The sequence below is a fragment of the Poecile atricapillus genome, chromosome 2 (assembly GCF_030490865.1).
Source record: "Poecile atricapillus isolate bPoeAtr1 chromosome 2, bPoeAtr1.hap1, whole genome shotgun sequence".
Taxonomy (NCBI): Eukaryota; Metazoa; Chordata; class Aves; order Passeriformes; family Paridae; genus Poecile; species Poecile atricapillus.
The window spans coordinates 39590965-39663053 of NC_081250.1; the positions used below are offsets into that span (position 1 = coordinate 39590965).

At 40.7% G+C, this 72089-nt stretch overlaps 1 protein-coding gene across 7 annotated transcripts; it reads left to right on the top strand.

The window, feature by feature from the left end:
- The first annotated feature begins 2643 nt into the window (after nt 1–2643).
- LRRC3B (leucine rich repeat containing 3B) lies at nt 2644–59932 on the top strand. Of its 7 annotated transcripts, none has more exons than XM_058833646.1 (4): nt 2644–3000; nt 15080–15167; nt 48716–49654; nt 59263–59932. In XM_058833646.1, exons 3-4 carry the CDS (start codon nt 48881–48883, stop codon nt 59272–59274), a joined length of 786 nt encoding a protein of 261 aa, XP_058689629.1. In that variant the 5' UTR covers nt 2644–3000; nt 15080–15167; nt 48716–48880; the 3' UTR covers nt 59275–59932. The 7 variants fall into 7 exon arrangements, with proteins under 7 accessions (XP_058689629.1, XP_058689632.1, XP_058689627.1 ...); XM_058833649.1 differs by having other exon boundaries at nt 2644–2897; XM_058833648.1 differs by lacking the exon at nt 2644–3000 and adding an exon at nt 3681–3755.
- Nucleotides 59933–72089: the final 12157 nt, after the last annotated feature.

Consider the following 72089-nt stretch of genomic DNA (forward strand, 5'->3'; position numbering starts at 1 on the left):
TATTTATAAATTTTTAAGGATCTAATCCTGTAAAGTCTTGTTTATATGAATAATCCTTACTCACAAACAGTCTTGCTGAATTATGTAGGGTTTTTTGCGTTAGGAAAAGAAAATGTGTAAAGATCAGTACTACCGGGCCCTTAAATATTTACAAACACTCATCAAAATTATTTTATGAGAGAAACTGAAGAACCATCTGGTATCCCCTGTTATTTAATACTCTCTGATTTTCCTAACTATGTGTAGAAGTCAGCAAATATTAGCATTTTGTTTTTTATCTGAGGGCAGCCAAATTACCTTCTCCATATCCTTTAAACTTACACTCCTTCCTAACAGAGGACTAATCCTTTCCCTTCTACTTATGTAAAATGGACAGGTGATGCCAGTAAGCCAGTCAGCAAGTCTGCTGCTGGGTTTGTTCAAGGACCAAAGCTTCTTTCACCTAGAATAATAATATAGTCTTTCTTCTGCTTACAACCACCATGACATCAGCACTATTTCAGTCTTTAAAAATCCACGACATTTTTAATGGCAAGTAGCTGTGCATCCCTTTACAGTAATTTTCCCCAGAAAAAGCACTCTATTCTCCTTTTCAGAGATAGATACTAAACACCCACTCTTTGATGCTTAGCTGCTCTCAGGAGCAACTCTTTGAATACAAACCGGCAAACCAGCTACACATGTGCAGCTGGTTGAAAAACTTTTTATTAGGTGCAATTTCAACAATGACAAAAAAAGTATTTCTATCTTTTTGTGAGGTTCTGTTTTCCTTGGCAATTATACTTAAATCATTAGGATGAATGACATCATGGCTAATGCAGTAAGTTAAGTTATGCATGCTAAGATCACTCTTCTCTTATATTGTTGTGGTATTTAAGAATGCAAACAGTACATTCCACAAAGTACCACTAGAGATTCAATTTTACAGGGAAATTATTGCATTTTTATTTTTTTTTTTTTTTTTTTGGTGGGGTATGTTGAGCCAAATAAAAATCAGATCTGCTCTTTTTTTTTTTTTTATTACAAAATATTTTAACAACAGCAAACAACTCTAAGAAAGCTTGCAATTTTGCTAACGTGGTGTATTGCAACGAAGTGCATGCATTCTGGGTACTATACCCAGCTGTCATATATCTGTACACCAAATAGTAAAATTATGAACACGAGATGTATTTGAAGAAAGGGATGCTGCACATTAGATTTTGGATTTGGGTTATCAACAATGATTAATATTTTTCTACTTCCTTAAAATGAATATCAGCCAGTTTCAGCTAAAGGAATAAAACTCACAAAGCCTGAAAATTGTTTTCCATTGCAAATAATGCAGGGCTGGTAATGCAATCCTGGCTTCTTCAGTCGGTTTCATCAGCTTTATGACACAATCAAACACACTGCAAAAAGAAATGTATGCTCATGTACTGTGTTTTTATTTTTTAACTGATTGTGTCTTCAAAGCTGGGTTGAGTCAGTGTGAGAATTGTGTAAAGAGCTCATGAAAGCGATTTTTATCAAGTTTCTTTTTGTATTTGTTATTTTCTCTTCTATTGATAAGAATTTAAAATGATAGGCATACAGGTAACTGTTCAGGAGCCAATTTGCAAATATTCTTAGGAGAAAAAAGAGCAGGTTTTGCTATAATACGAAGGGCTGGTCCTGCATATCTTGCTAATATGAGTCAGATAGATTACTCAGAATGATAAATATTTACTTGTGTGTAATCTCACAGGAGTGAGGTTAAATGATGAAAAATGACATTTGGCCATCTATTAGTTGTGTACCTTTCCTTTGTCCCCCCTTCCCTCAAAGGATCACTTGTCTGTGGCCATAGCACTGACAAACTTCTGACCCAGAAGTTTCTTTTTGACAATGCCAATGTGGAGATAAAACAGTTTTGTATAGTTAGGGGGGAAAAAACCAGCCCAGAGGAAGTCAATGCCAATTCATTTTCTGTTCCATGCAGCATCTTAGGCAGCTTTCACCTTAAAGCAAACCAGCTAAGATGGATCTTTCTAAAACCCATCTACCCAGGTGCTCTCAACTGGACACGGGCAACAAAATTCTTTGCTGCACGAAATGAATAGAAAGTTTACTTTGCAGAGCCAGAGTAGAAACGTGCACAACAGAGAATGTATGTTTGAGTGAGAGAGGCAACCAGCTGCTGATGTTTCTCAAAGTCTGGGTTATGACAGGCCATGCGACTGCTGCAACACAGCACATTCCACAGAAGCACCTCTTGGAGAAAAAAGTCATCCTCACAAGAACCCGAAGTAAACGTGAAGGAGGATGTGAATAACTGGATCATCACAAAAGGCTGGTAAGGCTGAGCATAGCATAAGTTCACCTATGCATTATATATTATATACCTATGTATTGCAGCTAAGTATTATACACTGGCAATGACAGCTGTTCACTCAGATGAGCAAAACAATTAACCTTATTCGTATTTTGCTGGGGAACCTGGTGGGCACTGGGGGGAGCAGAAGCACCCTCTGAAGGCACCCCACGGTGCTCCCGACAGGGAGGGCCATCTCTCTACGTCTGGCCGGCGAGGGCGGCCCCGGCCCTAAAGCTGGGGGGTGAGAGCCACAGTCAGCCCCGAGAGGGAGACGGGCAGCATCACCCCTCCCGGGCAGCACCTCCCCGCTGCGCGGTGGGAGCGAGAGGGAGGTCTCCTCCTTCTCTCCCTCCCCGCCCCGCTCTCTCCTCCCTCCCTGCCCGCCTGCCTCCGTGCCTGCAGCCGCAGCGCAGGGGCCGGGGAGCGGCGGCGCGGCAGGCACAGCCTCCCGGCGGGCGCCCGGCGGAGGCAGCAGGGCGGGCGGGCGTTGGCTGCGCCCGGCCCCGCCGCGCCGCCCGCAGGCTCCGCCCGGCGCTCCCATGGCGCGGCGGCCCGGGGCCAGGTGAGCAGCGCTGCCTGTTGCGCCGAGCGGAGCGGAGCGGAGCGGAGCCGAGCCGAGCCGCCGGGGCCGCACGCCGAGAAGTTTTGCGGGAAGGCGCCGCGATGTGAGTTGCGGCGCCCCGCGGATGCACTGGGTGGGGGGCGGCAGCGCCGGGAGGAAACTCGACGGGGAGGCAGCGGGGGGAAGGCGATCGGTGCTGCTGCCTCCGAGGGGCTACCGCCGTGCCGTGCCACCTTTGCCCGGCAGCGATGGGCGAGGGCCACCGGCGATGCCCCCTCCCCCAGCCCGTGCTGGCGAACCTCCGGTGTCCGTGAGTCCTGGGGGCTGACGGGGTCGGGATTCCGCCGAGGCAGCGGGAGATGGGGAGGAGGGAATCCAGAAGCAGAGGCTGCGGGAAGGGGGTTGGTACCCTCTCACTTGGGAGCAGATGAGGGATTTGAGACCCGCAGCTCCCGATCCCGTACTGGAGCAACATAGAAAAAGGGGTGGAAAATAAAGCGCCCCTCCCATCCATGTGTGCTCCCGGGGTGCCTGGCCGCTGTCCCTGCCCGGCCGTGTGCGGGAGGGCTGCCGGAGCTCGGTCGCGCTGCTCAGCGTGCGGGCGGCGGCCGGGGCGCCAGCGGGGCTGCCGGGGAAAGGGGGCGGCGGAGGCGGGGACGGGTGGGAGGACGCCGTGTGTGTTGCCGTAGGATTTTTCCACTTTGAGACCTACCGGGACCAGTTGCTACGGTTCGGGCGGCGGTAGCCGCGATGCGGGGCGGGGAGGGGAAAAGGGCATCTCCTGCGAATGCGAGCAACAAATGGCAGCGGCGGGCGGCAGGCGGGCTGCGGGGCAGCGGCGGTGCCTGCTGCGCCCAGGTGAGCTGCGACGCCCCCGCCGCCCGGGGAAGCACCGGGCGGGACCGCAGCGGGCGGCGCTGGAGCTGCCCCGGGAGGGCCGAGCCGGGGTGCGCGGTGCCCCCGGCCCGGGACAGGAACGGGGGTTCAGGGGTCCCGCGGCCGCGGGGGGCTCCGTGCGACCCTGAGCTCCGAGCGGGGCACGGTCGCCACCTCTGAGCCCGAGCAGAAATGTGATCGCTTGCAGCGAGCGGGTACTGGGTACTGTGTGTCTGTGGGAGCCGCGGGCTCTTCTCTCGCCTTTCTGGCAAGCTACTCGTCCAGAATTTCCCTCACCAAAAATTTGGAAAATGCCTCAGATGTGCCAGCGAGAATTCTTCTTTCCTTCTTTGCTTCTGCCTTCAAAAATTAGGAGATTTTGGAGTATCGGTTCGAAAACGTGCAAGCAGTTCAGTCTGCAGGTTATCGTCCAATCTTTCTGATTGTCCCTAGACAGCAGAAATGGTGTAATTACAGAATGAAAACAGCCAAACAACTTGAAAAGCATAAATAGACCAACCACCTAAAGAGTCAGAATGAGAACCAGGCAAGCGACATTTAGTGCTCTCCTCAAAGAAATAATCCTAGAGTTATTTACATAGATATGAAAATGACAGAATAAGCTAAGGCATTTGAGACTATTTGAATTAATTAAAATATAATAGCTATGAGGAAAATGTTACAGATTTGGTAAGGAGAGAAAAATAAGCCTTCTTTAAGCTGAAAGCTCTGTTTGGGGTAGTCTTTTCTGAATGCCTAAAAGACCTGTCAAAAATTTCCTATGGTAACCTGTCTAATAATTTGTAGGTTTATATTGGAAGGTGTGCGTCACGCCCTATTGAAAGCGGTAGCTTGAAGGCTTTGATATAGAGCACCACAGTGTTCATATGGCTTACCTATTGATATTATTCTTAGTAATTTAATTTAAAAGAGTAGGCTTCTAGTTTGGCTTAAAGGGAAGGAAAATAAGCTGTAGAATGAACTAAATTTGCAAAACCTTTGCTGCGTTCAGAGTCTAATTTTCTAGTTTATTTTCTAAATAGTAAAATTGCTCAGAATTAATTATAACTGTGATTGCGGCAGCCCTTACTTGTGTAAGTTGCCTGGATTTCAGTGGGATTACTTCTACAGGTAATATTCTGATGGCTCAAGATAGAAGGACCAGGCCCATGGTCGGGAGTTCCAGCGTGCAGGACCATGTAGGGTTTGTGCCCATTGGTGTTAATGAGACGATTTGGACTTCACTAAGAGAAGAATGTGAGGTTAGCTCTAGATCTTCTGCATTTATTCAGGTACTGCTGCCTGAGTCACTGAACCCTGATCTTGCCTTCCCCTGAGGCTTGCTGTAAAATTTGTGCTGACTTCAGTCCAACCAAAACGAGCTTCTCCTGTGTGATTATAGTGTTCAGTTGCCTTAGGGCGGGTTGAAGTTGATGAGTCTCTTGGAGATCAGGGCCTGAGTGTATGAGGATTGTACCTGCAACTATCAAGAATCAATGTGTTTTGCCTCAAATGTGAGATTAATTGAAAAAGAAGTATCATTTAATAGGCATATAAGTCTGTGCTCTTCATCCAGTGCTGAGCTAATAAAGTCCGTGAGAGCTTTGCCATATATAAATGAAATAACAAGACTTGAGGGTATGATTTGTCTTTTCCATGTGCTTTATGGATCCGTATTTCAAATCTTTCGGGAGGTAGGAAATTCTTCCTGCTCACACTGAAACAGCATTAGAGTAACTAGAGTAACAGAGTGAGTGCATGATATGTCAGCTCAAGAAATATCCTCTCGGCAGGAGAACTGGAATTTATAAAATTCAGCTGTATTCAGAAGTGCTAACTCAAGTGTCTAAAGCCAGAGAAAATGTATTGCTTCATTTCAAAAGCACCTTTAGATGTTCAGTTAAATAATAATGTGCTTCTGAGTCTTGTTTCTAAGGATATTTCCTGTCACTTCACTAGGAGTATTTATGTGAGTAACACAAGGGATACATGGCTCACTGGCAGGAAGATTTTAAACTTTTTAATGAAGTGGATGATTTAGGCAAGAAGGAATATGGGTAGAAATATTTGTTGTTGCCACTTCAGTTAATCAGAAGTTGAACTAAGGAAGGTTCTTCCTCTCAGAGTGGAATACTGCATTTGTAATGACTTACAGGATTTGCATGTAACTACTGTCCTTGTTGTCGTCTGCATGCCTGGTCTTTGGATCAGCACTCATTAGAGAATGCAAATTAAATTAGTGTTCTGTGGCTAGCAAAATAATACCCCTAATTTCACTTCATTCACTAAGCTTTGTTCATAAGCTTAGAGAAAACTCTTGTGAAGCAGTTTAAAAACTTATAATAATGTTAAACAGAACCTTATTTCAAAATGATCATATTTTGAGCCAAGAATACATTATCTGAGTTCATAGAATATGTAGCATTTACCTTGGCTTGTTTGGCCAAGCATTTTTAACTTAATATTTTACTGAAAGTAACCTCCAGAAAGTGCAGTTTTGATAGAGCACTTCAGTACTGGTATGAATCAAATGCCCGTATGTCTACAGAAAGTACAAGCAAAAAGGATATAGGAATTTCTCAGCACCTTCAATAAGTATTTTTAAAAGGATAACAGCCTGTGAATACATGGATGAGCAGGGTATGTTCTTCTGCTCTTAAATCCAATGTGCTATGGGTGAAGTAGCATCAAATTTTGAGATGTTTTGATGAATTTAATCTCTTCTAGTTTCAGTTCAGCTCTTTTCCTAAGTAGTTTCTGTGCATCCATCATTCTGGCGCAGTTTGTTAGTCTGGATGTAAAGCAGACTTGTGGGTGCATCCCAGAGGGAAAAAGAGTATGATGTGGTGTTGGTTTTACTCACTGCTTCATCAGAGCTCATGGTTCAGATAAATAGTTGCTGTGGAACTCAGTGTGGAGGAGGATGTCTTTAGTTCACAGTGCTTAAAGATGCATGATCCCACTTCATGGAGATTCCTGTGGGTGATGGGTGCCTGTGTCTGTACTTGCCACCGATGACCTGCACTGCTTACCCCTGTAGGCTCATCAGCACCTGTATCCAGCACCAGCTTGCTCTACACACTTAGTTTGGACTTGGAAATGCAAACTCAACACTTGCTGTTAGCAAACAACAAAGTACCTTTTACTCCTCTCTCTGGATATTTAAATGCTCCATTGAGTGCCTTCAGCAAGCACATCTTTTTAAAAACTTATTATTTCTGACTGACTTCCACGATGGACATGGGAAAATCCTTTTACCATAAGGATCATCCTTGCTCCTGTGTACCGTTTTCGATCAGCAAGGAAAAGGCAACGGTTGCTGAATTAAAATGGTTTTTCTTTCTCTGGAGGGTATGAACTTTTGCAGGGATGAAAGAAGGAGAGGTAGACAAATGGGAGTAGATGAAGGAGGCCAGGTGCCCTCGAAACTAGGGAGAAGTAGATGGCAGCAGGGAGAAAGCAGTGGCTGACCTGATTAGTTTGAGTCTTGAAGTTGAGGTGATCAGGGCTGTATCCCTCTGCCTTGTCTCCGTGCTGTGCTATGGATTTGTCATGGCCCTGCCGTGGGCCTACGGAAAAGGTGTGTTTGTTGATTTCAAAGGGACTAGAAGCTTTGCTGAGGAATTGAATTTGGCTTTTTGTATCTCAGCTTCACTGACGGAAAGGAAATAAAAAATGCCTCTTGAGGAAATGGGACTGCTAAAAGGCCTTTTCAGAGATACATTGAGCTGGATAATTGGGTGTTTTACTTAAACAGAGATGAAAATTAGCACTACAGATCTTGATGTACTTGATTAAGGTTTACCTCTGCTTTTCAACTAGCTAGTGTGTTTTAAATGAATTTGGCACATCATTAATAGCAATTTCGTAAAGCTGCTAACTTATCCCTTGATAAGAAGAAAAAATTTAACCTCTGCTTGCCAAATAGTGCTATAAAGGTATGCTAATAAGAAAAAATGAAAAGTGATAGAAGTGAGTGACAGTACATAAATGGGATGCTACTCTGGCTTGGAAGCAGGAAAGCAAATGGAGACTATTTAATTATTTAAGGAGCAATAAATGAAAAGTCCGGTTCTGAAGTGACAGTAAAAGAAGAGACAAACAGAATTTTAAAAGGTCAGGAAAGGGAAACAACGCATAAAGAAAGTAGAAGGTGGATAGGAAGGAACGAAGCGGTCAGGAGATGGACTTAAGATTTCTATGGAGTTTTCAGCTGGAAAATGCTACCCTTATATTGTGGTGCTTGCATAACAGCCAGTATTTTACTCAAATTGTGGAAGTTTGGCACACAGTCTTCTCCATCGCTTCATGTTCACACTTCATCCTCTGGATGTACAATCTCAGTAAATAGGGCATGTGCTTTTGAAGATGGTGTGTCTTAGGTCTCAGGCTTTCTTAAGAGGTTTAGTTTGTGGATGTTGTTAGCTTTATTGGCGCTGTCATTTACTTCTGTCAATGTTGCTTCCTCCACCAAACAATAGCATTGGTTTTAAATGGAGTGTTTTTAGCAGTTTACCAAAACTGGGTTACACACTTTTGCAACTGTACTCGCTAAAGATATGTTGTATGTCAAGATCATGAGTACTCAGCATTTCATTCCAAATGTTTGCGTTGGGAGTTAGTGGGAAAAGCATGTGAAGGCTGTAGATTACAAATGTGTATTGTTTTGGTGGAATTTGCTTAATTCAAAATATTCTTGTAATACTTACGAAGTATACATTTTTATGTGCTTGTGAATAATTCGCAGCAAAAGGGTGAAGCCTTTGGATGTGAAAATAAATCCATGGTGCTTGCCATTGTAAAGGCATTTTAATTAAAAGAAAAGGAAAAGCACTGGGTCAACAGTGTTGAGTTCCTGCAAGTACTCCCTCACCTTTAAAGGCAGAGACAAATACTTCTTCCTGGAAGAAGAACTGCAACAAAAATTTTTTATGAAATTGTTTGTTAGGTCAGATATGGTTAAGCAAGCAATGGTGGTTATATATCTTACTGATAAGACTTCATCTTAATCAGCACTGGAACCAAAACAAATTTATGTGACTGGTGTTTTAATTCTTGACTTTTAAACCTCTTTCTGTTCTGTGTTTGGAAATGAAAATAGGCACAATCTCTTTAAACTTCGATTTCAATTATTTTTATTTTTAATTCTTCACATTGCAGTGTTTATATATTGTTTTCAATACACTCTTTTCCTAAAAAAAAACAAAGAACAAAAGAAAAACAAAAGAAAAAAAAAGCAAAAACTCCAGAGAACCATTTCTTACACTTCTGAAAACACTTCTATAACGCTTTCCTTTTTTCACTCTGAAGATTTATTTGGAGATGTTGCTGTTCTGTTATACTTACCTCCAACTAGGCAAAAAAACTTGGTATTTGTCAAGAACAAGAATTGCAGAATCAGTATGTGCAAATGTAGGAGTTGCAGAGGAGGGAAGGTCCTCAACGGCAGCAGACTGATTGTTCACAAGGCTGGAAATTGGTAAATCCAGGGGTCAGTCTTTATAGTGAATTTTGCTGGAGCTGGGCTTGGTTTTGTTGGGGTATTTTTCCTAGATGCACTGCAAATGGTCTTTAAAATTTATTTTGAGTCTTACATTTTATTAAATGTAATTATTGTTATAAATGTCAAAAGAGTGACCCTTAGTTCTTTTCTCTGAAAATGAAGTTAACAGGCTAATTCTGCTATTGCAACATTCAAACAGTGTTTCTAAGCGTCCTTTTTGCCCTTGTTTTCAGCTTTGTTGACACTAAGTCATTGAGATGAGAATTGGTGACTTTTAAACAGTCTATTTTTAACAAAGTTTGTAATAGAGTATTACTGTTCATGAGTGTGTGTCAGTCCCAGTCTGCACAAGCACTAAAAGGGAAGGCATGTATCAGAGGAGATCTGCTTCTAAGTCATTTTCAACTTTGTTGTTCTCTGGGTGTGTCTGGTCCTGTTCTCTAGGTGGTAGTACCAATTTTTACTCTGCTGCTGCAAGGACATTTCCTCTTTTTCAAAGCTGAGAGATTCCAAACTGAAACCTTTTTCAAAGGAATGGTCTATATCGTGTTATAAAATGAGATACAAGTGGGAAATTCTGGTTTCTAGGATCTTCTAACTTAAAGTGAAATAACTCCTCAAACTTCAGATCACAATATTTTTCAGACCTTTAGTTGTCACTTCTAACATACTGCATATAACCAAAGCACACAATTCATATAGAATATAAACATCTCAGCTTTGACTGAAAAGCAGCACATGGATGATGGCATGAAATCCAGGAAATCCTTTCTTTTCCTGTATGTTTTGAGGCTGCAGAGCTGAGATGTCATGTCCCTGTACACTGCATTTGTGATCCCTTCCTGGCTATAAGCAAGACCGTTGTCATTGAAAGGTTAATAATTTCTGTTCAGAAAATGTATTGGTCATTTTCTCTTTTCAGAGTCTTTCACAGGTTTTTGCCCTTTGACAGCAAACATTTTATCTGTATTCTGCTCATCACTTTCATCAATTACTTGGTATGCTTATTGGCATCTCTGATGCATAGTGGGTGTTAGGAATAATTTCTTGATGGAAAGGGTTATCAAGAGTTGGAACAGGTATTTGAGTCACCATCCTTGTAGGTGTTTGGAAGATGTATAGTTAAGGCACTTAGGGACATGGTTTAGTGGTGGACTTGGCAGTGCTGAGTTAACAGTTGGACTCAAAGATCTTTTCTAGCCTAAATGATTCTGCGATTCTATAAATACTTATTTTGCTAGAGTAGGACTTGACAGGATTTAAACATGCAAGAAACCTAAATCTTTGGCTCAGGAAACAGTCCTGATGGATACAAATGGTATTTCAATAAATTTCGATCCAAAAATGTTTCTTGCAAAGCGACAGGACTGTTCTTCTTGCCAGTCATGGCGGGTGCTCCATCTGTACAAATACCACCTAATTTGAACGAGTCAAGCTTAACATTTGGGGTTTTTTCCCACTATCTGCCACATCTTCAATAATTTTTTTCTCTATTCTTTAAACAAGTGTGAGGCAGCAGTGTGGAATGAAATGGACAGAGGCCAACCAATTACTTAATTATAGTAGATTTTTTTTAACACATTGAAAATCAACAGTCAGTCGTGCAGTGTCAGTAGCACTTCAACTTCCCTTGGTTGTGAGCAGAAAAGAAAAAAATGGCATGAATCTTAAAAATTGAAATGCATGGTGTTGTATTGTCTAATGCCATCTCAGCCCTTCCCATTGTCATGCTGTGTGAACAACTATGTGCTGTGTGCTGTTCTTTCAGTCTGGTTTGTGCAGCAATAATTGATGTACCCTCTTGTATTCAGGCTTTGTTGTCTGAGAGCAGCCCTTTCTCACAAGCTTGCCATAAGGGATATTTGCTATTATACCTTTGTCACTGATTGCAGCTCACGGGTGTGTATTTATTTTTTCCATGTAAAAGCCTGTCACGCTAGGGATCTTTCTTGAGGTGAAATCTGACTATGGGTCAGATGCAATAAAATATATTTTACATTACTTTCAGGATTAGTTTGTATAAAAGTACCATTCCAATCTGGGCTTTCCATATGACTGTATCACCACAAACATAGTTCTACAGACCCTGTCTGTTCTCCAAAGAACTTCCCTGAGAGAAACAATCTCTATGCAGTGTCAGCTCCATGCACTGTCATCTTAGTGTTTTGGTTTTTTTTCCACTGTGGCATGCATGACTTGGCAGACAATGCTTTGATGATAAGTAAATGGATTTAAAAAGCTTGTGGACATTTGAATTGACTGGGAAATCATTAGAAAAACAAGGTGAGTGAGATTGCCCATGTCCTTTATTTTCCCCTTGCTGTGGGGTTGCTGAGAAGGTGCTCTGTGGGGTCCCAAAAGTAGTCTTGTTGACTGGAGTTAGTGTGTCTTGATTTATTGAAGCAGTATTTAATCAGTGAGCTAAGACTGCTAGTTTTAAATTCTGATTCTTGAAGCTGTTGAGTGCAGCTTTGAATACCGAGTAAATGCTTGGGCATCTGCAGAGGGGCACTAAAATATTATCAGGCTTGCAGTGCAGTTCTTCATTAGTGTAAAGCATTGGAGGGCTAGGGGCTGGTTCTGTGACCTCATGTGTTTTTCCATTCACTTGGCTGCTCCAAGTAGCCTTCAACATTTCCTGTGCATCCACAGTTTCCTCAAATTATTTTTTTTAAGGTATATTGCTGCCTTTCTTCTAAGAATGTGTAAGGCTAGGAGTTTGACTGTTGAATTTAAACAATATTGGCATTTTTGTAAATGTAAATGTGATGTGTGTATGAGGAGCTAATGTGACTTTAAAAGCATTTGGTCTCAGCCTTTCTGACATTGTTTCTGCTTTTTGGACCTTTTACCTGCATTTTACTTGCAGGTAAGGGGCACTGACGAGGTAACATTTTAATGACTTCTAATACCACAGCTGACAGAGAAAGAGTTTTTAAGGATCAGCTATCAGCAAAGTGCACTTCAGTATTTCCATCCAGAAAAAAAACCCAAACATGTTTGTTTTTAATTACAGATACTGAGCTTATGGTCAGTTGATGCAGAGGTAACCTGACTGCAGAGGTGGAAAGTTTGTGGTAGTGAAAAACTGGAGATTGGTGGGAGATGGGCTTCTTGCTAATGTTGATATTACTCAGATTCACTGTTTTCACTCATACACCTGACTGTTCTTGGACTTACCTAGCAGCATTTGGCATGGAAGTGTTGCTCCTGGAAACACTCTTAATCTGTGAAATTAGCCATAAACTTTGACCCTTTTCTGGTATAACTTGGACTAGATGGTTTTATTTGACAACTTAATAGTTGTACCTAAGCTGACTCTAAAAATATTTTACACTTGAACTTTATTAGTTTTGAATATATTACTTTTTCAAATGAACTTTTATCATTCCTACTAAATAAAGGATGAACCTGGAAAAAGGAAATTAAAAGCAAGTGATCTGTATCTTCACTTCCAAAACAAATGCAATATAAATAATTACATTATTTTCAGCATTTTCACACCAGCATGGGAAAAAAGAAAAAGCCTGTCTGTGTAAACCTTCTGAAACGTGTTTCCTGTGCCATTGGCTGTACTCCTTCAGGTTAGAGAGAAACACTGTATTCCTCAGGTGCCATAATGCGAATATCACTATTTTTAATGGTTGTGGCAACAAGCAAAGCAAACACTGGGCTGAGTGCCTGGCGCCCTGCACTGGGTCACAGTGCCAGTGCTGCAGGACAGGGGCATTTGCAGGCTCCCTGTGAACCTCTTCACCACAAGGACAGGGTGCACCAATGGCCACATCAGACCACAGCTTTGGGGTGCACCTCTGTTCTTCAGGGCTCTTGGCTCCTTATGCTGTGTTGTAGTTCCCCATAATGGTGAAAGACTTTAATTTTTCATTAGGGATTTGACCCTTGATTCATTTGAAGGGTGAACTTGATCTCCTTGCTTCTACAGAAGAAAAACCAAAAAACAAACAACAACCAGAGCAAAAACACTGGCCACTGTCAGTACTAATTCATCAGGTGGTGGGGTTGGTGTTCTTCAGCTTCAGCTTGCATGTCAGGATTTAGGGAAAATGGAATGAGAGGGAAGTGCTGTCTATAAAGAGCTGGCAGGGATGCACGAGATGAAATACCCATGTAAGAAGGCTCACCTGAAGAGATGAAGGGCAGGGTAATCAGCACCTGCAGAAAGATTTCCTTTAAGATTTGTACTTGTGGTGAGAGGTAAAAGATAAAATACGCCGCTAATACTACACAGTGTCCTCGCTAAGCCTACAGCTGCTTTCATGGCAGCCCCAAGGAGGCATTTTGACAGGTCCTGAGAAAACAAGTGTTTTGGACATCCATAGGTCACGGGGATTTGTCAAGGCTGAGACATGAACACTGGTGCAAAGGCCAAGTCACAGAGCTCCTAATGCATCCGGGAGGCATCTCAGGCAAGAGCTCAGTCTCTGGGCTCACAGCTGTCAGCAGTGATGGGCGTCCCTTAAAAGTTTGTTCAAGAGCTGAGCTTTTCTACAAAAGCAGAGTTTTTTTATAGGTTGGGTGGCTGGTCCAGGGTGAAAAAGGAACGATGACTTACCTACTGCTGCCAGATTCAGTTACGCTTACTGCACTCTGAAGTACCAGTTTGACTGTTAACATGAATATTGTCAGTGTAAGTAGATGGTGTTTTTAATTGCTGTTTTCATAAGCCTTCAAGGTTGTGATTGAGGACTGCAGGAGGGCTTTTCCAAAACCTTACTGAGCAAAAGGGCTCAGTTCCTTTTCCTTAGTGAGTGGCATTGTGTAGGGATGAAATGGGTAGATGGGATTTCAGTGTTCTCAGTGGGTGAAAGAGAGGCCCCATGTGACTTTTGCAGTATGGATTTGCAATACTTTCTAACTTTCCAGGCATTTCTCCTTTGTTTTGTTTTGCTTCCCCAGTAGTTTTAAAACCTTGTTCTGATTTTCCTCCGAACCAAAGTGGTGTTTAAAGAACAAAGTCCATGAAAGATGTTGGTACAACAAAGAAAAAAAATCCTAGAAGAGGCTTAGGAGGTCTGAAATGGGAGATGAATAGGTCTTTTCCTTTCTCAGGGAAAAATGGTCCTTCTAAATAAGAAGGTGAAGTGTTCTCAGGTGACAGAAGAGTCTTCAAAATGCTTAAGCATGTTCAAAATCCCTGTGATTCCCAATGAAGGGGGAAAGATGTTTTGTTATAACATAGACCTGTAATAAGTTAATAAAAAGTAAATTTTATGTAATTTTCCTTGAAAGTATATTGATACTAATGAGAATCTTTACAGTCCCTAAACTTTATAGACCTTTCTTTTATCCTGCTGTCTTCCCTTCTCACTGGTGCTACTCTCAGAAAACGCTGTTTACTCCTCTCTTTGAGGTGTCAGCTACACAGGACTCTTCCAAGGCACCAACTTGACCCCTTATGTGGGCTAAGGGTTGCATGAAACAGGGCAGCAAAAGTGTTTCAGTGCCGGTGCCTGGAGCTAGCCTTCCTCTGCCCTTCCTGGAGCTGATGGCTGGATCTGCTGGGGAAGATGCTGGACTTTTTGAGGAGAGGAAACCATGGGAATGTATGTGCCTGGATTCAGCCCTGAGACTGGGGTTGTACAGAGGTTGTGATTAGATTGGTATTTAGTTTGGAAACATCAGCATTGTGGATTTATTTTTCTTTTTTTGCTTGAGAATCACTCATATTTAAAGATTTCAGGTAAACCTGTGTCTGAGCTTTGTGGAATTGCTTTGATTTATGTGGGTGTAAGGCATAATAGATTTATGTCCATAATGTGCATGCTGTCTCATTTTTTTACAGATTTATGCAAAATCATAATGAAAACACCTTGAGAGTGGATGTTATTTGTACTGATTTGAACACAGGATATTTCCAGATGGAAAATGAGGTATTGTTCCTAACTTGCAATATAAAAATACTTTTAATAACTGTTTCTGGGGCTTTAGTAGTATCTATTGAATTCATATCTACCCTTGTCATCTGACAGACTGCTAAAACAAGATTCTGTTCAAAATTATAGAAGTGACAGTCATACAATGCATTTCATTTCTGCTGAGCCCTGTTAGTAGTTAGTCTGTGGAGATTTGGATCTTGCTTCAGTCATTCAAGGGCAGTCCTTTGGAAGGAATTTGCAGAATATGTAATTGTGCCTGTAAATCCCTACTGCCCCCTGCAAATAGGGCAGAATTTCTGTTGCAGCCCTACTGTGTTGAGGAAGCAACATTTTTCCTCTTTTTTTTGTCTTTTTCCCTCCTTTTTCAAAGCCCAGCAGTTGTGGTGAATTCCCTCTGCCACTGGCCATGCTTTCCTTCCTCTGTGGTGTTGTTACATAGAATTGCTTCTGTGTTCTGTCAGTGTTTGACCCCTTCCAGCTGGCAGTGAATTGAAGAAATCACATGTACGGACACCCAAACTCTGCCCTTAGCTACACTTGTGAAAACCTGTGGCATTATACGGTTGGCTTGGAAAGGCTTAAGAAATCCCACGAGATCCACTCCGCTGAAAGTCACTCTGTAAATGCTAGACAGGGCTGTTGTTTTTGTTCTAGTACATTTTACTTTAAAGCTGCACCTGAGCTGCAGTTGGTGATACTGTTTCATAACACTGAAAAGAGGGACGGATTTGGAGTATGAGATGTGCCGTGCTGTCAGTGGAGTTTGTCTCTGAAGCTGTTGTGGTTGGGCACCACGGCAGTGTCTGTGCTGCGAGGAGGACGTGCATCAGTGGGCTTCTGGTTCCTGGCAGCATTCAAGCCACTGGTCACCATGCAACCATCCTCCTCAACAGCCTGATCTCCTTTGGGAAAGAACCAGGGCCATCTGCTAGCAGGGTTGGCAGCAGTGGTGCCCAGCACCCTGGGGCATCTTGGTGGACCTTGCACAAGAGTGAGTCCCAGGCAGCAGAGGATGTTTCTTCTGGGCCAAGAAAACTGTGTTTGGGTCTGACACGTTCCTAGCATCATCCAGTATGGAGGAAGCACAGGGCTGAGGAACCCCTTTGGTCTTCAGGCTCTGGAGAAGCTCTGGGGACTGTCCCATGGTGCATCTGAGTGCCCTGTGACTGTGAAATAGTGTAAAGGAGATGTATGTTGCTGTATGGATGGGCCCATATGACCCTTTTGCTTCATATTTAGAATGTGGTTCTGCCACATTCCTGTGGCAGAACCACAGGAAATAATGTTCAGGCAGATACTGTACTGACACAGCATCTTTGACTCTTGCTGATCTCCACCAGTGTGGAGGATACTTCATGCAGCTGGTCCACAAATAACTACAGAGCTTGAATAGTTGTATAATTCTTCTTTTTAAAATGTGTTGCCGTGGTAGACCTGAACAGATTAAAGCTGAAGTCAAAAAAGCCCTGTCCTGAGTAATTTACTTTAATTCTTGGTTTCTGTGTCTTGGGATCCTATGGAGACAAGGAAGCAAATTATGAGATGTGAGGAAGGTAAGCAGAATATACAGTGACAGGTATTATACACACCTCCAGGACTGTCATTGGGTATTTTTATATACTGGAAAATTTTCAAAAAGAAGAGGTCTATGTATTTTTTTCCAGACTGAATGGAAATTTTGCCATTGGTTAATACAGAAAGGAGGTCGGAAATATCAGAATTACATGTGAATTATTTATATATCCAATTTGCTGTTGTGAATAGAGGAACAAGGATCTTAAATGCCGTTAATTACTGTGGATTTTATTTCATTTACTGTGGTTGTAGCTGCAGGCCATGTAGCCTCCAGAGGTGACCTGGGTGCCATGCAGTTTAAGGACACTTCTGGAAGGGAGGAAGGAATGTGCAAAGCGTTCATTACTGGGTAGTCAGGTGACATCTGAATGTTTTGTCATGTTAGCAGAGAAAAGTGTTGTTTTTCCTTTAAGTCCTGAAGGATTAACAGTTTTTTATATTTCTTCCAGATATACGTCCGGAACAGAAAAATAATAGAAAAAAGTTACAATTCTGTAGTATGGCATCTTCACATTTTTATTCTGTGCTTCCTATATTCAAGGGATTTCCTAGCAAGAACAGAAACATCTGCAGTAGCAGCTCCTATTTATGTTAATCTTTTCCAATCAGCATGCAGCCTGAAATAATTACAATAAATGCACTGTCTGCTCCAAACACTCACAACTTCCATTTATTTCAGGCTTCTTTGCTTCGCAAGTCTGAGAACATAATCCTTCATTCTGCTCTGCTTCATCTCCTTCGCATGAATTTATCCAACAGTATCTTTTGTGAGCTTCATTAACAATGGTCATGCCATGATAAATTACATAAATTGAGAAGTTTCTAATTAAGTAAGTTAACAAAACAGCTTCACAAAGCATAATAAATTTAATTAGGTAACATTTTCCTGTAATAAGTTTGTACACGAGGTGTGTAATGAAGTAGGCCTGAATAAAATCTGTAATCTCAGGGTTTTTAGATTTCATAGCTGCAGAAATAGTTTATTTTTAAAAAAGGTATTTTTAAAAGATCATGTGCTAAACATACCTTGTCGTGCAAAGGATTATGGAAACTTGGCAGAAAAACAATAGTTACTGACAAAGACATGACTAAGAGTATGTTTGAACAGAAGAAGATACAACTTCCAGTCTTTCCCCCTCTGCTTCTGCCAGAGCTGCTTCCCAAGTCAGGGTCATTTTCTCCAACTTGGCAGTGGTGCTTTGGCTCTGTTTGGGTTTGTTGTTTTTTTTTCCAGTTCTGGGCAGAATTGGTGGGTGATTTTGGTCAAATTGGCTAATGTATGTGGTATAAAGATTCAGAGCAGAGTCTCCTTGCTGGTGCTGTGTGCCTTTAGCTGGGCTACTTGCCCAGGTGTGTGGGAAGGAAAAGTAAGATCCGCCTTGGCTCATGTGTGGAGTGCTGTGGAGTGACTTCTCAGGTGTCCTCTGCAGCTAACAGCATCTGTCTTCGCTTTTTCTTTTCTGAACTTGCATCCAAAAATATTAAGATTGTTATCCCCTGCCTGCCACCCCCTTACACAGCCCATCCAGGCTGCTTTCACTTGGGCAATGCTCCCATTTAAGGAATTTGGTTCAAAAACAAGAACTTTGCTTTTCCTTTATGTCCAGGACAGCTTCGTGACAGTAAATGGCATTCTGATTTTTGATGGTGAGACCACGAAGCAATTAAACAAAAACCAGTGGGATAGGACACAGAAAGGAAATCTTTAAATCATGAATTTTGTGTTTTTCCCACACTGTGTGCAGTCATAGAGAGCGGTGCAAAGAGAGTGCACTGGTACATCACATTTACTGTTTTGGTTTGGTGATGCATAAAGTCAGAGTAAGGCTTTGTAATAGTCTTTCACAAGTGCAAATTAGTGTGTATTGAAGGCTGTGAAAATAGTATTTATTATCTTTGTGAACTGTCCTTTTTATATTTTAATTTAGGGCTGATTTAGAGAGATGAGTTTGATGTCAGCAACATCAGTTTACAGTTTGGGGTGGATCTCTGGTTTTTGGAGCCTACTCACATTTTTGCCATCAAACTCTGAAACCAGGGAATGGCACTTTTGGACATTCTGTGAAAAATACATAGCACTATGACATCTGATTTGTCCATGCATATAATTATTGTGCTATCTGCAAGAGATATTTAGTATTCAATCAGGTGAGTGAGGTCTGTTGTGAAGATGGAACAGCAACTTACCTGAGCTGGTGTGTAACTCCTAACCAGAAAGGTTACAAAGTTGTGAGCAGGTGGATCTCTTACAGTTTTCTGACTCACAGACTACAGTTAATTGTCCACCAGAAGACATTATAAAGCATTTCAGTGTGTCTGTATAACCTATCTCTCTCTGTTCCTGCCTTTTTACAATCAAGAATGAAGCAGCTGTAATTCTAGAGAAGGTAGGAGGGAATAAAGTTTATGTAGCAGAAGCACATCTATTTTACAGAAAATGTTCCTCTTAAATTTTAGGGTTCTACCTGAACAGTTTGAATAGTTGCCAGACAGCACTCCTAGGCTTGTAGGGTATTGCACAGAAATCACAACTGTACTCCTTTGCAGAATTAGAGATAACTTGTAGCACACATGGTGGTCTGGTGGTAAAGAGGGACACACACGTCTGGAGAGCAAAACAAAGTGAAAGGAAAGAGTTAATAGGAACAAAAAGTAGGGGGGGAAATTAATGCACAGAAGCAGAGGGAGGAAATTAGTGAAGGAAATATAGGAATTAAAATACAAAGTGTTGGCTGAGAAAAGCAGCTCACTAGCAGTCGCTCACTAGGGTGAGAACATTGTATGTTCAGGAGGAGATTCGAGCAGCCCTTTGTTGTGGTTTTAAACCAGTAACTAAAAAAAGATTACTTATTTTTTGCTGTGAGATATGGATTAGAACAAGAGCAAAACAGGCTTAAAACTTAAAAGGAATAAAGAAAGTTTATTAACAAACTACAAGAATAAGAACACCAGAGTAAACTTCCAGAAAACCCTTTTTTATCCCCTACTACCCACCATTCCCTTGTTCACATGACAACATAGAGACAAAAACTTTGGAACTTTGGTGTTTAAAACAGTCCCAATTCTTGCTAGAGTCTTTTCATCAGTCTTTGTACAGAAACAGAAGTCTCTTTCTGCTAATCTATAGAGTTTCTCACAAGAAAACTATTTCTGCTATAGTTTTCTATTGCCCTGTCAGCTGCCCAGAAATGCTGGTATCAGAGCTCACTCCTCCCATTTCACATCACTCTGAGGTGTGTATGGGCCATGAGTTTAGGGATGTCATTTTAAGGATGAGTTATTCAAAGGCAAAAGTCTTCTTCATCTGTCTCTGTGAGCTTCACCAGAAAACAGTTTTCTCATTGCCTCTCAAGGCTTCAAATCTTCCAGCACTTCACTGTATCACAATTATTCTACTTTTTACTCAAAATTTACACTTTGAACACTCTATTCCTCCCTACATACTCTATCATGAATTAAAGGAGTTCTTTCAGGACTTTATTGTCCATCTCCATAGCTTTAACAGAAAGATATTTCAGCTTATAAAAGCATCTCCTTATTCTCTACCTTTCCTGAAGCTTCTTTTCTTTCCTGTCACTGGTAGTTTATAAAGTCTCTTTACATGTTGATTACTCTCTTTTTCCTTCTCTGGATAAAAAAAATTAATCCACAAGTCTCACCTGGGTAATGAAAGGGTTAAAATCTTGCCCAGGCTTTTGTAGATGGTTCTGTGATCTCTGCCGGAGCAGGAGCTGGAGCTGTCTGCGATGGAAAGTTCCTCATGGCTGCTCTGGAAAGTGTAGTCGCCACCTCAGCCCGCCGCAGGTTCATAGCCCTTTTCTTTCTTTACTCGGCAGTCTCTGGTGAATTCCGTCACAGCAAAAACTGCAGCCGAGCCAGGGACCGGCCTGGCCCGGCCAGAGCCCGGGGCAAGCCCCGCAGGCCCCATCTCCCGGCCGGGAGCCGCTGGGCCCAGCCCAGCCCCCCGCCCCAGGCTGCAAGGCTGGGCAGGGAATGGGAGGCCAGCCCGAGCTCTGTTACCTTTCACAGCCAGGGAACAAAGAGAACAGGAGTGATCTGACTTTACATCTTAAGGTAGGGTTCACAAGTTGATCCCACTTTTCAATGGTCAAAACTGCTGTCAATTCCCAGTAATGACCGATAATTGGTCAGGAGAAAAAACTCCCATCAGTCACCAGCAACTTCAACTTCCTTAGCTCTCAAAACCACCTTAAAGGTAAAGTCACCCCATGACAACCTTCTCCGGAGGTTTGTGAATCTTCCAGGTGAAGGACCTTGGGATGATCAGGAAGGCACTTGGCCTCCTAAAGTGTTACAAGTTAGGTTACAAGCAGAACAAGGTAGCTGAGGCAGAGGAATTTTCTAATAGTATCTGGAAAAGAAGATATTAGAAATTAATGTCTAGATGACAGGAGTATGTCAAATTAATGCATGATGTATTTTTGGAATTATACAATGTGTCATAAGCCAGTTTTGTTCCAGGGGAAATGTGACATCTTCTCCCTTGTGAGGGAGGTTTCCAAAGGGCTGAAAAGCAAAGAAAATGGAAAGCAAAAAGTGAAGTTGTCAGGTAGAGAAGAAAAGCATCGCCTGTGCTATTTAAATTGTATAAATCGGTGTTGATGTATCCTGCTCCTCAGCCCCTTCTGATAGCACTGTGTGTTTTGTCTGCTACACCTGTTTTCCATTTTCAGTCTGTTTCAGGACAGTAAATTTTACCTTGACCTGTGAAGCCAGTCATATCCTTTTACATAGCAGTGGCTCCCCAGGAAGCAGAAACATAAATCTGTGCTGTTGCCGTGAAGTACATGCTGTGCCTCTCAGCAGATCTGTTTTTTAATTCACAAGAATGTCTGCAAGAGGATTTTGCTGGGCTGCTGAAGACATTTGAGCTGCAGTTTTACATACTGTATTCTTGTTTCTTCTGCTTTGAGGATCTGGACTGTTTAGAAAGGAAATGTAGCGTTAATATCTGCACTCTGATGTGGTCTTCCTTTTCAGAAAAATTCTGTTTCTAGCATTCATGATGGGAAAGAGAAGCTATCCTTTCCAAGACTTTCAGTATAGGTATGAAAATGTTCAAAGAGCTGACAGTTAGTAATTATTATTCATTGGTGCTACTTTGCTTCTAGTACAGTGAACATATTTTTGAAGTAGAATTAAATCCAAGTCTCTCCAGGGGCTGTTGGTATTTTGCTAATGCTAAATTAAAGCGTGCCATGTGCTGTGCACTAGAGGTGGTCAGTGGTGGCTTGACAGAACTTAATTGTGTGTGTGTGGCAGGGGTGCTCTGAGTCACTACGTGGTAGGTATGATGCAGCCTCAGTCTGGTGGGAAGTCAGTCTCTCACAGCCCCTTGTGTTTTCATGAACAGGAAGGAGACATTCCCCAGCTGCTTTCCATCCTGCCTGCAGGTTAGGCAGTCCAGCTCCTGGAGTGGTTATCCTCTATAGCCAATTTTTGTTCCTTCTGCTCTTCACTTTTCCCACTGCTTTTTCAACTCCCAAGCTGTAAATACTTAAAATGAGAAACCAGCTAATTAGAAGCCATAATTAATAAATATTAATATAAGCTAATTAGAAGTTATAAATAAAGATGGACAGTGAGCTTCCTTAAAAAATCAGTAAGTGAAGAAGCAGGTCCAGATTGGTGAAGAAGGGATGTAGTCTTTATAATTTTCAAAATTATCTTCCTATTAAGCCGTTAAATCATGTGTTTGGAGGTGTTAATATAAAAATTTGGTAGTATTCCATCTTTGGGACTTGCTAGTATATATTGGAAGTTCTTAAATGGCACTGCCTGTTCTGAGCACTCATCCTCTTAATACATTTTTGGTATTGCATTTCTTGATGAGGTCCTCACCCTTCTCAGCCAGACACTTGGAGGGTGTTCACCCTGCCCAGATGACACAGTCAGTGCGCAGGATGTTGCAGCATGGCTGGGCTGAAGTGTTAGCAGGGAACCACCAAAATTTAAACTTGTGAATGGTGCACCTGAGCCAGTAGAGTCAGCGTGTGGGGAAGTTTCCTGAAGAGCTGAACTGAAGGCTTTATTCCCAGGCTCTTCTTCTTCCCACTCTCCTTCTCTCAGAGAGGGCTAAACTAGCTCAGGCAGTCATGCACTGGATGTGGGTAAGGTTCCCTGGAGATGGTAAGTACGATCTCTGTCACATGCAGTAACTAAAGGGAAATTAATGGAATGCAATGCTCAGTGGGGTGCAGGTGAAGGATTGGGGGGAAAATCCCCCTGATGTGTACTGCACCCACAGTGATCCTCTGTGCTGCCTTGGAGCTGGGAAGGAGAAGGAGCTGTGGCTGCAGATCAGTGCGGGTGCTGTGGCCAGTTAAATTAGACAGAGCATAAGAGTTCAGGAGGACAGCAAAACATCTGAAGATTCATAGGGCTGGCATGATATTTGGGAATTGCTGTGTGGAATGGTGGCATTTTGTTAATTTATTTTGTAATCTGTGATGACAGTAAGCTGAATATTGAACAGCTTAAATCTAAGCAACTGTCATTTCATGCTTTGGTGAAGAGGGAGTGGGTGAGTGAGATAGTAGGGGTAAATTGTTAATAGGAGTGAAACCAATATGTGCAGCTTTCTCTGAACCTGCCCACCTCTTTTTTTTTTTTTTTTTCTTTTTTTTTTTTTTGTGTAATACTGAGCAGCTTGGGCTGTGCTATCTCACCTTACCATCACTAATGAGGCTATAGATCTCTGGGGAAATGCTTTGGTCTCAGTTGCTCTGGTAGAAATCTAAACTTATTACCTAGGTTACTTGCATATAGACTATCAAAACCACATAAACAGATTTTGAGCCTTTTTTGTCAGTGTGGTTCATACTCTCATTTTTTGAGAGTGCTGTCTTTGTTTAGTCAAAGAAGAAACCACTTATACTCAAAATGAGAGAGCATTTCCACAATTGCCTTTTTTTTCTTCTTCGTGAAAAATTGTACTGCTTTTAGTAAAATTAAAACTCATAAGAGTTCACTGAAATTAATTAAAATTAATTAAAATTATTTACTTTGTTTAAAAATGACATCTTCCTAGTCCATATCTTTATGCCTGCCTGTAAGATCATAGGACACAAACTTGACCAACTTAGTTACAGAAGTGCATGCTGCTGTAATTGAATTTCTTCAGCTGTTTCAAGCGTCTTTCAGGGAGATTTTTTTCACTTCCTTGAATTCCATTGAGTTTTCCTCTTAAGTATTCCACTGGTTTTTATTTACCCTATATATATTTTATTTACCCTATATAAGTATTTACCCTATATATGCTTTTAAATGCTATGTTAAGTAGGTCTGTTTATGAGTTGCCATTCTAGACATCTCTGTCCACAGATATAATTTAGAACTGGTGTTTCATTACTGTGCTTACCTTGGTCTGAATCTTAATATTCTGTCTGTAGCTTAACTTTCAGATTGATGACTCATTCCTTTGCTCCATGGGACTGCTGCATGTGATCTTATCCCACTCTGAGATGAGCTTTGGGAGTGAGCTAACAAGAAATGTTTACAGAATTCAGCATAAATTACAATTCCACAGAGGAAGTTATGGGAAAAAAAATGGTTTCCTATAGCTTGGAGATGAATCTATACCTAAGGTACTCCGTGTTTTCTTCCAGGTAGCAAGTGACAGGACCAGAGAAGATGGCCTCATTGCACCAGGGGAGGTTTAGACTGGATATTAGGAAAATGTTCTTCACTGAAGTGGTGCTCCAGGCATTGGAACAGGCTGCCAGGGAAGTGGTGGAATCACCATCCCTGGAAGTGTTCAAAAGGCGTGTGGACATGGCACTTGGGGACATTCTTAAGCGATGGACATGGATGTGGCCAGGTTAATGGTTGGACTCGATCTTAGAGGTCTTTTCCAACTTCAGTGATTCTGTGATTTTAAAGCATTTTAATCATTTATCTGTTTCATACGACTCCCCTGAGTCTCAGTATACGCAAGAAGATGCTCTCTGCCTCTTTCTAACCTTCATGAGAAGGTGTGCAGAAGCAGATTGATACTTCCATTCAGGAATGGGATGTAACAAAACCACCTGTGGGAATCCATGTGAAAAAAGAAATCTTAGTGGGATGTCCACTGTATTTGCAAGAGTTTTCCTTAGAGGAGCAGTTCCCTGCGTGCCATGTCCCCGCATGACTTAGCAGCATCCTGTAGGTGTGAATGCCTGTCTCTGCAGAGCAGGATATGCAAAAGATGAGGAGATGGGTGGTGGAGGTAGACATGGTGACTAACTCTTTATTCCTGGAAGTGCACCCTCCGTGTGGAGGACGGCATTAAGTATGTCCCAGATAGGCTTCTCACACTGCGTCATTGCTGGGGACTAAGTCATTTTCCCCAAAGATTCTGTACTTGGCAGAAAGCTCTGCAGGAAGTGATAGTGTGCCTCCAGATTGAAACATACCAGGACTTGTATAATAGGTTTATTCCTTATTATCCACCACTTTTTTTTCTTGTTGTGTGGCACGGGCTTCAGATACTGCACGTGATGATTTTGCCCCTGCTGCAGCGTAGTCCTACCACATGGTGAAGGAAGGATGTTCAGAATTGAATTATTTCATCTCCCAGAATTTGACAGTTTTACATTGCCATTTCTCTTTGTTTTCTTCCTAGTATCTCTTCTGGTATTTTTATTTCATTTTTTAAAGATCGAACATTAAGGCTAGTGAATGTTACCACAAAACTTGTTGTTCTTGTTTCCAACTAAAAGGTATTTCGTGACTGCAGCTGAAAGAATTATCAGGGTGTAATTTTTCCTTTTTGGGGAGGCGGGGGTAATTTGCTTACATCAATCTTTCTGCTTTGCTAGGTCTGTGAAGAACACAAGGCTTCATTTTTCTAGGTGATTCTAACTTGTTCATGCTGATTTTGAATGATAAGGGGGAATTTGTGATAAAGACTCATCATGAAATTTGAGGAGTGAGTACCTTTATGCTCAGAGTAAATAAATAATCTTGTTCTGTATTTAGGTGCAAGTCTCAGCCAGCCCTCTTGCTGATGGTGTCCTTTAGAACTAACCTGGGTTATTGTATGTGTAGAGTGCGAACTGCAGTGATACCAGGCAGTGTTTTTGTGGTTATCTGTTTGTAAAGGGTGTCATGGTAGCTAAAGGCAGCATAGAGTTTACACTCATCATGTTCAGCTTGTCTTCCAAATGCTATGTTCCTACCCCTTTGCTGCCAGCCACCTGGAACCTCTTTTCACCTGGTAAATGTTTCTTGTGGCCATTGGAGGGTCTGCATGCACATAGTCTGCACGTTCTTTCTTCAGCCTGGCTGCCAAAACCACGTTTGCACAAGTTAGTAGCTAGGTTGTAAGGGTCAAAATTGGGATTTCTCTAAAGTCTGTGTATTAGGTTCCTTCAGAGCACAGGAAAAACACGAAAGAGGAGTGTGGACTAATTCTGTTTAACAGCTTGTGCAAAATATATGTAGGAGTGTAAAGAAGAAACTGTCACTACTGAATCTCAGAAGAAGTGAATGTAAGAAAAATGTTTAGAATTTAGGGAGGAAGGAGAAAATGAAGTGCACAGATATAATGTGGAGCATCAAGTTCTTTTTTGAAAATGAAAGCTATTCAAAGGCCGTTTGGGAAATCTGTGTAGTTTTCAGTGGGCATATTCTGTTGTATCTTGCTACCAGTTAAAAAGTCTCTAAGTTTTTGGTGCGTGTCATAGTTTTGCCACATACCACTGCAGCTTGCTGACTAAGGCTAGTGAAATTTGTTTTTACTGAGGATGGGTATCCTCATAGGACATGCCTAAAGAGGTTGGCTGATTTAGTCTTTACCTTTTGAGAGAGCTAAAATGTTCAGTAGAAACAACTTGTAAAAAAGCAAAGAGCATTTTGTTGATAGTGTTATGTGGACACAGATTTCCTGAGTGATTTTATATGAAGCAAATGAAAAAAAAAAGCGCATCAGTTTACCCCACGTATTTGGCTTCCATCAATATAGAAAAATATTTGCTTAAATGAATGTGACTTCCATTTGGTGTTGTAAGGGAAAATATGTTTATGCTTCACTTCTTCTCTTTGCCATACTGTTTAATCTTACTTTATGTAGTCATGCTTGAATATACCATATTAAATAGTGTTTTTAAGAATTATCTGGGTATTTGAATCTCCTCTACATGGCTTTTTTTACACCGTGAGAAAAACTGTGAGCAGTGGTTTTCAGTGCTCAACATTAATGACTATGGGCAAGTAGGTGGTGGGCTCCTTTTTTTTAGGCTTAGTACCTAAGGGAGCTTTTCTTCAGTGTAAAACAGAAGTAGAAATTAAACTGTTGTCTTGAAGTGTAAAACCAAATTGTCCAGGGCGTTTCAAAGGAATTTGTCTCCTATCAGTGCTATCACTACATGAATTTTAAAGATATTTCTGTTGCTGTAAACTTGAAAATTCAGGTGGTAGTTTGGCTTTTTTCTGAGGCAGGAAGTGCATGATCCCGTGATGTAGGTCCTTTGCTTACGTGTGGAGGTTATCCTCATGGATGACTCCCTCCGTGGCTTGGGAAAAAGTCTGGTCAAGCAGAGGTGCCTCCTTCTCACCTCCAGATTATCTGGACCTGTAGAAATATTGAGCAGAGGTGGTATGCCTTGCTTCTGCAGCGTCTTCTGGTGCTTGAGCCTTCCTTCAGAGCTCAGACTCCTGGGAGACCCTGGGATTTCTAGGTTAAGCAAATAGAGTGTCTGAATGATACCAGGAGATAAAAACAGCTGTGCTGGCTCCACTGGAAGATAGCAAGAGAAAGCCACACAGAATCCCTGAGTGAATGCCATGACAGATACCAAGCAGACCCAGGAGCTCTTTGTTTGGCAAGCTGGGGACCAGCATAATAAATGCCTTTTTTCCTTTTAAGGCTACAAATCCCAACAGGAAGCTTCAGGGAAAACCCTTGGTGGCTCGTTCCTGCGGAGTTGTTTTTTTTCTCTTGGCAAATGTCATATCCCTGTAGAGCGTAGTGAATTGGCCTCAGATGTTCGAAGAGAGTACTGTAAATGAAGGATGGAAAAATGTATTTCCTCTTACAATCCATTTGACTGACATCTTAAAATTAATAACAAAAGCTGGAATTTTAGAAAGCTTGTTCAATGGGTTCGTTTTGTTTTGAAGCTTTATAGCTGCACTTTGAAGACTCTCTTCTGTAATTTGTGTACAGAAAACAGAATCAAAGTTTCCCCTAGTTTTCTTGCTGGCTTGAGTGTCATTTTGGTACCCAAAAGCATTTTAAAAAAAGGCTTACACTTCTTTTCTCTCCCCCTCTGTTTGTTTGGTTTCTTTAAGAGGAGTGTTTTTAAAACAGCTTGTATGAGAGTAGGCACCCAGGTTGGTGTTTGATGCATTGAATTCAGTTAATCACTTAATTGGTCCATTAGGTTCTTAGGAATTTATTTACCTAAATAAATTGACTGTGTGTGACTTGTTGTCATTTAAAAAAACTTCTCCTTTCAAAAGTTTACAGATAATTTTATGCATATTTATTGGGGATATTGTCAGTAATTCAATTTGTTGACTTCAGTTACAAAAATGAATAAACATTTGCAGTTTTGGTCCTTTGCTTTTGGATGTTGATGTGAGTTAAAAAAGAAGAATACTTTTGATTTAGAGTCACAGAGCAACACAGTAATTGTGTCTCTTTAATGTCAGTTTGCTAATACAACCATTTCTCAGGAAGTACTGTTCTTGTGTAAAGGAACATAATTTCAATTAATACTTTGCACCATGTTCCTTTCAATTACTGTTTTTAAAGGAGAACATCTCTAATTGGATCAGTTTAGTTACTGTAGTCATAGTGGAAACTATACTCAGTGGTAAGATACTTCATAAAGGCTGAGAGATAGAAAACATCTACAGCCAAATTCTGGTTTGGGATATGTGTTTATAACTAACTCCCTGTTCCAAGTGAAGAACCCCCATGACATGCATCTCTTCTTTACAGACAACACAGATTGTTCAGTCATGTGTAATATAAAGAGAAATAAAAATGTGCATCTGTAGGATTTAAGCATTATACTGCAAAGCCTACAATTACCTCTGTCTTAAGTTATGCTGCTTTTGAGTAGTTTCTTCTTGAACTGTTCTTTCAGCTGTTTTGTTTAACTTGATTGGAAGTAATCGTGGAAGGGCTTAGGCTGGAAGGAGATTGCTTAGTCCACTACCATGCTCAGGCATGTTGCTCAGAGCTTTGTCCACCAGGCTTGGATGGAGATGCCACAACCTGTCTCAGTAACCTGTTCCAGGTGTGACCACCCTCACAGTAGGGAGAGGGGAAAAAAAGAAAAATTAATTATTTTCTTACTTTAAAATGGAATTCCAAGTATTTAAATTCGTGCCCATTGCCTCCTGTCCTTTTGCTGGGCACAGCTGGGAAGAGTTTGTCTTCATTATTGTCTCCCATCAGTTATTTATACATACTGATGCAACCTGCCCTGAGCCTTCTCCTGGCTGAACAGTCCTGGAATCCTGGCCAGAAGAATCTATGAGAATGATGTATGAGAATACATCATATCTTTCTGTTCTTTTATCACCTTAGTGGCCTTTGCTGACTTGTTTCAGTCCATGTTTTGCATATACCAGGAACCCAGGACTAACCCAGCTCTGTGCAGGTGTCTCACCAGGGCTGAGTGGGGGGGGGAGGATCACCCTTAACCTGCTGGTGATGCTCTCTGTGATGCAGCCCATGATGCTGTTCCCACCCTTTCCTTGAGGGCACATGCTTTGTGTCTGTCAGGACCCTGATGTTGCTCTCTGCAAACCTGCTTTCCAGTTGATCGGGCCCCAGCATGCAGTGATGCATGGAGTTAACCATACCCAAGTGCAGAACTTCGAATTCACCTTTGAGCTTCCTGAGGTTCCTGCCTGTTGGAGTCTGAAATACAGACTGTGTGCCCTTGTTTTTAATTTTTAGTTCTAAGATTCAAGAAAACACTGAATTTCATATAATATGAAATTCATGAGCATGTTTTCATAGTGATACATGAAAACAAATGTTAAAGTTAGATAGAAAAAGCTAAAAGTATAGGTGTGTAGATTAGAAAGTTTCTTAAATCACTGGGTGAAAAAGTAGTTTAGAGAACAGGAGACAAGATGGAGGATTTAGGGTGTTGTCCCTTGTCCCTTCTTCTTTCTTCTTCATGTTCTTCTCCTAGAGGTTTTTGGGTAGTAGTTAGTAATTGGATAGAAAATGCCGCAGTGCAGCACAGAGGTGATGGGTCATTGGGTCATTAAGAAAAATAATATACGTGTCTATTGTTAATTGGATAAAAATAAGTATAAAGATAAAAGAACTGCGTAGTTCGGGGCCATTTTGTGTATCAGACACGAAGTGTGCCACAAGGCCTTGTTTGCACCATCAGAAGAAAGAAATGTACCAAATTGCAAAGATTAACCTTGTAACCAGCCTGGAGAGACCTGTTAAGTTTTGTAAGGATCCTTCAATAAGCACGAGAAACAAGATTCTAACGAGCTCGAGAGTTTACTTCGAATCATAAAGACTGAGATAAGTGGAACTCCCCACGAGGGAGGATCCCAGAAAAATTCAGCCCAGAGAAGGCTGGGAAACTATAGAAAAGCTGTATCTACAGAGAATTCAGCCCAGAGAAGGCTGGGAAACAATAGAAAAGCTGTATCTACAGAGAATTCAGCCCAAAGAAGGCTGGGAGACTAGAGAAAATTGTATCCACAGAGAATTGAGCCCAAAGAAAAGAGAGAGAGAGGTAACACCTGCCAGCATGTTCTTCAGCCAGGCCAAGTTTCTGGATGGCAGCACACCCATCTAGTGCATCAACTGCTCCTCCCAGTTTTCTATTATCACCCAACTTGTTGGAGATTCTCCCCCACCTTCCAGGCTGGTTGTGAAAATGTTAAATGATGTTGGTCCCAGTACTGACCAGTGATGGGCCCCTAGCTGGACTTTGTGCTGCTGTGCACAGCCTTTTGAGCCAAGCAGTTCAGCTGCTGTTCTCTCCACCTCACCACTTATTTAGTCTGTACTTCATCAGTATGTCAATGAGGATGTTATGGGAGACAGCATCAAAAGCTCTGCCGAAGTCAAGATAAATAACATCCACTTCTCTCTCAGCTCAGCAGGCATCTCATTGCAGAAAACTATCAGGTTGGTCAGATGTGATTTCTGCCTTCATAAATCTATGCTGACTACTCCCAGTCATTTAATTTTACTCCATATGTTCAGGGAATTGTTCCCAGATTTATTTGCTGATCACCTCCCCAGGGCTAGAGGTGAAACTGACCTGCCTGTAGTTTATGGGGTCTTCTTTCTTGAAAATAGGACTGGCTTTCATACGGTCCTCAAGAAATTCCTCTGATCCCTATGATCTTTGAAAGATAGTTTAGAGTAGCTCCCTCAGCACTCATGGATACATCCCCTCTGAATCCATGGGGTTGTGTATATCCAGTGTGGTTAAATGTCCCTTAACTGCATCCTCCTCTCTTGACAACAAGCCTTTATGGCTCCAGATTTTCTCACTGGTTGCAGGGGCCTGGCATTTCTGAGCGTAGAATATTGAAGGAAGAAGTACCTTTTACATTGACAGCGTTTTTCCTGGTAGTCTGTCTTTACAGATATCAGAGATTCACTAAATATGCTTTAGACACAAACCAGTCCTGGACAGAGTGTGTGTGTTAAAAAAAAATTAGAGTCTGTTGATAAACCTGTATTTGAATTAAGCTATTTAATGTCTTTCCATGATTACACTAAAAAGAATTCTGCACAAAGCAGTGAATCTACCAAAAAGGTGTGAGGTTTTTTTTTCTGTGTGTTTCTTTCCTGTGTTGGCTTGGCTGGATATTGACTGTGCAGAGATATGTAACAGGAGTGACTACAGACAGTGCAGCGATTTCGGAGATGGTTTTCATGTGTCAGAACAACAAGGTGAATTAGTCTGCAGTCACATTCATGTTGCCATCGAGAGCTGTCGTCCGTGCCTGAGCAAGGTTGTTTTAAGCTTGCAGGGGTGTAACAGTCCCAATCTACAAGTGTTTATGCGCAGTTGTCAAATGGGAAGAAAGAAGGAGGAAAAAGGAAGTGAAGCTTTTATTTCTAGCTCCACAGGAACTTGACAGCTCCTGATCTCAGCAGGACCAGAAACTGCTGCTTTTCTTGGGTGGGGCCATCAGCCTGAGGCAGGATTCTGGCTCCTGCCTTCTTCCAAGCTCCAAATCCAGCAGCAGTTTGGGCTAATAGGGGTGCAAAGCATCCCTTTCCTGCTGAGCATGTGCCACTGACGGGGAGCATAGGTTAGTCAGCCCTGCCCTCCAAAGAGATGTTGGACATCCGTGCTGAATGGAGCCAGAGCTGAGGAGCCATTTGTCCTCAGCAGTGTTCATTTACCTTTCCAGTATGGCTCCACCAGATTTAAGTTCATTATAACTTTTTAAAAGCCTTTCCCTTTTTTAGATTCCAGAAACAGACAGTGACTCTCAGAGGGTTGCACAGCACTTAGGACTCAGTGTAGCAGCACGTGGAGGTCTGCCAGGGTTTCTCCTCATCCTGCATGGGAGCAAGAATGGCTGTGCATGGTAACTGTGGCACTGCCTCAAAACTAGTGGGAGGCTGCAAATGCTGCAGTAATCATTTCCAGGAGTAGCTGTACCAACTTCTGGGCTGCTTTCTGCTGGCACTGTTACACAAAAAAGGGTTGTTTCTTTTCCTCAGCATATCTGCTGTTGTCATCACATCTTGTGAAGTCAGAATTGCAATGTGTGTGTCTGTTCATGGCAGAGCGTTCATAACATCAGGTGTCTCATCTGAAAACACATTGCATGATCTCAGCCATCTGAGCTGCTGCTTCAGATCATTGCTGAGTTCCTGAGTGTGAGCCCAGCCAAGCAGCATTCAGTGGGACACCTTGTTCACCTGTTCCTAAAGAGCTGCAACCTTTAGTGCACCAAAGATGCACCTTCTCTGTTTTGGAGAGCTGACTGAAAACTCCAGGAGGAGGAACTGCTCAAGAAAAAGTACCGTATTTTTAGAAAGACAGAAAAATGCCAACATGGTTTAAATTTTATATTTTGATTGGAATTTTTTTATAATGTATAATGTTTTATACATGTTTTGAGTTTTTCCAAGCTTTTCAAAATTCATATTTAATAAAACATGTATGTTCCAGTAACACTAAAATATCCAATAAAATTTTAGTAGCAGTATTGATACAAATGCTATGAAAAATGCAGCACAAGCAAGAAAATACTTAACTGAAAGAATGCCACAGTATAGGAAAAAAATACTAAATTTTTTTTTTTTCCTCTTCAAACTTCAAGCCATGTCCTATATTAGAGAGTAAAGGTAAGATGTACCATTTTGCCTGGGAAATACCTGGATAACTTTAAATAAAATATGTACTAACATGTTATAAATGGTCCTTTTTTTCCTCTCATTTTACTACTAAAATTCATTCTAAGAGAGGCCTAGTTATGTATTTTTTTTATTAATAAATGATTGCCTTACTAAGGCAGATGTTAAAGTCATTGATGGAGGGCTAATCATTCATTCTTAATGATGGTTTTTTGTACTGCCATGAAAGTAACTTTATAATATTAAATGATGATGTGGTGGGTTAATATTGTAGATGAACTTGTAAGACACCTCCTGGGCTGATGGTTGACTTGCCCACTTCTCCCTGTTTGCAGAGAGATCTTTGCCAAGGTGTATTTCTGCATGCAACTTTGAAGAATTCTGGAGGGCTTATTTTCAAAATAACAGCTTTTTGGTGGAAAGAGAAAGGAGAGGTTGACTATATTAAACAAAAGGAAAGCAGACCCATCACAGTAGCTTTTTGGGGCTGTTGAAGCTCATGCCCCAGGGAACCACGGGCTTGCCATAGGATTGCAAAGATGGACTCTCCTTGCAGCTGGAAGAGATGGAAGTTTTGTCATTTTCAGATAGCATCCCTTTGGCATGCTGTCCTTGGACCAGAAGGAGTGGCAGTGAAAGGTATATGGCACCACTTCATTACAACAATTTGTTTTGTTGTGCTTGAGCTTGTCTGTTACCCTCACTGTCCAGTGAGGAAGGGCAGGATGGAACTGGAGAATACTTTGGCCAGACTGGAAAGAAGGGAAAGCAAGAAGGGAAGCAGTCAGGAGAGCAGGAGTGCTCAGATCTGAACCAGCTTATGAAGATGGCTGCATCTTGCTGCAGCACTGTGGCATCTGTGGCAGCTAAGGAAAGGAGAATAAGTAAGATAATGTTTCCTGTGATGGGAAGCATGAGGAAAAAGATTTGAAAATGCTGCTCTCAAATGATACAGTTTGGTTTATTCTTTGTTGTGGTGTTCTTCATAGTATATAGCCTGGGAGTTCATAGCAATCTTGTTTAGGCTATTTGGACTTGGTATGTCTTGGACTCTTGACTTTTATTCAGGTGTGGGAATTGAATACGTAAGAGGTAAAGGTGCCTTTGAAAAAAGGAGGACAGATAACAAGGTGCTTTCCATTATTGACTTCCTTTGTGAAGATGTTTAAATACTGGGAAAACTATGGTTTTTTCACCATACCAGTGCATCTTTCTCTATTGTGATAGTCAGTAGAACTGCTACTGCTGGGCTGTTTCATGGTTTGTCATGTAACTCCCAGAAAGATGGTATAATTTATAGGACTTGTTAAGGCTTGGCAGTTCCGCTGTGCTCCAGGTTGTATGGAGTTCACCCATGGGCTTGTGAGCCAGCGTGGTCTCTCATGTGAAGCTCCCACATCTGGCTTCCTCCCTTCATGGTGAATGTGCAGGCCTGAGATTAACCTCTGGTTCTCTTTCTTTGCTCTTCCTGCAATTTCACAGGTTCATCTGTCAGCCTTAAACTTTCCTGTAGGTACCACTGTTCCTCTAGCCTGTCTTTTTGTCCTTGAATTAGGAGTCCTCTCAGTGAGACAAAGACTTTGTTCTGTAGCTGGGCCATCTCTATAAAGAGTCCCTGAATCATAATGTTTGCTTCTGACAGAGGAAGAAAAGTGGGTGAGTTGCTTTGAATTCACATGCTTTTATTTGGGCCAAACAAAAGAGCAAACCAAAGGAGCAAACAAAAAAGAGGCAAGTGACAAATAAGCAGATAAAAATGTCTTAATTTCAAAAGAATATCCATTATTTATTTGCTTTGCAAATATTTCATTATATTTCATTACTTCTCCATTACTTTCTTTTTTTTTTTTAAAGAAATTATTTCAGGAGAGGAAATAGAAGTCTCATTTTACCAACCAGTGCCCAGACCATTTTGGGAAGGTGTGACACAAGGGACGCTTGCTGGCACATAAAGCCACCATCCTAGTTGTGCTCAGCACATCTCACTGGGAGTAGCTGTTGCTTCAGGAGCTCGAGGAGAAGCAGGCAAGAAGAAAGGGTGTATGTGTGCCATGTGCCAGGCACGGATTTCCTTTGCTTTGATTTGACTTTTAAACATCTTGGGTTAGTGACCGGGCAGGGATCACAGGTGACACACTGGGGCTTGGCACACCAAGAAAAACCTGAGGCCACTTGGACTCCTGCACTGAGTGAAAAAATTCAGCTTTATGGCTCTCCTGGAGTCTGACTGAAATAAGACTGGTAGTAAACAACTTATGTGCTAATAGCAGGGTGCCTTAGCGTGCAGGTGGCTTGTAACAGAAGTGAGTGCCTTTAAGCATTGTTTTATGGTGTTGTGCATTTCAGACTGAAAAATGGCCACAAGCTTTATTACTTTAATATTAACACTTTTCCATTACTCTCTCCCTCCCCCCTCCTGCAAGCTGCTGCATTCATCCATTATAGTGACTTTTTCCCCTTCACCTGGCGTTTTTCACAGCGTGGGAGACGTGGGTGGCAGGAGGGACAGCTGAGGGCATAGTGGCACCTCATCTGTTGCTGAGTGAAGCCAAAGCCCAGGCTGCCACCAGATAACCTCTTGAGGTAACTTGCAGAGCCCTCAGTGATGACAGCATCCCTCCTGCCATTGCTGCTGCTTTCCAGTGACCTGCAAGGGAACTGCACCTCTTAGGAGGCCTTTTCCCATTAGGTTTTTCCATCCTCGCTGCTGCTCCTTGATGGCAGGGGCTCTGCAGTGCAGATGTTGTTATCCATCCTTTCCCAACCCTTGCTATTTCCACTGCACTTGCTACTGAGGGCTGTATGCCAGGATGTTTTAAAATTGGGAAACAAGCAGCCATGATTCACAGGATCGAATTTGTCCTGCTTTCCCTGGCAATGTGGAAAAATGGTGTTAAAAAGTATTTTTTTAAAAAAAATCTTATTCTTATATTCTTTTTCCCATTCCAAGTGTGTCAAGTTAAGTTTATCTCAGTGCCAGTACCAACTGTAACCAGAGTTATATTAGCCTTCATGTTAGCTCTGCTTGGGTTTCACTTTTCAACAAGCCATAGTAAAATAAATCATGTCCCACATGTCTTTAAATTTCATTATCATGACCTAACTTAATTTGCTATAAATTATTTCTACCTGAGCTTCTTCAGCTGTGAACTTGCAGCCTCAAGTGTCTTGCTTATTGGATCATTGCCCAGCTAATCAAGATTTTTTTTTGCTTCACAACTTCTGCTTTTTGTATCAGCTAGGTCTGCCAAAGTCAACTTGGCTGTATAACCTCAGAGGAGACACACAAAGAGCTGATACATTCTTGTCTTTAAAATAAGGGTTTTATTGAACCAAGTTTCAGTCTGCTCCTGATTTGCTCTAGTGCTGCTGATAAAGACCTCTTTTCCCTTAGTAAAAATGTGACCTCAAGGGTTTGTTCTCTTCTTGGAGGTAGCCATTGCAACACTTCCTTTTGGCTCTTCCTTCCTTTTGTTTTCTCCGTAGGAAAAGCGACTGACTGGAAAATCTCTACACTCAGTGTCGAGCAGCTGTGCCTTGTTTTTGTTTTTTTGCACAGCTAGATTCCATGTCTGATAAAGTCTGGTGTTTATTTCCACTGAGAAAAGCAGATTTCTTTTTTTTTCTTTAGAGCTGTTCCGTTTATTTAGCAGTTGGTGATAACTCTTATTTCAGCGCTGTGAATGTTGAAGGCTCACTTGCCTCTCACCAACCTGATGAGCTGCGAGCAGGCTGAAGGTTTTTGCTGAGTAGGGGTCAGAGAACCCTTAAAGTATTTTCAGCCTGCAACCTCAAGTTGTAATAATGACCTGCTATCATTGTATGTCCTCAGAAGAGAACTTAATACAGCAAGTTTTTATGACTTTGGAAAAGTACTTCATGGTTAAAAAAAATTAAATAAATAAATTACCTGACTGCCTGGGAAGCCTTGGGGATGCTCCAGAGCACTTCAAAATTAAAACATGCTGATTGTTGCTTAGATGTAACACATGCAGTTTGAAAGCTTCTTTAATGGCAGCTGAGGGCCTGATGTAACTCACCAGCAGATTAAAAAATAGCCAGTTTGTCTAACTTTCATTTGGAGAAAGTGGTAACATGCAGTTGTTGATGATGAACAGTGGAATATTATCTTTCAATATAGCTTTTCTTTTGAAAACAGATGCTCTTGCTTGGTGTCTGGATCCTGGTAGGGCAGATACGTCTTCTCCATATTCTTATGTCACCACAAGAGTAGTTTAACTCTTATGGTGAATGTTGATACAAGATGCTGCAAGAACAGTGGGCACAAAAGGTACTGCCCTGGGCACACAGAAGTCTTCTCAGTTCAGACATGCTTCAGTCTGACCTAAATTTTTGGGCTCAGTGTGAGGTTTACTGGTAAAATGACACGTCATGTGGTAGGCAGGGGGTCAGATTAGATGATCTAATGGCTCCATCTGGCCTTAAATTCTTAATTAGGGAAGTGCTGCCAGCACAAGATGGCATTGAAGCTTTACACTGCTAGATTTTGCTTGCTTGGAGGATCCTCACCTGAAGCAGGGCTGCAGAAGTTGTACTTGGGTTTTTTCCTCAGCTTCTAATGGCAGTAGCAGCCAGCAGAGCTAAAAGTGTGTCCTGATGGGAACCTGTCAATCTTGCTTTCATGGAAGTTCAAAATCCCTGTGTCTGACTATTCCAGAATACCACATGTTGGGCTTTTAGATTTATAATGATACCTAAATACGGGAGGAAAATCTATTATTAGGACAGAAAAAAAAAAAGGTAAGTTTCTCTGGCAAGCTAATGAAAAAGCAATTACAGTTATTTGAAGCTGCTCATGGATTAAAATATTAGAAGTGGGGATGTGGTTTTTTTGGTGGGTGGTTTGATACGGTAGGTTATGGTACCTTTGGTGCAGAAATGGGAAGTACATTGTGTGTGTGTGTGTGTGGTGGTGGTGTAGATGTGCTCTTGGCTCTCTCAGCTATGCAAGTGGCAGTGTGCAGGTGTAATAACCACTGGCACAGAAAAACCAGCACCATTGATCAGCCAGTTTCTTGGCAAAGCCAAATGACTTGTAGCTAACTCTGTGGGTCACTTGATTGTGGAAGGTCACTTGAATGTCTTTTAAAGTCGCTTAATTTCTTACTGATCTCATAATTATTCCATTCTTGCTGTCTCTTTTGCTATTTTCTGAATTATATTCATAAGTCACAATTTTAATTTCATTAGGAGAAGCTTATGGTTTTGTGGTGTTGAGCATTCACTTTTAGGTTTAGAACTTTTAATTGGAACTTTCAAACTTGATTGGTTTCTTTTGCATGCTGGTACACATTTTATTTTTCTCACATTTTTCTAAATGAGTTACTCTACTTCTGCATGCTTCTTTAAGGTCCTGTTAATATACAGGTAGCATATTTCAAAACACAAGGAGCTGAATTAATAACTGTGGAGGTACTATATTTTAACTGCTGTCCCTTTTTGCTAATTTATCTTGCAAGTTTTTTCTCCACTTTAAGATTTTTTCAGAGTAATTGGTCTGGAGGTATGTTGTTTTTCTTTCTAGTCTCATCTTGTGTATTACTGTTATTCAGGTTGCTTCATTTTAGTAGTAGCTTCCACTGGCTTCTTTCCTCACAAATTCTTTGTGCCATTTATTCTTGCTTTATGTTTGTGTCACTGGGAAGTTGTGCAGGGAGAGAAACAGCCTTGACTTCCTGGGTTTTAACACAGGACTTCTGTCTTCTACTAAGTTACAAGAGCATTTGGATGAACCTCAGATGAGCCTAAAGATCACGATACACATAACCAAATAAACACTCTTAAAGGTGGAAGAAAGGTCTCTTGGTGGTCTGAATCTTGCTTATCTTTGCAAGGTGGTTCCTTAAAGGCCTGTCAGTTTCTGATAACACAGTTTTGTTACCAGAGGTTAGATTTGCACTTTGGAAAAATAGAATGAGATTTTCAACTGGGCAAGGACACCATCTGCAGTCACCAGATGCAGTTATCAAGATTAAATTGCAAGACTTGCCACTGATTATGCTGGTAATCATTGAGGTAATCAGTGTAATTATCTTGAGATCAAGACAAGATTTTCTCTGATCTGATAGATTCTTCCCAATTAAGCTGAAGGAGCATCCATCATTAGCTACTGGAAAAAGTATGGCTCACACTGGGCACTTGTCTATTTCACTTTGATCATGTTACTTTATAATATGGGAGAAAAATAAATCGGCAAATATTGTAAAACTGACATCTTATGATGGAAACTTTTTCTATTGGGTTATATCAGATATCTTGAAAATCTACAGCATTGCTTAAAGGCTCCTAGGTATTCTCTTCATAACCAGACTTTAGAAAATACTTCAGTCTGGATCTCTTTACCCAAGGAAGATGAAGTATTTCCACTTCAGGTTATTTCAAGCTTTCAGAGTATATTTTTTTTCTACTATAGATCATGTAGAGGATTGACTCAGCTGCAACTGGAAAGGATTTTCTTGCCAAATACAGTGGTTGTTGATGTTTTCTCAGAAAATGTGACTGAGACTTGGTAGAATATAATCCCAAACTCTTAAAAACGTTTTTTACCCCAATTCACACTAATAATCTAGAAAAAAATTATGAGGCTTTGGAGAACTCTTCGCAAGTAGTCATTTGTGTGTGTTGAAGCATTTTCCTTTAGCATTTATAATGTGACTCTTCATGTTCTTATGTAGTGATAAAAAAATCTTTTTGCAGATGTGTTTGCTAAGCAGTAACTGGCTTATCTTAAGCCTTTGTTCATTTCTTCTATAGGTTGTCAAGACAATTTCTTGCAAATATAGTGATAAATTATGTTAAAGATTATGATGTATCTTACATCTTGTGCCTTTCATTTTTAACTTGCTTTATGTTGCCACTACATATGCACGGTAAGTGTATGTAAGATTTTCTTTTCTTTTTCAAATGGCATAGATGTGCATACAAAATGCTTTTTATATTTCCCATTAGGGTATACTGCTCAGGGAAAGGACAGGAGCCGTCTGTAGTCTGTGTCAGATGAAGAGGATGCAGGAGATAACAAGGAAAAGTAGGCAGCACTGAATACCTTCTAAAAAACAGGTGATCCAGTCTTTGTTAAACCTCAAAAGAACGAGGTCTAACAGCATCCCCAGAAGCTGTTTCTTTAATTTCCAGCAAGTTATCAAATTTCATTCCAAGGAATGTGTTGCCACAGAAGACTTCCAACAGCAAAGCATCATAGGAAAGTTAGGAGATGACTGGTAATATTTTTTTGTCATCAATCTGTTATTATATCTGCTAAGCTTCACACAATTATTTATCGGCTGAAAGTTATGAAATAATTCCTGACTTGATGTGAAAAGGGAAAAAAAGTCAAATATATTTTTTAACATGAACGCAACCCATCAGTCTTAAAGTGCTGATTCATTTGCCCACACAGTATAATTAAGATGTTAATCTGTAATAAGGAGTGATAAATTCAGTGATTTCACAATCAGAAAGTAATTATAGCTTAAAATGTTCATTTGGCTCTTCTCAACCATTTTATTACTCTGTGACAGGTAAGGGAGGGCATTCATAGCTCAGGATCTATAAACCTTTACCTACACTCTTTGCTTCTACAACTGGAAAAGGTTTGCAGTTATATATAGATGCCTATACTGGAAGTTTTTTGGGAACAAAATGTTGACTGGCATTCTGAGTCCTGTCTTAGGGAAGAATATTATAGCTTGAGTACATTTGGTGTTTCAGTAGATAATGAATCCATTATGTAGTTTAAGTTCAGGCTCACACTGATTAATCATGACATTTCAATTATTCATAGACTCAGTGATCTTTTTGCGCCCCTTTTTTCCCACCTCATTTGCCGTTGGCTTCTATTAATTCCTCTTTGTACTGCTTTAGGATTTTTCATCTTGCTATATCCTGAAATCCTGAAACTCTTGCACTGCTGGAGACTCATCTGGGAATTTAAGAGACCTGGCACCTTGCAAGGAGCTCGTGGCACCTCTCTGGTTTGGTGCTTCGTAGCATCTTAACTCTGCCTACCTTCAAAGTGGCTGAGCTGTGAAGCAGCCAGGCCTCCACGTTTGAGGAGTGACAGGGGGAGATGCGTGAAAGACACAGGTTGTCCTGGGAATCCAAACCAGGTTCTTGTTTCATCTGCTAAATGGAATTTCCTCAGGTTGTCCTGGAGCCATGGAGAGGGTTGAGTTGCCCGACGCGCAGTCCGTCTGTGCAGCTGGTGAGATTGCCCTTGGCTGTGGTGTGCTGACAGCACACAGGTGGCATTGTTTTAGAGGGTTGTATGGTTTGTTTGGAGAATTCACTTGGTACCCATGCAACTTGTTGTTCTCTAGTGCACAGACAGCACAGAGGTCAGAAGTGGTTGCTGCATTCCCCTTTGGGTCCTCCTGCTCCTGTCCACTTCCAGCTCACAAGTATCATCACTTTCCAGCTCAGTACCCACTCAGTCACATTGCCATGGTGTGGTTTTATCATGTATCCATAGGTATGTAAATAAAACCCTGCAATTTCTTATTTTTACATCAATCCTGTGTTTTTAAAATTTGTGGGCTGATTCAGCCTGCAGATGCTGGTGGAGCCAGGCAGGATTTCATGGAGATTTTTTCCCCAGTGTGGAAAAAATGTGACTGTGCTGGCCTCCAGAGGCTCAGCTGCTCTCAAAACTGCTGCACAGGACAGCCCAGTGTGCAGCTTACTGGAAGGCCTGTGTTTACGAGTAGTGTAAGATTTATTAAGGGTAAGAAGTATATAAATAGGTCTTTCTCTAAATATCTTCTCTGTTTTAACTCTTCCTAAATATGCAATTGTTTGGGAGTAGTGGTGGCAAATCTCTTTCTTTGGGTTCAAAATTGTCCTGGCCTCAGACCTCTAGCAAACTGCACTTTTCAGGCTGTTCACCTGTTAATATTGGCCTATAATCTCCATCTTATGGCTGCCTTGTCAATACTAATTGCAAGGTAATATTTTTAGAGATAAAGCAGTATATGGCTTTTTATGACAATGGGGGAAAAAAGAGGAGGACAAAGTCATAAAACACAGCTCTATGGATGGGGAATAGTAAGTTGGGTGTGTGTGTGTTTTGTAACAAGCAGACTGGCATTACAGGAAGCGGAACTCATGGGAAACAATGTATTAGAAAGGGGCATATTTTCTATTTCAGTGGTTAATTTACTAAACCCTATGTAACCCAAAAATATTCAATATGGCAAGGTTTTAATAGAAAATAGAAAACTAGATTTGTCAATGAGCATCTTTTCTATGAACCAACATAGTTATAAAAAGTTACAATAATATCAGGTCTTTCAAAACTATAAAACATCTGAGTAATTTTCTGAAAGTCAGTTAAAATAATGATCTTTTTATTGTGCTGCATTTAATGGATTTTTAGTTATAAAATTTTAATATTTATTCAAAGTGCAAGTTTACTTTAAAGATGTCTAAAAAAAGAGCCCTGTAGGAGTCTTATTTCCTGGACTTTTCTAATTCTGTATTTAAAATTCCGATGCTGGCGTGCAAGAAAGTTGTTACTCTGAAGGGCAGGACTTTACTTAGACCAGGCTTGAAAAGTTGAGCTCTTTTTCAGGATCTCTTGATGGCTTACTGTGAGTTGAGAGCTTCTTTTGGAGGCAGTAGAGCTGCCCACAGAAAGAGGAGCTGTCTCTAGGTTTGTATAGAGTTGTATAGGCTGTAGGAGAGGAGGATGGGAGGCACTCTGACATGTGCAGTGCACCTCTGATGGGAAGGACCTGCAGTTGTTCTCGGGGATACCTTCAGTATTAACTGAGGACACTGTGATGTTTGTTGTGGCCTCTGTGATCCCAAGGAGTTCTGCAGTGCTGTTTGGGATCCATTTTCAAATGGGGGCTTCTCTGGGTGCTGTGCCTGAAGTTAGTAGCAAAGTCACTCAAGCTTTACAGCTGTCTATTCTCAGAAGCATGGTAAGCCTAGGCAGGTGAATTGTGCATCAGTCCCTGTGATCCACATTCTTATGAAGCTGGGTTGTACATAATTTTTTCCAGTTTTTCTGGTGGTTGAAAAGTGACAGACCGGACAGATCGAGTACAGTCATGGTGCAGCCAACAGCTCACCCCCTGTGGTTGATCTGTTGGCTTCTTCCCTCTCCCTGTTTTGATCTTGCCTGCTCCTTTGAGCACATTAGCTACAGTAACAAGAAATTCCCTTCTAATCGTGGAGCCTTCAGTAATCTGAAGTACAAACTGTGTGTGCAGTTGCTGAGTGTTTGTAGTTAGCTGTGACCCCTCTGACATTGCTGGAGTAATAGATGCAATCTTTTTCATCAGTGGGCTCAGCTTTGAAGAGGAGACATTGTTCTAGTACCTTACATTATTGATAGGGAAAATGGAGTTACTATCACTGCATTTCCTTTACAGTGAGATGTCTGTGCTGTGCAGCCCTTTTTGCATGTAGAGGGGATGGTGTAGTTGCTCAAATGCCAGTGAAGGCATAATTTGGCTTATGGGATCTGCACAAGTGATTGTGCATGAGATGGAAGTATTGCTTGACATAAGAGATCAGCAGTGAAAACCCTTTGTAACTTCTGACCCTGGAAGCTGCATAAAGCTCTGTAGGTGGCTGCCAGCTATGCTCTCATTTTCAGGACTGTGCTTTAGCTGCAGCTTGATGCCACAGCACTTTCAGGGTTTTTTTCCTTGGCATTCCATGATACTGTATCCCAAAGAAAGAGCAAAAGAACATCTTCCAAAATATCTGCAGTATTTAGCCAGTTGTTACTGCTAGGAGGGTGTGTCCTGCACAATCCCTGTGTTTGTCAGCTAATGGAATGAGGATGCTTTTAGGATGAGATCTTTTTCCATTTTCCCATTTTTACTTGTTTGTGAATTATAACAACAAAAACTGAATAGTCTCTCGAGTCTCTTGTCACTGAGGAGTCCTTACAGCCTGTGATCTGGGCAAGGCCAGTGTGGTACTGAGAGCAGAGATCTGCAGCTTATTCTTCCCATCAGTGTTTGGCAAGCAGGCAAAACGAGTGAGGATGCTGTGTGTGAGTCTGGGGGCTCTTGTGTTGGCATGTACGTGTGTGATCCTGTTCTAAAGACTTAATTTGTGGCCCTCATTCTGTGATTTACAACAGGAATCTTCCCATAAAAACATTTTTATTAAATACATTAGGTTGTGGTTTTGTCTTTATCATGTGAGATCTTGCTTGATGAAGAGCTGTCAGGAGAAGGGTAATGGTCTTGATTTTTCCTCAGCAGAAATGTTTGGGAGTTCACCTGACACTGTCTGAGAAGGCAGGTGAAATTCCAAGTAGAAGTGTTGTCCTATTGGAGCAACTTGAACAAAGATATTACTGTCACAGGTAATTTTTGTAGTGCTAGAAAGTAATCTTTGAAGGAGCCCTGCTAAAATGTAGATACACAATGCATAGAGAGGGCATCTGCTGAACAAATAGGAAGTAAATCCCTCTCTGGCACCTGAAAGATACAAACTTGCAGGAAGAGTGTCATCGACAAGTGTCTCCACTGATTTCACCTGGGGGCTGAGGGGGTTGTGTGTGTGGGTGTGTTCAAAATACTATAGGCAGAACACCTGTCAAGGCTGGTTCTAGTCTCTGCTTTTGAGTCCTCTTAGAGCAATGGCTGTCCCTCAAGTGTGAGGATTTGGTAGCTGCTGCATTCTCTTTTATGGAGGCAGGAGGTGTGTGAGTACTTGGGTGATGACCAAAGCTGCCTTGTGGACTCTTGAAAGTCTCAACACCACAGCAGAAAACCCCTTCCCTTAGTCAGACATCTTTAACACATATGATTGATTGTCTTTTCATGCATCTTTTGTTGTCTTAGTATTTCCCTAAACAACAAAACATCTCAGCCTGTGTCATTTTTTGGCTGTTGTTTGTGATAGTTATAGGATTTCCTATTGTCCTATATCTTTCTCTGAAGACAAAACAGCATAAAGTAATATTGCAGGCAATCTTGTCTGGATTTTCTGTATGACTTTGTTGAGTCTGTGGGGCCTTTTTCCATGTTGGTAGTTGGAGGCACGAATGCTTCCTTACGTCAGTAGTTTCTTGTGGGGAGAAGTTATTATTCAAATAGATAATTTAGTACTGTTGCATTCAGGAGCTAAGGTAACAGTCTCGGCACCTTGTTTGCAATAAAGACAAACACTTGCAAGTACCTGACGCCTGAAGCTCAGTAGAAATCTCACACTATGTATTAAAAGCAATGTGCTTTCCCTGAGGATTTCAGGATTTGTACATTTTCATACGTCGTTGGATGTTAGCACTGAGTGAATGGTCTTGGGGGAGCTTGAGAAGAGGAAGCCTTGGAAACCTGTTTAAATTACAAGACTGTAAAGAACTCTTCTGTGCAATCTTCTGTCTGTAGTATTATTCCCCTGCAGTATTAGACTTGGCGTTTGGTATTCTATGTTTGTACTTGTATTTTAGAAATGTGCACAGAAAGCCTTTTCATACCACGCTGCTACAAGTGCTCCTGGTATTGCTGTCATTTCCCTGTGCCTTCATTCACTTTTACATTTTTTTTCTTTATTTGTAGATTTATAATTAATTCATATATTTATTTTAATTCTCTGTCTTTCATCCCTTTGTTTGTAGTCATTAGTGTTTTTTCTGGTATATCTCTTGTGTTTGTTCCAGCTTTGACACCTTCTTTATTTATTGTGTTCCAAGCAAGAGGAAATTCAATATAGCTCAGGAAGACACAGATCTTCCTATTGGCGTTAGAAATGTGTGAATCCTAGTTTTCTTTTCTTTTCTTGCAGTCACTAGAAGTAAAGAAAGTTCTTGCTCTACATTTATTGTGGAAGCCTAAACCTCAGAGATCCCTTAGATCGGATATTCTGAAGCAAACAAAGCTCTGTTTGCCCTGACTGATGCTTGGTCCCATTGTGTTTCTTCTGGTTAATTTACTGGGAATTTGCTGAGCTTTGTTCTTATTCAGACAAGTTTTGTTGACTGGGTTGTTAATTGCAGGTTTTAACTTGTATTTGCTCTATCTAACAACTTAAAACACTGCGAGTTTTTTCCTCTCTATATTCATTTACTTAGTTAGGCCTTTAGAAGAGGCACTGCTTCATTAAACACTATCCTGCTTAGTCTGTAATGACTCTACTTTTTCCACTCTAAACACCTTAATACATTAGGTAGTTTCATTTGTCTTCAGTGCAATGAGGATGTTCTACATTATCTTTGGTGCTTGGGGCCTCTTCCATACATGCTCTTCAGTGGTGTAACAGTACTGTGGAGGACTCAGCAGAGTCCACGCTGTATTTCCAGGCTGACTGGACTTTTTTAGCCTGTAACGAAGCAAATTTGATATTTAATTGTCACACTCTGATGAGAACAGAGTGTGCTTCTTTAAAATGAAATTTTTGTGCTTCTATAAAATGAAGCACCTGAAACAACTTCAGGTCTTTGCTCTTCCCCCGTGTCTCTTCCTGCAGTAGGACTCCAGTGGCAGGTGGGAAGTCACTGTGTACAAGTAGTAGGTGATGAGATGATGCTGTGGTGATGAGCTGGACCACTCATCTACTCTTCTGGTGCCGCAGGACAGTACTGAGACATGTGAACATGAAGGGAAAAGGAAATAGGTGGCTGTTTTTCCAGGGGACAGGCTGTCCTGCCACAACACCCAGGGCTGCTGGAGGGAGCAGCAGATTGCCAGCTCCGAGTGCCAGGGGGAGCAGCTGCCAGCTCCAGCTTGGCCTCCGAATGGGCTGCACATTTTAGCAAGTACTTAGCGCTTTTGGGCAGGCTGGGAGAAAACAACTTCTGGAGCTTATCTCCTTCAGTAACAGATTTCTGTCTGGTCTGAAGAGCAGGCACTGCAGTGACCAAAGAGCCAAAGGGAGAATAGGGAAGGATGCACCCACCGCAGTAGGGTTCTTTCATATAAATCCTGTTTTTTCCACAGTGGTCATAAAGGATTTCATTGACTCAGGAAGTGCTACCTCCCCTCTCTCTCCTCAAAGGGAGCCTTTCATGCTCTTCTTAGTTCCCTTCTGAACAGTCTCATGTTTCCAGGGTTAACTTCACAATTTCTCATTGCTAACAGTTAGATTTCTTTTTAATTTTAAAGTAGAAGTTTTATGGAATCCAAGTGTAACCTTTCTGTTTAGGTTCTTAGGCAATCACTGGTTTGAACAATAGGTAAATTGAAGATCAGTGGTGATACACTACTCTGTCCAGTAGTTGCAGTGAGAGTGTGCTGAGCTTTTGCCATTCCCAAGCCGTGGAATAATCACAAGTAATGTACATGCTGTGTTGGTTTGGTTTTTTTTCTTTTCCTGTGGGGTTACAGGCATACTGAGCCTCAGCAAAAAGGGTTAAATAGAACTTGAATTATGAGTTTGGAATTATTGAAAATGGTGAAATTATGCTTGACACATCTGATCCGTATTACTGCAATGTGTCAGCAACTGCAGTTGGTATGTCAGTTCTGCAAGCAAGAAAGTGATTGCAGTGCAATTTCTTCTTTTTCATGTAAAATCACACATATCCTCCATGCAGGGATTTTCTTGTTCAGTGGGCTACAGTGTGGATTTAGAAAAAAACATAATTCATTTATATGTAAATACAACCTGAAGGCTACACATATCCGAGCTGCAACAAAGACAGAGAGCATGTACATGAAAACAAATGGACCTGTTGTTAGAAATTCATAGTTTACCATAATAGGGGTGGGGGGGGGAAGGGTTGTCTTTGAAACCATATAGGTCAGCATTTCAGACTTCTGTATTTGTGTTCCAATTAAAGGGGAAAATGGAAAAGCTTCTGGATGTTTGCTATTTTAAAGCCAGCTTGAGGGGGAAGAAGCAAAAGCAGTATTTTTCATATGTCCTATTAGGAAATTACATGCCGTGAATAAGATATTTTAATGTTTGGCTTGTATGTAGGTTTTGTGAGTTTTATTTGTTTTGGAGGGTGGGTTATATGAGTTTTTGGCAATTGTTACATTTCTTTTTTTTACATGAAAAGAAAATTTTCCAAAAAAAAATGGAAGCAGAAATTATGTCTGTGGGTCTCACAAAATGCTGGGAGGTACCAGAAATCCAGCATTCTAAAGCAAAAGAGAAGGAGGGGGAGAAGAACAAGGAGATGGTGGGTGATGGTGGTGTCTTGCAACAGCATTTGCTTTACCTGATTTTTGTTCTTTGATATAGTAAAAATATTTCCTTGCTGGCATACTTTGATTTGGACTTAAAATAGCATAAATTATTTTGAGATAAGTTCACATTAACCACCACAAATTCCTCACTTGACCTGTCACTGTTGCTGGAGATACAAGTCTTAGCTTCTGTCATTGCATCTTCTACTTCAGCAAGGGAAAATGCAATTTAGTTTTATAGGTGTTTTACAAGAATCTGTGATAAAAGCAAACAAATGCCTTCTCTAGTAAGTATTAAAGACCGAACTCATGCAATTTGTAGTAAGTGTAGTCTGTCCTCTTAAAAATGTCCTGGGGATTTATGCACTAAACTCAGATTAATGCTAATAGGAATTACCTAAGATAATAGATCATTTATTTAGTGTGGCATTTCACTTTAACATCTTTTTATTTCTATTTTTTTATTGAAAAGATAGTTAGGATTGGAATTCATGGTATAAAGAACTTTTTTTCCTTCTTCTCTGTAGGCATGCTTCTAAGAAGCGTATTGACCATGAGGAAGCCCACGTGTTACTAACCAGTTTTTACTAGTCCTGCCGAAGAAAATGAAGCCACGTTTCAGCTTTGCCGATCCTTTTCCCACCCTGTTGGCTGAATGAGAAATGGTCGTGTGATTATGCTGACAGCCCAGCATGCATTTGGTAGACCTGTGGTTAACTCGTTCCCTCTCCATGTGTCTGCTCTTACAAAGTTTTGTCCTCATGATACTGTGCTTTCATTCTGCCAGTATGTGCCCAAAAGGCTGCCTCTGTTCCCACTCTGGAGGTCTGAATGTCAGCTGTAGCAATGCAAACCTCAAGGAAATACCCAGAGATCTTCCTCCAGAAACAGTCTTACTTTATTTGGACTCCAATCAGATAACATCTATCCCCAATGAAATTTTTAAGGACTTGCACCAATTGAGAGTCCTCAATTTATCAAAAAACGGGATTGAGTTTATAGATGAACATGCCTTTAAAGGGGTGGCAGAAACCTTGCAGACTCTGGATTTGTCCGACAACCGGATTAAAAGCGTGCACAAAAACGCTTTCAACAACCTGAAGGCCAGGGCCAGAATTGCCAACAACCCCTGGCACTGTGACTGCACGCTGCAGCAGGTGCTGCGGAGCATGGCCTCCAACCACGAGACGGCCAACAACGTCATCTGCAAGACTTCTGTGCTGGACGAGCACGCCGGGAGACCCTTCCTCAACGCTGCCAACGATGCCGACCTCTGCAACCTCCCTAAAAAGACTACTGACTACGCCATGCTGGTCACCATGTTTGGCTGGTTCACCATGGTGATCTCCTACGTGGTTTATTACGTCCGACAGAACCAGGAGGACGCAAGGAGGCACCTTGAGTACTTGAAATCCCTGCCAAGCAGGCAAAAGAAACCAGATGAAGCCGATGACATTAGCACTGTGGTATAGTATTCTGAATACAATGACTGCCTTTGTGATGGAAGCTAGAGCTGGATGATGCTGAAACCAGAGGTTTACTTCTAACGTTCATTGTAAACATTAAGACTTTTGGGGCTTTTTTTTTTTCCTGTTTAACTGAATAACACCACTGTTGAGCTTTCTAACAGAAAGTTTTGTCTGGGTGGTTAACTTCAATTATTTCTCTGGTGGTATCCTAAAGCAAGTGAACTAATATGTAAACATTAGTTTAGACCCATTCCACTATTTAATAACGAAATTTATTTTTTTAATTTAAAAACCAAATAAAAGCTTAAATTTGAACCATGTAAAGCAGAGTAATTTATTGATCAGAAACCTGTCCAGTGCCTGAGCGCTCTTGGCTGGTTCAGTACTCGTAAGATAGAAGAGAGGAGCGCTGATGAAGTGGGCTGTGAGGGGTCCAGGACTGGAGAGTCCCCAAAGGGCACATCTCACCCATGGGTGCAAGGTGAGCAGCTGGTGGATGGTAGCCCATTTTGTGGGCTGCCTGCCACAGTGGGAAAGTGGCACGGTGCGGGCAGAGCAGAGTGCCCTGTCTCTGAGTGCAAGGGACTGATGCTGGCTTAACCTCTTGGAGGGCATTTTGGCAGTGCTGGGGAGCAGGCGACCTGGAGGAGCTGCACCTCAGGATGTCGAAGAGAGGTAAGCCAGGGGCATGTGGTTTTTTTCATCTTACACCCACTTACTGCCTTGTATGAGCTTCAGGCAGGTGACCTCAGCCCTGGGGAGTACAGGAGAAGGCAACAGCAAGCTTAGTATGCTGGTCAAGACTAGAATACCACTAGTGATAATTAAAAAAAAAAAAAAAAAAGTGGTGGGTTTAAGCTGTATATTCGTTCATAAGTAAATGTGACTTCTATTTTTTAGTGAGCAGCCTTTTAAAAAACTGAAGGAAATAAATGAATATATAGGCTAGGCATATTCTATTGTGTGTTAGGATATATGTATTTTTTTATATGATTTTGTGGCTAAATGTTTGGGAAAATAAAAAGTCCACATGCAGTTAAACTCAGCCTTGCATATGAAATGAATATTTTAAATCTCTGCTGTCTTTAAAAACACAGTGTTTTTCTCTTTTCATAGATAAAATTTTCAAAGGGAGCAAATCCACAAGGATGTATTCTTTTTGTCCTTTATTAGCATAGTAAAATGATGCTTGTCTCTGGATTCCTATAGATCCAGTCTAACTGGCGTTGGAATATGTATTACAGAAGTGGATTAAAAAAATACATAAAACACTGCTTTGCAAGAATAAGTGTTAAAGGTCAGCTTAAAACCCTTCTAGAGTAATCTCTCCCATTAGTTTATCCATTATTTCTGTTACAGTTCTGTTATGAGAGCAAAAGCTTGTTTATCTTAGATTATTCAGAACACTGTTAAAATAATAGCTAAAATTTGTTTCAAAGCAAGTGAGAGAACAGGAAAAAAAGGAAAAAATATTTTAAATGACATAGAATCAACTTTTTATGTCATCTTTGCACTTTTTTGTCATCTTTGTAGGGTGAGTCCTTGTGACCTAGTTAGCTGTTTGCATATCTTCATGAGCAGTTTTTGGCAAATTAAGAGAATATTAATACTTGTAAAAGATGCAGTCTGTCCATAAAATACCCACTGTTTGATATTTCTGTCCCTGCCACCAACTCCCTTAAGTAAAAATTTTAATTTCTAAGGAGAGGCGCTTGTTGATTACATTTCCTCCTTAGTTAGCATTTTATACTTTCCTGTTTCCAAGCTCTGTCTACCCCAGCCCCCCAAGCTCTGTGTGGCGTCCTGCAGGACCCAAAAGCAGTGGGACTAAATACACATGTAAGTCTGAAGAGAGCAGATAAAATGTTTCACTGTACTGGCAATGTAATAAACTCTATTGAACAGGACATGTAGTGTCTCTGTGTAGGCTGAGCAAAATTACTTCCTGATGTAATTTCCCTAATTTTTCTAAAATTTCCTTCAGAATAAAATTGGTCTCATCTCTATCACTGTGTTCCCCAAGCAATATTTAGGATCCCAGCTAATATGCTACTGTGGGAAAAAGCAGGGGGGAACTAGCTAAAATATTGGTCCAAGCTGTAGGTACTAACAATCAAGAATTTGGTCTTGTTTATTCACAGCTGAATGAAGGAATTTCTCCACAAAATTTGGACAAAATTATTTAAACAACATTTAAGAAATTCTGGCCAGTCTTAAAACACTTTAAAAACATTTGGTAGGTTTTAAAAATTTAATTTCAAGCCGCATTTTCAAAAATATCCCCTCTTCCCAAAACTAAGAAAAATATAAATAAGTTATCTTTAGGGATTTTTTCTTTATTACTGGATCCATGAGACAGGCTCTAGTATAAGTTTTCCCCAGATGAACTTCTGGCTTTCCTACTTTAAATTGTGACTCAAACAAATTTAAACCAAGTTAAGCATTACTCTGTAGAAATGCTTTGGAGGGATGGTTCCAAGAGGATAAGAAGATGCTTGTTTTTACTGTGTATGCTTCACACCTTTCTTTCCAAAACTACTGACTCTAGAAAAGCCTATGTGCTTCCCTTTGAAGTCAATGGCACAAAATTTTAGACTTTGATAAAAATTAAACACTTCAAGGAGTTACTTCATTTACAAAAGCAGTTTTGCTGAGAAATGGGTGATTTGGTGTATTTTTATCTGTGATACCTTAGCATGTAAATACAGATAAGAGGAAATGGATATTTTCTTTTTCACAGGATACTCATAGCATATGATGGAAAATAAGAGATATACATAACACAGTGATTTTTTTTTTCTATTAAAATGCTTCATGAAAAATAGAGCTAGTGCTTAATAGCTTAAATGTGATTAATTTCTCTACCCTAATTTTCTTACAGAAAACATCCATATTTTTGTTTCTAAATGGTAAAGGATAACTCTCTCAATATTATTTTTTTCTTTAAACTAATGGTGATTTTTCTCTGCTAATTTTCTAGTGTTACGTTCTGTGAGTTAGATCTGTGGCAGTGCATTTGGTCTGTGTGTATTAAGGCTCAGGCTTTATGTGTTTCTTTTATTCTCAGTTTGGTACACTATTAGGTACAGATATTTTTACTGTCAATGTACAGTAAAATTTATATTATTTATTTATAAATATATAATATATAAATATATATAATATAATATATATAAAATATAAATATATAATATATAAATATATAAAAATATATATTATATAAATATATAAATATATAATATATAAATTTATATTCATAAATCTTTGGTAGCAAGATTTTGCACTGAAATTGCCATAAACTTCGGGGGTTGAGTATGAACAAAAAATACGGTGATCCATGTTCTGGTCTTCCCAGGAAGAAAAGAAGATAATAGAATTTTTGTTTACTAAATAGATGCCGGGCAGAAAATCTACCACATTTCTTTTCCCTTGAAATTCCCTTTGAAAGGGAAAAATCATAAGCATTAGAAAGCCAAAAAAGGAAAGTAAAAGGAACAGCTGGAGGCTTAAACACTTGAAGGTGTCATGGAGTCTTGCAGCATGTTTAGATGTGCAGTGGCATCTTGGAGTGAATCTAAATCAATTTTTAAAAGGATGTCACTCTACTTCCACACCTGGAAAAAGAGCTAAGCAGGTTAAACAAGCTAAACAAGAATAAATGAGATCTGTTTTAAAAGCAATCTTTAAACTTTAGGAGGGAAATCCTAAGAAGGAACATATAGGAGGATATAAATTCTGGTGAGGTTACATGTAAAGCCATAGTATCAGCAAAATAAATGGAAACATTTTTTTCCTAAGCAAGTTATAAAGAGGAGTCTACCTTTAGCAAGAGCCAAGAGTTAATGGGTGTTAATGAATAGATAGGGCAAATGTTTTGAAAGAAACCAGGCTAGCATTTGAGAAGGGAAAAAACTCACCTGTCAATTAGTTACTGGTTAAAAGAAACAAAAGTATGAAGAAATCATCTGTTGACTTGAAGGAGAATGGTTACTGAAATTTCTGAGGTGTCCAACAGAAATCCAAATGGGAGCAGTGCTGAACAGTTTATTCCTGGGTGATGTGGAGAAGGGAGTTGATAATGAGCCAATAACATTTGTGGGTTATAAACAGTTATGGAGGGCAGTCCAGCCTACAGCTAACTGTGAAGAAATACAGAAGGTTCTCACATTTCTAAGTTGGCAGATGATGATATAAAGAAGGTTGGATTTGGTGTGAATAATTACAAAGTACTGCAGATGGCACATCTGAACATGAGGATATTCTCTAAATTGGCTGTAATCAAATGGAAAAAACATCTTGGAGGCACAGTGTGAAGCTCTTCAATGACAAACACCAGAAATTACTAGGAGGGAAATAATCAAGCAGCATGGTGGAAGGGCATGATAAACCACTGAATAAAATCTTTCTTGAACACACATCTGGAGCATTGCATTTCAGTTCAGGTTCTCCTTGTCTTCAAGAAAAATGAACTTACTTCTGAAATATTGAATATGTAGAGAAAGATAATAAGATAATCAAGGATATGAAGTTGTTTCCATAGGAAGAATCATCTAGCATCCCCAGTCATGGAGGTGAGATACCATTAGAACTCATTGTAATAGCTGGAGTAGTAAACAAAAGGAAAATTCAGAAGTTCTGATCTCTGTTTCTTGCAACAGAGGAGTCTGGTTAGACAATATCCAGCAATGGATGCGGGGGGGTTTCAAAACATTTTTGTAGAGAGAATGCATTTAAATGAAGTACAGGTTACTGTAGAGAAGAAAACATATCAAATGTAGGACTCCACAAATTCTTGGAAGTCAAGGTTGTTAGCAGTTAACAACACTAACACTAACACTATAGATACAATTCTCAACAAGGAAATCCCTGCTCATCCCAGGAAGCAGGGATGGTTTCCCTAGGAAAGGCTCACAGGTTTGTGCTTCTCTTACTCTCAGAGATGCTGCTGTGGGTGTTTGTTGAGGAAGGGAAAGTGGGCTTGATTTGTATGGCACCAATGCTCTCATATGTCCAGTGGGAGGCAAATCAAGCTACCTCCCTGAGAGGCAGGAGAGAGTATTCGTAGTGCAGACAAGGAAATTTCCCATGCATGGGCTGGGAATGAAGTCCAGGGAAAGCAAAATCCCACTTCAATGTTGGTGTCTTCTCACTGCAAATTGCAGCACTAACTGCTGGACAAGGTTCGAGCACTCCGTGCTGAGTTGTGCCAAGATTGTGTTAACTAAAGGAATGAGAGCTTTCCACTGGGGATCTGTAGAAAAATTAATTCAGGCCTTGCTTGACGTATCAAGGCAAATTGATGCTACTCTTACAGCTCAACTGGTGGCCCATCTAGAAAAGATGGGAATTTCTCTGCAGGTTCTTCATTAAAACACTTCATTTAAAGCACTTGTTTTTCACTAAGAAATCCCTTCATTGTTGTTTCTTCAAGTGAAAACTGGTGTGATGACTTCTTGAAAGTGTAAGTACTTCAACAGTGCCACTTATGACAGGGAAATGCCTGGAAGCTTTGGTTTTGTTTTTCTCAAGCCAGTCTGAGGAGCAAAACCCACCGATAAGCATCAGACACAGCATATACGTGCCATGCCATAGCAGTATGTGAAAGAGGTGTTTTCTGCATGCCGGTGCATCCAGGAGTATGTACACATGCAGGGCATCCATACATCTCTCAAGTTCACTCATATTTCCCTGTGGTTGGTTGTGTGCATGACTGTGTCAGTTAGCTGTACATACACATGCGTGCAGATAGAACAGGATCTCCTTTGGATGCGTTCATTTGCCCTATTTAATCATTAAGAGGGTTGCTTTGTTGCTTCAAAGCTATGATTCATGCTGCATTTAAGCCAAGTACACCTCCATCCTTAGCCTTTCACAATGCTCCCTGATCCCAGTACCAGCTACACAGAATGCGGAAGAAAATGAGGTACAGCTCATCCTCTTTCTGAGATCCTTAGTCACAACCATTGGCTACCATATCATGCTATTACAGACCTTTGTGAACAGCCTTTTGTTTTCCAGCTGGCTCAGACAGCATTACAACTTCCTAGAGAGCGAGATATTTAGGTGGATGATATAATGCCTTCTAGCTCACAAGGAACAGCCGTGTTTGTGAAAACCAGAGTGCAAGTGCAGCTCATGTTCCTGGATCAGTTCTCCTCTTCTGCACTTGTAAATGAGTAGGTTCTTGGCATTACAAGTGTGTTTGGCTGTGTTTTTCTCCTAGGAGATAGTTATGGCCCTTGGAGGAGATTCTTTTAGATGGCTGTGTGTCTGAATACAGCTGCTAATTCCAAAAGAAATGCCAAAATGAAAAATTAGATGGTTTTAGAATTTCCTTACTGCAAGGAAACTTGAGAAGCAGTTAAGTTTTTTGGAAATCAATCATCTTTATTATTCTTAATGCTGTTTTGAGGTTTTAAAAGCACATTATGAGCATCCTAGTGCTTCGGTGGGGCAGTCTGCAAGCAGATTTCATAACAAAGCAGCAATCTCCATAGCCTGTTAATGGCAGAGTAAACTGGACATTGAGGGGGGAAAAAAAAAACCAAAACCAAACCAGCACAACAAAAACACTTAACAGCAGCAACAAAACTCAAATAAGCAAAGAAACCAACCAAACAAAAAGTCCGTGTGTTGAGCTGTTACATGTTTAGGTATCTTCATCTTTCACAATTAGTAGTCACTGCCTTATAATGAAAAAGTTTGTGATCTCTTGAATTCTTCATAGCTCCATTTTAATTTGGAAAAATATAGGTCTGTTTAAACACATCTGCCCTAACACTGGTAGTGCATTAGCTGACACTACTTATATTTAAATGGAGATGGAAGTTGAACATATTAGCTAAACCTTGTCTGCACTGAAGTCTGTTTCTATGCCTGTCTGCACATCTCTAAAAAAACCTTTAGGTATATATTGGAAAAATACATGTTTTCTTTACATAGGTGTGGTTATAAAATCATGCTCTTTCAAATATGCTTTGGAAGTTTTTAATGAATAAAAGCAAGGATAAAAATGGGAAGGAAAAACAGACCCCAGAACTTTCAGGTTGCCTTCAAACATCAAAGCGGGACAAAAAAAAAATTAAAAAAAAAAACATATCAAAACCTATGCTTTTTTTCTTCCTTTGAGGATTAGCTTTGTGCTCAATGCTGCATTTCATGGTTTACCAATTTTTTATTTCTGTGCCTAAGCCAGATTAACATTCACTTTCAGCAAAGTCTCTTATAAATGGAGTTCTTAGCCACAGAGAATACTGAAATGTAGCACATTGTCTGAAAAAAACCTGTGACTGCAACAAATAAGCCCTTTAGACAATATCTCTATACCCTGTTAATTAAATTTATAGTGGTAAAGGAAAGGAGTTGTTGAATTTAGGTAATGCTAGAGAGATTTCAGGTTCTCAAGTAGATGCTGGATTTTATGTTCCTCATGTGACTGTGTATGGGACGACCAGCACACCTTTTCACTAGTCTATTTCAGAAGCTGTGGGTCTGGTTACACGACACAAAACCCACTGTCCCTTTCCTGGCCTAGTCCTTAGGGACAAGGGCTTTGGGGAGCGCCGTGTCTGGGAAATGCCACCCTGACAGCAGTTTGTTCAGAGTCTTACCTCAGCACTGCCAGCTGTGTTGGTTTAGGCCACTTCTAAAAGGAGGGAAACTGCTGTTGGAATGAGATCTGTGAACCCTCTCCCTCTTGAAGGGACCTGCTTACCACCAGTAGCAGATACATCACAGGTCAGGATCCCAGAGACTTTGTCCTTTAAAATCATAGGGAGCTTGCTTTCCTTCAGAATTATCCAAGTTAGTTTTGGTACATCCAACTTTCCAGTACTATAAACTGAAAAACACCAGCACAGCCTGTTTGATTTTCAGGACAAGGGTGTCTAACCAATTGCAGCTGTACTCAGACTAGAATATTTTTCCCTGTCTTTAGTCTTTTGTTTACATTTGTGTTTGAATAAACTTCATGGCTCTTCAGACTGAATTTTCAAGCAAGCTTGTTTTCACTTATCAGAAATTATTTCTGATTGCTATTAATGGTAAACCTCACTGGGAAGTGTACTCATGGGCCAGCAGAGATTTGTTCTTTCCTCATGTCTTTTGCAAGATTCATGAACTGATTAATATATTAGGGATTTTTACAAAGTAAATGAGAAATGTATGCACAAGCTTTTTTTAAAAAAGGGCTAATCAAGAAATGAGCAAAGTGAAATTTACTGACTCTGTTCTGAAGTTCTGAAGTAGAAAAGGACAATCTGTTTAGGAGAGCTGGGTAAGGTACAAAGGTATTGCTTCTAACAGTAAGCTCTGAAGTACATATTTTTCTTTTCAAAAGCTGTGGCAACCTTGAAACCATAGTTTCATGACAGTATATGCAAATTGCAATGCTGAAAATAGTTTGGAAAATTTAAAAAAAATCCATCTTTCTCTTTGGTTGTCACCCTGTAATGTACCAAAATTCCTGGCTGAACTTGAAATTATGCTTTCTTTTTAGCAAATTTTCTTCACAAGTTCAGGAATGTACTTTGGACTGTATGTGAGACAGAAGTTTTGATACTTCAATCAGTGGGATCAGCATTTCTGCAATAAATGTGTTATTGATTCAGGGTGAACTAAGCCATCATAATGGCATGTGCTTTTGTAATTTCAAAAGGGTTAATTTGGATCTAATATCTAATGATATCACACAGCTCTGCAGTGGTGCACCCTCAGGCTTCTAGTGTGGCAATGAGGAACTGTCCTTTCCATATCCTGGTGGCAGATAGCCGTGACAATTACCTTATTTTTTTATTGTTTATATGACAAAAGCATGTAGTGATTTTTTGTATTTGGCTCTACATATACCTCTGGAACCTCTTAAGTATGTGTGCATGAGGACAGGCTTTTAGAGTGAAGAAAAAAGTATTTAAGAGGGTTGACTGCATGTTATTAGCTTCCATAATGGGTCACAGTTCAGGCAGCATCACCCACAAAGTTACTTTATAGCAAAATCGCTGGAGTCAGCAGGCTTCTGGAAAATACCCTCCACTATTGTTTAAATGCTTGTGTTCCAGTATTTTTCCACAATTATTTTTGTTTCTGCAGCATTGTGTTCTCTCTGTGAGCACCACTGTGGAGGTGATTGTTTTGGGAGGAACGAGCTCTGAATTTCCAAGCTGTCCTGAGGGTGTGGAAAAAAGGTCTTTCATGGAAACTACCTCAATTAAAAATATGACAGTACAAAATTATGGACCTGAGGAGACCTGACACACATTCTACACCTGGCCCCTGACTGCTTGAGTAAATAGATGCCATACTTAGCACAGAGAACAAATGGTTTGGGCTGAGAAGGGTGAGTCATTCAAAGCCGAGTTGCTTTTCCTGAAAGCACACAGAAATGCAGTGATTAAATAGGCTTTACATTTGGAAAATCCTGCAGGCAAGTCTTTAATCAGTCTTGAGATGCTTTTCCTTGTGCTGCCAGTAGATTTGTTTTGACACAGCGTGGTGATGACTCTAGGTACGGCAGTCAGTTTTAGCTGGTAGAGGCGTATGGGTGACGACTGCTCACGTTACGTGAGCGCAGTGTTGGGTGTCTGACGAGTGTGCTCCTTCTGCTGCAGGTGCTGGATTGAGCTCAACGGAGAACCAGCTTTTCCACACAAACTGAGAAGATGCCTGAGCTGTGTGGGCCGCCTGAATTCAGGGAGAGTGAGCAGATGGCACCCCTCACTGCAGGCCTGATGATGCTGTTCCTGATGAACTTGGTTTGAAACACTTGTTCTCATCCTTTGTGGAAAACCACAGTGGTTCATGACACATGGACCTCAGCTGTTCCAGTTTCCTGTTCCCATGCTTCTGTGTGTGCACTTGTGTGGGTGCAGCAATGCTTGACTCAGCTAGGTCTTGCTGGTGGGAGAGCAGGAATTTCTGTGCTGGACCTTGTGAGTTTCTGTGTATACAGATGATAAGGCCGGGTGGCAACAATATCCCTGGGAAGCTCTCTGTACGCTTGTTGGAGAGTGGGTGGGAGAGGGTCAGAGGGTGCTTGCCATAATCATGTACTATTGCAGTATTCATATAAGTGGTTCATGTTCTGTTTTCTGTTCTCTTACTGGTTTAATACTTGAGCCTCTTCTGTAAAAGTGAAAGAGTAATTAAATCATTACTTACCAGTAATGCCATCATGTTTCTGACATAATGAAGAATCACCTAATTACTGTATGTTACATGTAATATCAGAGCCTGTCATGTCGCTTTTCTCTGGGAGACTCCCCAGGAAAGGAGTCAGCCAAGTTCTTGGTACATCCCTGCCTGACTGCAGGGCACATGGCTGAGCAAAACACACCTTGTTCACCTGGCAGCTACACTCAGGGGGGTTCTCTGTGTCTGTCAGAGGCAAACTATCTACTTGTCTCTCAAACATTGTGCATTTCCACATGTAAACTTCATTTCTTGTTGGAGAAAAGACGTCATTCAGAGGAGATAGGTGAAGGGTGATAAGAACCTGCAAGTTATGCTCCCAGGGAGTAAAGAGTGGCTGGAGTGGATGAGGCAGAACTTGATTTGAGCCAAGAGGTTACAGAAGTACCTGGAAAAGCCAATAAAACCCAGAAATTTGGCAATCTGTATATGGGAGAAGCCCTGAAGTCTGCAGAGAGCGGAGGAAGAGGAGGGAGAAACTGAGGTAGGACACCTGCCTGGAGAGAATGATCTGCATGGAGATATGCATTCATTCAGGCAGGTGCTGGGGAGGGATGGGAAGATGCAGGGAACTCCCCTGTTCAGTTGCCCCAACCCTTGCTGACACCATGACTTGTTTTCCACCTCCCATAACACCACTGATCCTGCTCTCTGCTCCAGAAAGGCTGTCTGGGGGCAAACCTGAGCTAGGAGAGAGAGGTATTAGGGTGTTTGTGTTTCTGATGGTCACTTACCCAGTCCTGTCTGGGCTTCCCAGAGTGTTTCTGTCTGGACAGCTGGAGCTCCTGAGACCTGGGTTGTTGGAAGGCATCCCTCCGCTGATGCTGCTCCTGCTGTGAGGCTGTTTCCCACTGAGTGGGGCAGGGGAGGGAAGGTTCCAGCCTCTCTGGTGGCTGCTGGGTTGATCTGCCCCTGCCACATTGCCACCCCACAGCTTGGCTCTTCCCTGCCCAGCCCTCATCAAGGCCTGAAGAGGAAAGGTATTTTCCTTTCTAGGAGGTGAATCAGAAATAATTTCTGTGCTCTGCTTTCCCACTGAAAGGTTTTTAAACCAGCTGCATGTGCCCTTTGAAACACAGGGAAGATGTAGTGTATATAATGAAGTCATCCCTTGTATGCTTCTGTCTACTTTGTACGTATTTCTAAAAATTCTTAATCTGGGACACCACCTACCCTGCTGTAATGTCCTCCTGGGGGAAATCCAAAAGAGTAGAGGGTCAGATACTTACCTGCAGTAGTTCAGTGTAATTCCATTAAAATCAGAGGAGCAGTTCTCATTGATCACAGTAAAGGTCCTCTTGCAGAAAGTATTTTTAACTGCCAGCATCCTCACTGAGTGTGAGGGAAAGAAGTCCATGGTAATTTTGGGGGAATATTTAGCCAGTCTACTAAGGTTCTCCTATTTCAGTTGTGCCTAGGGATTCCTTTAAGAGAAAAAGATGCTGACAAAGGGGATGGTTTGGCACAAGTTTAATTCAACATTGACTTAAGCTGTCAGAGCTAAGTAGATCAAGAAGAATAGCACTCAAATTATGACAGCTTCAAGGCTTTGTAGATAAGAAAGAGAATCTAATTTTAATTATGATCTTCACTGAATTTTGAAAAGATTGTATTCTTTCATCAGTGCATAGAAGGACAAGAATCATATACATGAACTCTTCCACGTTGAAGGTAGGAGCAAACCTGTTTTTGTTTTAGCCCAAAGCCTGTGAAGGCCAATATAACTTTTGTTCCTTTTCCTGGAATTACGTGGTACAATATTATTGTTGCAAAGTTATTACTATACTGAAAATGTTGTTGCTATACTTCAGGGACAGTAAAGCAGACTTTGCTAAAAGCAAAATTTTTCTTCAGTTGACTGAAAGCATGCCTCCCTCCCAGTTTAGTGGTATCTCTCTCACCTAACAAGATTTTAAAAAAATTAAGTTACTTTTAAAATACCAGTCTCGGGCTTTGTCTTGATTTAAAATATTTTAAATCAGAGGTTTATTAAGGTTATTGCTTATAATGCAATATTATGTTATGTCACTTGCTTCTATGAGGAATTTATGAATACATAGTTCACAAGCAGGCATCCTGTATTTTAAAAAAAACTTGTTTTGCAGGTTTATGTAACTTATTTTAGATACAGTGGCTGTCTCTACCCAAGATCCTTATCATTGTCAAGGAAACGAGACTTTCTCAGGTCTGTTATCACTCTTAATTCCATTAAATGTACTCAAGCACCATGAATGTAAACCCTTGTTGTCTGTTGCCAGCCTCTTCTAAGACCCCCATCATTCTTAGATGGGAGCCCAGTCTGCTGGGGTGGTTGATATCAAAAAAGGCTGAGAAACTCCTGAGGAAATAGAGGACAATTTTTCAATTTTTAAACAAATGTACCTGGGTGAAGCTCAGGAAGGAAAGAATCTATGGAGCATGATTGGAAAGGCGTTTAGAAAACAGATGGTTCACTTTTATTGTTTCCCTCTTTCTTCTTTTTCAATTTTGAAATTGAAGTCCTGAAAAATTTTACAGTGATTGGAGAAATAGAAAAGTAGTGAATTGCCACAGCCAAATAAGAGGATGTTTAATAAGAGAAAGGAAAGGGTTTTTTAAGACAGATTGTCATAGACTCTGCTAGCATATAATTTTTTTTCAGTGGCTAATTAACTTCAGATAAAAGAGATTGTAAAGTCTTTAATATCAATTTTGGTTCTTCATGAAGATGCAAGAATTCAAATATCCTTAATGCATCCTTTATCAAGCCATGGAAAGTGTGAAAGACTATGCTCTTGATCTTTCAAATAGATCTAAAGTAAAAGAAAATTAAGAAGGTTTTAGCTTTATTCTCTTCATCTGTTCTTGACCCAGCATCTGTAATTTAGCCACCAAATTGATGGGGAAGACACTCTTAATACAAAATATATCTCTTCTCTCATGTCAGCTACAATGGAAGGAATATTTGGTGTAGAGGTTTTAATTTCTTTGAATTTACTGAAGTTTCAAACTGACCTGTGCAGATCTAAGTATACAGATACTTAAAACCAAATTTACAAAGCCTCAAGCAAAAGTCTGATTGAGTTTATAAATCTGGCCTGAATAAGGAGACTTAAGGCTGGATTATTCAGATTGTTTTGGAAGTCAAGGTGATTAAAATTTTTTCTTAAATAAAGGAAGGCATCCTTTAACATCTTCTTAATTAAGACCCTAAGATTGGAAATGCCTGCTTAGAAAGATGGCAAAAGCTAGAAATAAAAGCATCTTTCTTTAATAAAAAATATTTTTTAATTTCAAAAATGCAGAGCAGCCTTGGAGAGTGAAGACAAGACCAGGACCTGCTCTTTTTGTGCTGAGCTCTGGTGCTCACAGATGCTGAGTGAGGGTCTGTGGGGATACTGCTGCCAGTGGGGTGAGAATCAAGCAGATGGGAGCTACTTTTTCTGGCTTTACTTGGGGTCAGGGCAAGGTGTGGCTTAGCCAGTTTGGTGGGTTGTCAACCTGATCATCAGCAAGAGTTTGCACTGCTCCTGCCTCCAGGCCTTGAACCTTCCCCACTATGCATGGGACTGGTGTGGGGCTCACCCAGATTATCTCCCACACAGCCCCCCAGGTGTGGGGATGTTTGTGGCCAGTGTTTCTTCCCTTTCCACTTGGCTTTTTTTCTTCCTCTTCAGTCATCTGTGAAGATTCAGTCTTCTGTGCCAATGCAGAGTAATGACACACCCCAGCAGGGCCTATAAATCTTCAGATATATCCAAATCCAAGCTCTGCAGAACAGTTTGTCTTCCCCACTCGTGATTCCCGTAACGGGAGGAAGCGTGTCTAGAAAAGGAGTCTCGTGTTTTGAGAGTGCTGTTTTCTACATGGAATGTGCTCTCTGTATCTTTTGCAGACAGAGTGAGAGGGGCTCTGGCATTGTAAGAACAAAGCCTAAAGAGCTCCTCTAGAACACATGTAGCTTCCTAGTGACCACTTTTAAAGAGAGGACATTGCTTTTATATCCTGTTTTCTAAGACTATTGCCAGAGGAAAACTGCCTTTACTTCAGTGTCTTGAATGAGGATGAAGGACTCAGAGTATCCAAATTCTTGGTTACTCGTTAGAACTAAAGGTCTTCATGTCAGACATCATATCCTAATGGATATGAATTAATCAGCTGGCTGGGAAAGTCTGGCTTTAGAAATATGTGACATACTGAAGTGCTTCCACTTTTGCTCATCAAATTCAGTATGAAGATCAATTTGTGCATCTGCAACCTCTTGAAAAGTAGCTGACAACAGAATGGCTTGTTTGCTCAGAGACAAACTTCTGTGGCTTGTTACATGATATGGAGTATCTGAGTTAACCTTCCTGTCTTGTTTTCTGCAGTTATCCTAGGAAAAGGGGTTGGGGAAACAACAGAAAACCTTGAGAGAGACTGGGATAAAAAATATACTCTGTGACAGAATTTTACGATTGAAATAAAATGTGTTTTATGTCATCCCCTTGTACAGCCAGCTGTCTAAACTATTTCACTCACCTGAGACCTGTCAGTGTTGGGAGCATCTGCTGAGATGTTCCACTGCTGATGATGGGTATGACATTCAGCAAAACAGTTGCAAAATTTTATACATAGGGGGACACAATGTGTTTTTCCTGATCATCCTTATCTACAATTAAAGAACACCAAAGTTCACACAAGGATTTCCAGTTAGCTGGTTTTGACTTAAATTATCAAAGACCTTACATTACTCTTAAGTCCTCGAGCACATTTGCACTTGCTCTCCCTTGTTTAATGTACTTGTTATAAAAGTAAAAGTTACTGTCTTTTCTTAGACTTGTGAATATAGCTGAGAAAAAGGGGGAGCACCTAGTAGACAAGATCTTTCAAACTGCAGAAACTGAAAAAATTCTTGCTTCGTTTTTTTTCTCCCAATTATGTCAGTCGGCTACAAAAACATGTCAACTTCTCCTACTTATCTTGCCAGAGGCCTTATGACAGCTAAAACAATGCTGTTGCTGTTTAAATGGATGCAGTGTTTTCAACTTTTGAGAACAAATAGTGTTCATCATCCCACTACTATTGATATTTATAGAAGAGACCATTGGTTTACCAGTCAACTGCTTATTTTACAAGTCTGTCTCAAACAGCCCCAACACCACTGTCCACTTTTCAATATAATCTTGTTCCAGCCCACAGACAACTTTTAAGAGTTTCCTGTCAAATTGGAGAAAACACAGACTGGTAAATATGGAATAAATGGGATTTCAAACAGTCCAAATGCAATGATTTTCACTAGATGGTCGGAAAGAGTTTGCCTATTATTAAACAAAGTTTGGACAGATTTGTTAATGACATCTGTCATTGCTGCAGACTTGGTATGCGATTTGTGTTACTGCAGAGCTCCAGACACCCTTGTCTCTGCTGGGAGAGCATAAACACACAGTGAGTCTTCCTTAGCATTTCACTGCACCATCCTCAGCACGTTTCTTGTGACCCTGTGCAAGGCTAATGCCAGAATTTCCAGTGAGGAACAAGAAGGCTCTTGTGCACAGAAGGCAGAGAATACTCATGTACAGTGATGGGTTCACTCTAGAAAAGACCTGGACAAAATCTGCATTAATAGAATACAATAAAAGTGGTGACACGGTGTGTGACCAGTTGCACAGTTTCTAAACTTTGTTTAGAAATGTTTCTAAAGTGATTAAGTATAAATAAATCATGAAAACATTTTTGCTGCTCAACAGGCATCTTGGCACCATCATATCAACTTTGCAGGGACAGCCGATGACACATTAGTCAGAGCACAAGGTAATAGGTTCACAGAGCACATCAGCAACAGATCAGTATTTCAAGCAAAACAGAACTAATGAAAAAAGAATCTTCAGGATATTTTTGTGCAGAAGAAACCAAGGGGAAAATATTAAGAGAACAAGAAGAGTTGTGTTATCCTACTAAACTGTGTTTTGTGATGTTGCAGCACAGAATTGAAGTTGGTGCCAAATCTTATCTCTTAGAAGAGATTTCTAAGCATTTGAGAAGAGTTGGTTCAAACTGATGTGAAAAAGTTGCATTTTTTTCTTTTTGAAGAAATGTTGATGTTTTGCAAACAGATACAAGTAGTGCTGAAATTTTCCTGGTTTTCTTTTTATTTATTTTTTTGATGTTATTCCTCAGTTTGAAATAAAGTGTCTTACTTTGCTACTCCATAGAAAAATTATCTTTTAACCTTGAGGCACATATTTTAATTTCATTTTAGCCTATTCAGCTGCAAAGCAAGTAGAGTGAATCAAAGCTGTTGGTTTAGATGTTTTATAATTTGTTGGCTTCCATTTAAAGCCAATAACCCTAACACTTCCATAACACTTCGTGACTGTGCTAGTTCTCAAAGAAATAACACACACATGCAGCTTTCATTGATCTTTGGGAAGGCTGGAACACTATTCTGTTAACATTTTAAAAGCTATTAAAACTTTCAATTAAACACTGATTTTTGTGCTTTTGAATTATTCCTTAACCTTATTGAAGGTGATAACAGAGCCCTTTCTGCCACTTGTCATTCCTCTGTTATGCTGAGGTGCACCACTCTGAAATGGCTCATAGGAGGCTGCTCAGCTATGAATGTGTGAAATGGATGCGATGACCCAGCAGTGCATCTGGGGAGCTGGCTCTGCTACAGGGCTTTGCATTTAGACACTGTGGGAGAGAACTGCTTCTGGATGCAATTATCCTGGCTCTGCGTGAAGGCTCAGCAGTCAACCAGCCCTGCTTCTACAGGAGTCACAGTCTCGGGAGGTTTAAATCAGTGTAGTAAGTACAGCGCTGATTTACAACATCGAGTATCGCTCCTCACGAGCCTGGCAAGGGTAACGCTTGGCTTCCTGGAGCACAGCAGCCTTGGAAGGAGGCGGTCTGGTCTCAGCTCTCCAGGAATGAAGTTGCTCCTTCAGTGCATGGGAACAGTTAAGCTCACTTTCACAAAACATATGTTGCTTGCATAAGATACATTTTGGGTGAAAACTCTGCTTTTAATTATAGATGGTTGCATAAAATGTCAGTGATTAAAGCACAGATTTAGCAGTATTCTTGGCCTGAAGGATACCAGCCAGAAAGCATGTTTCTCCTCCTGTTTACTCCTCTTGGAGCAGAATTTTTCCAACTTTATGAAAGTTTTCTATTCAAGTGAAAAAAAAAAAAAATCAACCAAGAGGAAAGTGGCATTCCCTCATCTATTCTGTCTCTCAAGTTTTCTCAACAGTGATATTTCTCTGGAGCTGAGCAGGGAGGTTTTGAAACAGGGAAGACTGGAGATCTAATATCTCATTTCAAAGCAAGAAGTCTAAAAGTCTTCTTTTGACTTTTTGTCTTCTTATGTTGTCTGAGGCAATCTCAGCCTTTGGTTTCCTTTTGTCCACAGGCTGATGGGGAATGCCCATCCTTTAAAATCACCAGTTGCCTCTGATAAGTAAAATTCCTTCAGTAATCCTCCAGAGTCTGAGATAATTATATCCAAGGCAAAACTGGCAAGGTTTGAAATGTGATCAGATATATACCCAGCTGAGCAGGATCCACTTAAGTATTTGTTCTGACTTAGCCATTGTCATTCCAAAAATACTGCCATGCAGGAAAATATAAACATGATCCCTTCTTTTTTAGGGTTGGTACCATCTGTATCATAGTTACCAAATATTTCTTGCTTAACTTGCATTTAAAATTAACTGAGTCTATGCATCGCTTGCCTTTACTGTAATCATAATATAGTAATCACAGCTCTGCTCACAGAATGTGGTCTACTTCGATAAGCATTTTGCTTTAGCTTTGAGTAATGTTTTTTGACAAGTGCTATTTTTGCCACTTCTTCTATAAATATATAGGTTATTATTATTCTGCTGTAGTGATTCACTTCTGTACTCATTCCTCTGGAAGTACATTGAATTACACCAGCTGAGATTATGGCCTCTACTGTGCTTTTCAGAATGTTTTCTTTTAGTCTCCTCTATTTTTAGGTCAATTACTGACTCCAAATCACATTACATGACTGAAGATAGCACCTGTCCTTTTATTTATATCCTCATATTTTCTGAGTTCCTGTTGCTGCTTTTTTTGACCTCCCTTCTCCATGTAACTGCTTCTCATTATGCTATTTCCTGACTTAGCCTAGATTACACAATATCTGTGTAGATTCAATAATCCCTTTGAAAGAAGTAATTGAGCAGAAAATACTAACAGGAGACCTGTGGGTTAACCCCAACAAAGGCAAAATCCTCAAGCACATAAGGAGGATACTTTCCTTTTTAAATCAGGTGATTAATGGTAAGATCCTATTTTACTCTGAATGCTGTGCATTAATTACTTTGCAAGGTTTGTTGAGAGCAAAGTCATGTTTTAAGGAGTACTTAAACCTGGAAAACCAAGTTCTGGCTGATTCTAAGAAGGATCCTTACCACCAGGAGGGAACACAAAAAGCTGCCTTCCCTTTCTAATCTCCAGTTTCTGCATTTCTTGAAAAGTCTGACAGAAATAATTTGATTCACAAGGTGATTGCCAGCTATGTGTTGCCAAATGTTGGAAAAGTGGGGAAGAGCCACACATGTGGCTCTGGTCTCTGTCTGCAGTCAGACTGGCAGCTTCTGACAAATGTGGAAAGTGAACCAAAGCAGCAGCCCTCTGACCCTCAAAGAACACTCACTTCGAGTTACCAAGTTTGTACTGTCAAATGTAATGGCCAAGAGCCAAGCCTCTTCTGTGTAAAGTGCCCAGTTAATAGCTGAATGAGTATTTGGAGGTCTTGGCATATAGTTAGGCTTTGTTATCATCTGACCTTTTCTAATCTAATTTATTATATGTAACACACAACTTTCTTCATGTAGATTATTTTTTGCCTTTTATAATTGTACTTTATCCTTAAAAATAAGCAGTAGTGATATATCTCTGGTGTGTAAAACTAGAATTACTCACAAGTGTGGCAGATTTTAAGCATATTTCTAACATGATTTATAGAGATAACTTCATATGCTCAAAGAAACTTAAATTTCAAGAAAGGACAGCTCTTCCCAAAAATCTGCTTTTGCTCTAGGATGGGCTGTGGTATGGTTTCAGTAATTTCAGGCTATTCAAGTGTGAGAATTCTCCACATCAGAATTCAGTCTATATTTTACCATGATCAAAATAAGGCTATCAATTTCTTGTGCTCTCTCTTCGATTCTGCATCACTTTACTCATAAAGTGCCATTCCTGTGGGTTTTTAGCTGAAATTTGAGCTGTGCCAGACTTAGCATGACTTCTTGGAACCCCCAGTGAAATGGCTGTGTAGTACCCTGAGAGAAAAATAGGAGCAAAACAGTAAGTAGTGGGTGAAAATTCTACCAGTAATAGATTAATCCTTTTTTTTCCAAATATGACACTGATTTTGACATGTTTGGAATGTTGTCTCAAATTTCTCAACAGTGTAAAGCAATTCCAATTTTGACTGTCAACATGTGTGTCTAAGAGTATGCCTTGAAAATAAGGTTGGAGTGAGTTATGTGGCTAGGGTTAACAGTTCAGTGTTTGAAATCAGTTTCTGAAGAAATGCACTGCTCTCATTTTCCAGTCAGTTTGAGCTAAAACAGCACCTGAAGGACATTTATGTTTACGGTGTTTTGAGCTCCCACCTCTGGTATTGCTGTCACTGCTGTTAATTACTTACTTGGGTTTCTTTTCACTTAGTGCTGATTCTTGGCCCTGGCAGACTGACTCACTGTAGATTTACTGAGAAAGAATTCTTTTTTGTCCTCAACAAATCTGAATAATTAATTTTTATTTTAATCATTATGCTCCTTAGCCAAAAGTCAGGAAGTCAGGAAGGAAGTCAGGAAGGAAGTCAGGAAGGAAGGAAGTCAGGAAGGAAGTCAGGAAGTCAGGAAGGAAGTCAGGAAGTCAGGGAGGAAGTCAGGAAGGAAGTCAGGAAGTCAGGAAGTAAGTAAGGAAGGAAGGAAGTCAGGAAGGCAGGCAGGAAGGAAGTCAGGAAGGAAGGCAGGAAGGAAGTCAGGAAGGAAGGCAGGAAGGAAGGCAGGAAGGCAGGAAGGCAGGAAGGCAGGCAGGAAGGCAGGCAGGAAGGCAGGAAGGAAGGCAGGAAGGCAGGCAGGAAGGCAGGCAGGAAGGAGGGAAGGAAGGAAGGAAGGAAGGAAGGAAGGAAGGAAGGAAGGAAGGAAGGAAGGAAGGAAGGAAGGAAGGAAGGAAGGAAGGAAGGAAGGAAGGAAGGAAGGAAGGAAGGAAGGAAGGAAGGAAGGAAGGAAGGAAGGAAGGAAGGAAGGAAGGAAGGAAGGAAGGAAGGAAGGAAGGAAGGAAGGAAGGAAGGAAGGAAGGAAGGAAGGAAGGAAGGAAGGAAGGAAGGAAGGAAGGAAGGAAGGAAGGAAGGAAGGAAGGAAGGAAGGAAGGAAGGAAGGAAGGAAGGAAGGAAGGAAGGCATGTTTAATTAAAACAAGAAAGTACTGAAGTTAAACAACATGTCAGTCACTCTGATAGTTGAATAACATGCTATTTTTTCAGGGTTACACACTTGCCTTCTCAGCGCTATTTACTGTACCGTTAATGCTTCCAAAGCTGCTTTTTGCAGCAACAATCTGCCAAAAGCTAAATAATTTGCAATTAGCAGAGAGGAAGCTTTATGTTTGCACCTGGAAAATAATGGTCATAATTCCCTGGCCTGGGGAGTGCCAGGAATGGAGGCCAAGGGCATGCCCAGAACAGGGGTCAGAGCTGTGCCCTGTGCAATCACCTTCCCCACACAGGTGTTCCCGGTGCAGGAGACTCTGAAATCTCCAGTTCAGTGAGGTGGTGCATTATCAGCACCTCATTAGCTGCCATCCTGCAGGGGACCCACAATAATTGTGTGGGTGTTATGACCGGTGCCAAACATGAGGTAATTTGTGGTTGCTTTGGGCTGAGTGAACAAGGTGCGTGCAGGGGAATTCACTGTGATGTTTATGAATGTGCGTATTTTTGCTTCCTGCTTGGCATTCCCTTGGTTTAACAGTTTGGTCTTCATGACTAAGATGGTCCAGAACATTGTTGCCTTTATTGAAGATCTAACAAGCATCAATTTAATCTGTACTGGCTCTTCGTGCTCAGTCTCAGATTTATCTAAATCTCTTCAAAAAACACAAGGAAAGATATTTCATATCCCAAAATGTCTGCTTCAAGAGCAAAACCCAAAATGAATAAAGAAAGCATTAAAGTGGTTAAGTTAAGCATTAAGCTAAGTGGTTTAAAAATTTTAATGTAAATTTGAATATTTATGCACTTTTAATAGACAACAACAAACCCCCCACTGCAAAAAAAAAAAAAAACAAAAAAAAAACCTAAAAAAAACCAAAAAAGAAAATTAAAAAAAAAAAAAGGAAAAAAGTCAAACCCACCACACAATATGTGCATAGAAATGGTATTTAAAATTTAAAATGTCTGTCCCAAATAAACATGTTTCCAGGCCTGGCTTCATGTGAATAGAGCATTCTGGCTTTCTTTTAGAGAAGTCGCTTGATCTGTTGAAAAATAATCTAAACACTTCTTTTCAGAGTTTAGTATATTTAGTTTTATAACTGTGTAAAGCCATCATTCTGATCACAAAAATTACCCAAGCTGGAAGCTGTTCACTTTGGGCCGGTCCTGCTGCTTACGCAGAGCAATAACAGCATCCTGTTTTCAGGATGTCACCCTCCCACCCAACAACAGTAGTTTAGTGTGCTTTCTCCAGTTTGGGGACAAAAAGTGGTATGTACAAAATTCTCATTGATGCCAACATTCGATCTTTTCTTCTAAATGACTGGGTAGCTAGAAGCTGCAGCATCCATCTGTGCCAGGGTAACTGGATTGGGATAGAAGGGGACTTGCCTAGGGCTGAAGTGCATAATGAGCTGTGCCAGTGGCTCGAGAAGATGTGTTTGGTACGGATATTAACATGATGGATAGGTTGAAAGAATATTGAGAACCTTCAGGATTCCAATTCAGGAAACCAAATTACTGTGTGATGTGGGCAACCTTAATAAAAAAATAATGATGCCAGTGAAACTGTAGCCCTTTTTCACTGCCCTCCATCTGAACTTCAAAAACAGATCTTAAAAAGAACAGAGGGAAGGATCAATGTAATAAACCTTAGTGCACATTTCATTAGGCTTGAGCCAGACCGTGACTACTAGAACTACTAGAACTACTAGTACACTGCTAGAGCAAGACATGCTCTAGTAGTGATTCCCTTTCAGAATGGCAGCAAGGGTGCTAGGAGCTGCGCTGTCATCTCATAGCAGAA

What these genes read in the sequence shown, in the direction of transcription:
- LRRC3B (XM_058833646.1), top strand. Translation starts at nt 48,881, where the DNA reads ATGCATTTGGTAGACCTGTGGTTAACTCGTTCCCTCTCCATGTGTCTG.